Raw genomic sequence first — 72,089 nt, 5'->3', positions numbered from 1 at the left:
GCTCTAGTAGTTAGTGTGTCTAATTGCAGCTCTAGCAGTTAGTGTGTCTGAGTGCAGCTCTAGTAGTTAGTATGTCTGACTGCATCTCTAGATGTTAGTGTGTCTTAGTGCAGCACTAGTAGTCAGTGTACCTGACTGCAGCTCTAGTAGTTAGTGCATCTCATTGCAGCACTAGTAGTTAGTGTGTCTGATTGCAGCTATAAAAGTTAATTTGTCTGACTGCAGCTCTTGGAGCTAGTGTATCTGAGTGCAGCACTAGCATTTAGTGTATATGAGTGCAGCACTGGTAGTTAGTGTATCTGACTGCATCATTAGTAGTTAGTGTGCCTGAGGGCAGCTCTAGTAGTTAGTGTGTCTCACTGCAGCACTAGCAGTTAGTGTATCTGATTGCAGCTCTAGTAGTTAGTGTGTCTGACTGCAGCTCTAGTAGTTAGTGTATTTCTTTGCAGCACTAGTAATTAGTCTTAGTGCAGCAGTCTTAGTTAGTGTATCTGATTGCAGCTCTAGTAGTTAGTGTGTCTGAGTGCAGCACTCGTAGTTAGTGTCTTTGATTGCAAAACTAGTAGTTAGGGTGTCTGATTGCAGCACTATTAGTTAGTGTATCTCAATGCAGCACCAGTAGTTAGTGTGCTTGATTGCAACTCAAGTAGTTAGTGTGTCAGATTGCAGCACTAGTAGTTAGTGTATCTCACTCCAGGGCTAGTAGTTAGTATGCCTGACTGCAGCTTTAGTAGTTAGTAATTCTAACTGCAGCACTAGTAGTTAGTCTGTCTGATTGCAGCTCTAGTAGTTAGTTTGTCTGAGTGCAGCACTCATAGTGTCTTTGATTGCAGCACTAATAGTGTGTCTGATTGCAGCTCTAGTAGCAGTTAGTGTGTCTGACTGCAGCACTAGTAATTATTATATCTGAGTGCAGCACTGGTATTTAGTGTATCTCACTGCGGCACTATTAGTGTGTCTCAGTGTAGCAGTCATAGTTAGTGTGTCTGATTGCAGCTCTAGTAGTCAGTGTGTCTGACTGTAGCACTCGTAGTTAGTGTCTCTGATTGCAGCACTAGTACTTAGTGTGTCTGATTGCAGCTCTAGTAGTGTGCCTGACTGCAGCACTAGTAGTTAGTATATCTCATTGCAGCGCTAGTAGATGGTGTGTCTGATTGGAGCTCTAGTGGTTAGTGTGTCTGCATCACTAGTCCTTAGTGTGTCTAAGTTCAGAACTCTTAGTGTGTCTGATTGCAGCTCTAGTAGTTAGTGTGTCTGAGTGCAACACTTGTAGTTAGTGTTTTTGATTGCAGCACTAGTAATTAGTGTGTCTGATTGCAGCTGTAGTAGTTAGTGTATCTGATTGCAGCACTAGTAGTTAGTGTTAGTGTATCTGATTGCAGCACTAGTAGTGTATCACACTGCAGCACTAGTAGTTAGTGTGTCTGAGTGCAGAACTCATAGTGTCTTTGTTTGCAGCACTAGTAGTTAATGTATCTCAATGCAGCACTAGTAGTTAGCATGCCTGATTGTAGCTCTAGTAATTAGTGTGCCTGATTGCAGCACCAGTAGTTAGTGTGTCTGAGTGCAGCACTCATAGTTAGTGTGTCTGATTGCAGCTCGAGTAGTTACTGTGTCTGAGTATAGCACTCATAGTTAGTGTGTCTGATTGCCACAGTAGTAGTAAGTGTATCTGAGTGCAGCACTAGTAGTTAGTGTGTCTGAGTGTAGCACTAGTAGTTACTGTGTCTGATTGCAGCTATAGTAGTTAGGGAATCTCATTGCAGCACTAGTAGTTAGAATGTCAGAGTACAGCACTCTTAACGTGTCTAATTGCAGCTCTAGTAGTTAGTATGTCTGAGTGCAGCTCTTGTAGTTAGTGTGTCTGAGTGCAGTGATAGTAGTTAGTGTGTCTTTGATTGCAGCTGTAGCAGTTAGTGTGTCTGACTGCAGCTCTAGTAGTTAGTGTTTCTGACTGTAGCTCTATTAGTTAGTGTATCTCATTGCAGCACTAGTACTTAGTGTGTCTGATTACAGCTCTAAATGTTAGTGTATCTGACTGCAGCTCTAGTAGTTAGTGTATCTGAGTGCAGCACTAGCAATCACTGTATATGAATGCAGCACTAGTAGTTAGTGCATCTGACTGCAGCTCTAGTAGTTAGTGTATCTGACGGAAGCACTAGTAGTTAGTGTGTCTATGTGCAGCTCTAGTAGTTAGTGTGCCTCAGTGCAGCACTAGCAGTTAGTGTGTCTGATTGCAGCTCTAGTAGTTAGTTTGATTGACTGCAGCTCTAGTAGCTAGTGTATCTCATTGCAGCTCTAATAGTGTGTCTGAGTGCAGCACTAGTAGTTTGTGTGCCTGATTACTGCTCTAGTAGTTAAAGAATCTCATTGCAGCACTAGTAGTTACTGTGTCTGAGTGCAAAACTAGTAGTTAGTGCTTATGAGTGCAGCACTAGTAGTTAGTGCTTATGAGTGCAGCACTAGTAGTTAGTGTGTCTGATTGCAGTACTACTAGTTAGTGTTTCTGAGTGCAGCACTCATAGATAGTGTGTCTGATTGCAGCTCGAGTAGTTAGTGTGTCTGAGTGCAGCACCCGTACTTAGTGCATCTAAGTGCAGCACTTGTAGTTAGTGGATCTGAGTGCACGACTAGTAGTTAGTGTGTCTGATTGCAGAACTACCAGTTAGTGTGTCTGAGTGCAGCACTCATAGATAGTATGTCTGATTGCAGCTCGAGTAGTTAGTGTGTCTGAGTGCAGCACTCGTACTTAGTGCATCTAAGTGCAGCACTTGTAGTTAGTGGATCTGAGTGCATGACTAGTAGTTAGTGTGTCTGAGTGCAGGTCTAGTAGTGTGTCTGATTGCAGCACTAGTAGTTAGTGTATCTCACTGCAGCACTAGTAGTTAGTGTGTCTGAGTGTAGCACTCATAGTTAGTGTATTTGATTGCAGCATTAGTCGTTTAGTGTGCTTGATAACAGGTCTAGTAGTGTTTCTCATTGCAGCACTAGCAGTTAGTGTGTCTGAGTGCAGCACTAGTAGTTATTGTGTCTGAGTGCAGAACTCATAATTAGTATGTCTGATTGCAGCTCGAGTGGTTAGTGTGTCTGAGTGCAGCACTCTCAGTTAATGTGTCTGAGTGGAGCACTAGTAGGTAGTGTCTCTGAGTGCAGCACTAGTTAGTGTATATCAGTGCAGTACTAGTAGTTAGTGTGTCTTATTGCAGCTCTAGTAGTTTGTGTGTCTGAGTGCAGCACTAGTAATTAGTGTGCCTGATTTCAGCTTTAGTAGTTAGTGTGTCTGAGTGCAACACTAGTAGTTAGTGTCTTTGATTGCAGCACTAGTAGTTAGTGTATCTCATTGCAGCACTAGTAGTTAGTGTGCCTGATTGCAGCTCTAATAGTGTGTCTGATTGCAGCACTAGTAATTAGTGTGTCTGATTGCAGCTCGAGTAGTTAGTGTGTCTGATTGCAGCTCAAGTAGTTAGTGTATCTGAGTGCAGCACTAATAGTGTGTCTGAATACAGCACTAGTAGTTAGTGTATTTAAGTGCAGCTCTAGAAGTTAGTGTGTCTGAGTGCAGCACTACTAGTGTGTCTGAGTGCAGCACTAGTAGTTATTGTATCTGAGTGTAGCTCTAGTAGTTAGTGTGTCTAATTGCAGCTCTAGCAGTTAGTGTGTCTGAGTGCAGCTCTAGTAGTTAGTATGTCTGACTGCATCTCTAGATGTTAGTGTGTCTTAGTGCAGCACTAGTAGTCAGTGTACCTGACTGCAGCTCTAGTAGTTAGTGCATCTCATTGCAGCACTAGTAGTTAGTGTGTCTGATTGCAGCTATAAAAGATAATTTGTCTGACTGCAGCTCTTGGAGCTAGTGTATCTGAGTGCAGCACTAGCATTTAGTGTATATGAGTGCAGCACTGGTAGTTAGTGTATCTGACTGCAGCATTAGTAGTTAGTGTGCCTGAGGGCAGCTCTAGTAGTTAGTGTGTCTCACTGCAGCACTAGCAGTTAGTGTATCTGATTGCAGCTCTAGTAGTTAGTGTGTCTGACTGCAGCTCTAGTAGTTAGTGTATTTCTTTGCAGCACTAGTAATTAGTCTTAGTGCAGCAGTCTTAGTTAGTGTATCTGATTGCAGCTCTAGTAGTTAGTGTGTCTGAGTGCAGCACTCGTAGTTAGTGTCTTTGATTGCAAAACTAGTAGTTAGGGTGTCTGATTGCAGCACTATTAGTTAGTGTATCTCAATGCAGCACCAGTAGTTAGTGTGCTTGATTGCAACTCAAGTAGTTAGTGTGTCAGATTGCAGCACTAGTAGTTAGTGTATCTCACTCCAGGGCTAGTAGTTAGTATGCCTGACTGCAGCTTTAGTAGTTAGTGTTTCTAACTGCAGCACTAGTAGTTAGTCTGTCTGATTGCAGCTCTAGTAGTTAGTTTGTCTGAGTGCAGCACTCATAGTGTCTTTGATTGCAGCACTAATAGTGTGTCTGATTGCAGCTCTAGTAGCAGTTAGTGTGTCTGACTGCAGCACTAGTAATTATTATATCTGAGTGCAGCACTGGTATTTAGTGTATCTCACTGCGGCACTATTAGTGTGTCTCAGTGCAGCAGTCATAGTTAGTGTGTCTGATTGCAGCTCTAGTAGTCAGTGTGTCTGACTGTAGCACTCGTAGTTAGTGTCTCTGATTGCAGCACTAGTACTTAGTGTGTCTGATTGCAGCTCTAGTAGTGTGCCTGACTGCAGCACTAGTAGTTAGTATATCTCATTGCAGTGCTAGTAGATGGTGTGTCTGATTGGAGCTCTAGTGGTTAGTGTGTCTGCATCACTAGTCCTTAGTGTGTCTAAGTTCAGAACTCTTAGTGTGTCTGATTGCAGCTCTAGTAGTTAGTGTGTCTGAGTGCAACACTTGTAGTTAGTGTTTTTGATTGCAGCACTAGTAATTAGTGTGTCTGATTGCAGCTGTAGTAGTTAGTGTATCTGATTGCAGCACTAGTAGTTAGTGTTAGTGTATCTGATTGCAGCACTAGTAGTGTATCACACTGCAGCACTAGTAGTTAGTGTGTCTGAGTGCAGAACTCATAGTGTCTTTGTTTGCAGCACTAGTAGTTAATGTATCTCAATGCAGCACTAGTAGTTAGCATGCCTGATTGTAGCTCTAGTAATTAGTGTGCCTGATTGCAGCACCAGTAGTTAGTGTGTCTGAGTGCAGCACTCATAGTTAGTGTGTCTGATTGCAGCTCGAGTAGTTACTGTGTCTGAGTATAGCACTCATAGTTAGTGTGTCTGATTGCCACAGTAGTAGTAAGTGTATCTGAGTGCAGCACTAGTAGTTAGTGTGTCTGAGTGTAGCACTAGTAGTTACTGTGTCTGATTGCAGCTATAGTAGTTAGGGAATCTCATTGCAGCACTAGTAGTTAGAATGTCAGAGTACAGCACTCTTAACGTGTCTAATTGCAGCTCTAGTAGTTAGTATGTCTGAGTGCAGCTCTTGTAGTTAGTGTGTCTGAGTGCAGCGATAGTAGTTAGTGTGTCTTTGATTGCAGCTGTAGCAGTTAGTGTGTCTGACTGCAGCTCTAGTAGTTAGTGTTTCTGACTGTAGCTCTATTAGTTAGTGTATCTCATTGCAGCACTAGTACTTAGTGTGTCTGATTACAGCTCTAAATGTTAGTGTATCTGACTGCAGCTCTAGTAGTTAGTGTATCTGAGTGCAGCACTAGCAATCACTGTATATGAATGCAGCACTAGTAGTTAGTGCATCTGACTGCAGCTCTAGTAGTTAGTGTATCTGACGGAAGCACTAGTAGTTAGTGTGTCTATGTGCAGCTCTAGTAGTTAGTGTGCCTCAGTGCAGCACTAGCAGTTAGTGTGTCTGATTGCAGCTCTAGTAGTTAGTTTGATTGACTGCAGCTCTAGTAGCTAGTGTATCTCATTGCAGCTCTAATAGTGTGTCTGAGTGCAGCACTAGTAGTTTGTGTGCCTGATTACTGCTCTAGTAGTTAAAAAATCTCATTGCAGCACTAGTAGTTACTGTGTCTGAGTGCAAAACTAGTAGTTAGTGCTTATGAGTGCAGCACTAGTAGTTAGTGCTTATGAGTGCAGCACTAGTAGTTAGTGTGTCTGATTGCAGTACTACTAGTTAGTGTTTCTGAGTGCAGCACTCATAGATAGTGTGTCTGATTGCAGCTCGAGTAGTTAGTGTGTCTGAGTGCAGCACCCGTACTTAGTGCATCTAAGTGCAGCACTTGTAGTTAGTGGATCTGAGTGCACGACTAGTAGTTAGTGTGTCTGATTGCAGAACTACCAGTTAGTGTGTCTGAGTGCAGCACTCATAGATAGTATGTCTGATTGCAGCTCGAGTAGTTAGTGTGTCTGAGTGCAGCACTCGTACTTAGTGCATCTAAGTGCAGCACTTGTAGTTAGTGGATCTGAGTGCAGCACTAGTAGTTAGTGTGTCTGAGTGTAGCACTCATAGTTAGTGTATTTGATTGCAGCATTAGTCGTTTAGTGTGCTTGATAACAGGTCTAGTAGTGTTTCTCATTGCAGCACTAGCAGTTAGTGTGTCTGAGTGCAGCACTAGTAGTTATTGTGTCTGAGTGCAGAACTCATAATTAGTATGTCTGATTGCAGCTCGAGTGGTTAGTGTGTCTGAGTGCAGCACTCTCAGTTAATGTGTCTGAGTGGAGCACTAGTAGGTAGTGTCTCTGAGTGCAGCACTAGTTAGTGTATATCAGTGCAGTACTAGTAGTTAGTGTGTCTTATTGCAGCTCTAGTAGTTTGTGTGTCTGAGTGCAGCACTAGTAATTAGTGTGCCTGATTTCAGCTTTAGTAGTTAGTGTGTCTGAGTGCAACACTAGTAGTTAGTGTCTTTGATTGCAGCACTAGTAGTTAGTGTATCTCATTGCAGCACTAGTAGTTAGTGTGCCTGATTGCAGCTCTAATAGTGTGTCTGATTGCAGCACTAGTAATTAGTGTGTCTGATTGCAGCTCGAGTAGTTAGTGTGTCTGATTGCAGCTCAAGTAGTTAGTGTATCTGAGTGCAGCACTCGTAGTTAGTATGTCTGAGTGCATCACTAGTAGCTATTGTATTTGCATTAGAAGGCTACTGCCGAGGTGCTAGAGGTTGGATTAAATTTTTGTTGTGGAAGATCCTGGTCTTGCTGGTCATTTATAACTAGTAGTTAGTGTGTCTGACTGCAGCACTAGTAGTTAGTGGAGCTGAGTATAGCACTAATAGTTAGTGTGTCTGATTTCAGCTGTAGTAGTTAGTGTGTCTGAGTGCAGCACTAGTATTTAGTGTGTCTGATTGCAGCACTAGTAGTTAGTTTCTGACTGCAACACTAGTAGTTAGTGTGTCTGACTCCAGCACTTCTAGAAGTGTCTTTGATTGCAGCTCTAGTAGTTAGTGTGTCTGATTATAGGTCTAGTAGTGTGTCTAAGTGCATCACTAGTAGTTAGTGTATCTCACTGCAGAACTAGTAGTTAGTGTGTCTGAGTGCAGCACTCGTAGTTACTGTCTTTGATTGTGGTTAGTGTGTCTGATTGCAGCACTAGTGGTTAGTGTATCTCACTCCAGGACTAGTAGTTAGTGTGCCTGACTTCAGCTCTAGTAGTTAGTGTTTCTGACTGCAGCACTTGTAGTTAGTCTGTCTGATTGCAGCACTAGTAGATAGTGTGTCTGAGTGCAGCACTCATAGTTAGTGTGTCTGATTACACATCGAGTAGTTAGTGTCTATGAGTGCAGCACTCAAAGTTAGTGTGTCTGAGTGCAGCACTAATACTTAGTGTGTCTGAATGCAGCACTAGTAGTTAGTGTACCTAAGTGCAGCTCTAGAAGTTAGTGTGTCTGAGTGCAGCCTAGTAGTTAGTGTATCTGAGTGTAGCTCTAGTAGTTAGTGTGTCTGATTGCAGCTCTTGCAGTTAGTGTGTCTGAGTGCAGCTCTAGTAGTTTGTGTTTCTGACTGCATCTCTAGACGTTAGTGTGTCTCAGTGCATCATTAGTAGTCAGTGTACCTGACTGCAGCTCTAGTAGTTAGTGTATCTCATTGCAGTACTAGTAGTTGGTGTGTCTGATTGCAGCTATAAAAGTTAATGTGTCTGAATGCAGCTCTTGGAGTTAGTATATCTGAGTTCAGCACTAGCATTTAGTGTATATGAGTGCAGCACTGGTAGTTAGTGTATCTGACTGCAGTACTAGTAGTTAGTGTGCCTGAGGGCAGCTCTAGTAGTTAGTGTGTCTCACTGCAGCACTAGCAGTTAGTGTATCTGACTGCAGCTCTAGTAGTTAGTGTATTTATTTGCAGCACTAGTAGTTAGTCTGAGTGCAGCAGTCTTAGTGTGTCTCATTGCAGCTCCAATAGTTAGTGTGTCTAAGTGCAGCACTCATAGTTAGTGTTGTTTATTGCAAAACTAGTAGTTAGTGTGTCTGATTGCAGCACTAGTAGTTAGTGTATCTCAATGCAGCACCAGTAGTTAGCGTGCCTGATTGCAACTCTAGTAGTTAGTGTGTCTGATTGTGGCACTAGTAGTTAGTGTGTCTGAGTGCAGCATTCATAGTGTTTCTGATTGCATCACTAGTAGTTAGTGTATCCCACTCCAGGACTTGTAGTTAGTATGCCTGACTGCAGCTCTAGTAGTTAGTGTTTCTGATTGCAGCACTAGTAGTTAGTCTGTCTGATTGCCGCACTAGTAGTTAGTGTGTCTGAGTGCAGCACTCATAGTTAGTGTGTCTGATTACAGCTCGAGTAGTTGGTGTCTCTGAGTGCAGCACTCATAGTTAGTGTGTCTGAGTGCAGCACTAATAGTGTGTCTGAATGCAGCACTAGTACTTTGTGTATCTAAGTGCGCTCTAGAAGTTAGTGTGTCTGAGTGCAGCACTAGTAGTGTGTTTGAGTGCAGCACTAGTAGTTAGTGTATCTGAGTGTAGCACTAGTAGTTAGTGTGTCTAATTGCAGCTCTAGCAGTTAGTGTGTCTGAGTGCTCTAGTAGTTAGTGTGTCTGACTGCCTCTCTAGACGTTAGTGTGTCTCAATGCAGCACTAGTAGTCAGTGTACCTGACTGCAGCTCTAGTAGTTGGTGTATCTCATTGCAGCACTAGTAGTTAGTGTGTCTGATTGCAGCTATAAAAGTTAATGTGTCTGACTGCAGCTCTTGGAGTTAGTGTACCTGAGTGCAGCACTAGCATTTAGTGTATATGAGTGCAGCACTAGTAGTTAGTGTATCAGACTGTAGCACTAGTAGTTAGTGTGCCTGAGGGCAGCTCTAGTAGTTAGTGTGTCTCACTGCAGCACTAGCAGTTAGTGTAAATGATTGCAGCTCTAGTAGTTAGTGTGTTTGACTGCAGCTCTAGTAGTTAGTGTATTTCTTTGGAGCACTAGTAGTTAGTCTGAGTGCCGCAGTCTTAGTTAGTATGTCTGATTGCAGCTCTAGTAGTTAGTGTGTCTGAGTGCAGCACTCATAGTTAGTGTCTTTGATTGCAACACTAGTAGTTAGTGTGTCTGATTGCAGCACTAATATTTAGTGTATCTCAATGCAGCACCAGTAGTTAGTGTGCCTGATTGCAACTCTAGTAGTTAGTGTGTCTGATTGCAGCACTAATAGTGTGTCTGAGTGCAGCATTCATAGTGTGTCTGATTACAGCTCTAGTAGTAAGTGTGTCTGAGTGCAGCACTAGTAGTTAGTGTGTCTGATTTCAGCTCTAGTAGTTAGTGTGTCAGTGCAGCACTAGTAGTTAGTGTGTCTGACTGCAGCACTAGTAGACAGTGTGTCTGAGTGCAGCACTAGTAGTTAGTGTGTCTGATTGCAGCTCTAATAGTTAGTGTATCTGTGTGCAGCACTAGTAATTAGTGTATTTCATTGCAGCACTAGCAGTTAGTGTGTATGAGTGCAGAACTAATAATGTGTCTGATTGCAGCTCTAGTAGTTAGTGTATGTGAGTACAGCACTGATAGTTAGTGTATCTGAGTGCAGCACTAGTAGTCAGCGTGTCTGACTGCAGCACTAGTAGTTAGTGTATATGAGTGCAGCACTGGTAGTTAGTGTATTTGAGTGCAGCACTAGTAGTCAGTGTGTCTTACTGCAGCACAAGTAGTGTATATGAGTGCAGCACTGGTAGTTAGTGTGTCTGAGTGCAGCACTAGTAGTTAGTGTGTGTGATTGCAGCACTAGTAATTAGTGTTTCTGAGTGCAGCACTAGTAGTTAGTGTGTCTGAGTGCAGCACTAGTAGTTATTGTGTCTGATTGCAGGTCTGGTAGTTAGTGTATCTGAGTGCAGCGCTAGTCGTTAGTGTATCTGAGTGCAGCACTGTGGTCATTTACTGGCAGAGGTCAGGTATGTACTTTTGCTTACAATGTTTGTTTTCATGTATTGGCTAGCAGTAATTGTATAATAAGTTCTGGCCCCCACACGCTATTTGGCAGAGTGCGATATCTTTCCATGCACTGTCCTCCCCACAATAAATTGTCATTTTGACAAGAATGGGACACAAGTGCTAGCGCATGGTTCTTTTAGGATATTAAAAAAATGTACTAAACAAAGAAGTGCTATTAATTGTCAGAAACGTAATAAAATTACCAATCTGATATTAGTCATATCCTCACAGTACCTTGACCATTTCCAATTTGATCAACAGATTTATCAATGAAATCATGCTGATATACTGAATGAACTTTCAGCAAGTGTCAAAGCCATAAAAATATGTGCTGAACACCAATTCCATTAAACCTCAAATTATTTATTTATTTTTCTGCTACTGGGCAACCCTCTCTGCATCCCGCAGTGTGGTGAGACAGTCTCAACATCCCCATACACTCACACACACACACACACACACACACACACACACACACACACACACATATATATATATATATATATATATATATATATATATATATATATATATATATATATATATATATCATCTCTATATTTACATAACATATGGGTAAATTCTACTGACAAAGAAAGTGACTTTCTGTGAGTTTATTTGTGGCATTGTTACCTGCTGAATGTATTCTCAAACAACTGACATTCTACTTTATCACTTAATATCATATAAGTAGAACTTTCTTGCAAAGAACTTCTCTGGCCATCCTGGTTACTTTTCTAATCTCTTTGCCCTGCTATATGAGGTTGATTTCTATGTATACATTGTTGCAGGCATCAATAATATATTTGTACACCATCAACTGCAGTGATCATTATGGAATCTCAGTCAGTTCTTGCCACTTCTGTAGCCAACCTGACAGCACTAGGTATTTTGAAGTAGTAATTACTCCCCCACGCTTATTGAAACCCTTTTTTTGCAGCCTCACAATGATTCAATATGTAAAAGGTGTATGTAAATATTTATTGAACCTGAAGGATGTCCCCTTAATTGAAACTCATTTAGTAAGCACTGCACTACACACACACACACACACACACACACACACACACACACACACACACACACACACACACACACACGCACGCGCGCACAAACATGCACACCTACAGCACAGAACACTACACCAACTTGTACTGAAGTTATCAAATAAACATCTCTATGGACAAAGAAAACTCAGCCATTAATTCACACACACAGCAACACCCCCACCTTTACCCTCATACCAATAGCCAGTGCACATACATCTAATTGTTACAAAGAGGCAGATTCAAATCTCTATTGTCATACATACGGAAACCACAATCAATAGTTGGATATATACAGGGTAATGATTATCTGTCTTTCCAGAGCCAGGATTTGAGATGTAATGAGGTCTCTTAGATGTCTTTATTCTGACAAATAAGCTCTATGACATGCCAAAATGTAGGTGAATGAACTTAGGCACTCCACCCAAAAGGATATGAAGACGGATATGCTTGATCTTGCTCTACAAGTGTCTAAGGCAGGAAAGACACTGGTCTTCAATGGTAATTTGCCATTACCCATGAATGAGGCCAAGATTCAAAGACAAGATAATTGACTTTAGTAACTCTGTCAGCAGCTGGTGTCATTCTAGGCAGATTCAGCAGGTGTCACCTTGGGCCGAAATTATTAACAAGCCGTCACTGTACCTCCCTTATCATGGCTTTCACATTCATAGCTAGAGCCTTTGTCTGCCTTTGTAGTATGTCTTTTATAGGCAGAATTCATGTTGTGGACATTCTGGCCCAGTAAAGTCTAATTCAGAACACATTAAAGTGGTTGTACACAATGCTGAGAATCTCAAAAAAATAAAATGCCCCAACCTGAGAATCTACTGCAAGCTGAACAGATTTCTATATGTAAAGCACAGAGAAATGGTTTCAAAGCAATGAAAACAGTCCCTATATTCCTCAGTTTAGCATTGATCATGTCTTCAGAACTTCTGGCAATTGAGGAGTTACATATCCATATTTGTCAAGGATACTATCACCTCATGACTGATTCCTTGGGATCCTAAATTTGAACATGTAGATATTCAAATCACCTTAAACAAATGAATTACCATTTCATATCTAGCTATAGACCAAGTACCCTACTGACTAAAATAGCTAACTTAATCCTTTAGCCAAAGTATTTCTTACTCCCAACTCCTTTATGTTCGAGTATCCATTAATAAACTTTCACCAACAATAGTCTGCATGCCCAACATTTCCCTTGCTATTCTTTGACATCCAGATTGCTTCCAACCACAGTGAGCTTATTAAATGCTAACTCCTTGTACAGTTGCACAGCTCTTTGTGTATCATCTTTCTTCATAAATAAGACCGCAAATCATTGATCTTTTTCCTTTAAAGCTGGTTGTACTTCACCTTTAAATATTTCTGTTTAGAGATTTTTCAAAATAAAACCATGCTCAATTATATGATAACCTAAATAAATTTTGTTGCAATCTTTGTTCATTGGATCCCATCACTAAAACTGCCTCCTAAGACTCTGACTTCTTTTCTCATTTAAATAGGTGTACTGCCAAGACAGTCTCTATCTGGATTAAAACAATGGAAAATTTAAAAACAAATTCCGAAGATGGAATACCCATATAAATAAACTGCAAGCACAGAAAAATATTTCTTAATGTTTATAAGAGGTCCCATTCCATCACCCCACTCTTAGCTCACTTACACAAACTTGCAAAGAACGTATGAGTATCAGTGGCTGAATCTAAACTTTAGATAGACAATGAAACAACTACAGATCTCTCTTTAACTCCCTCAGGAAGTTAAGAACTAATAGCCAACAATGTTTGGATCTAGTCCACAATAATACTGCCTGCTATGACACAAAGGGAGCAGCTGATTCTCTAGCTGACAAATTTAGTGGACATTTTACTCCATTCAAGCGTTACAACCATTCCACACACACCCATTCTCAGTAACCCCATTTAATAAGTATGGAAGAAGTTATCACAGATCTCTCAAAAAAATCATCCATGGGAGCTCATAACAGACAAGGTTCCCTGATTATCAATATCAAAAACAGCCTATCTGAATTTCATATCTCCTATCTTTTAAGCTTCTCCATTATTTATGTTCCCAACTCTAGGGAAAAAAAACATTGTATATAGTACTATTACACAAGGGTTTCCCAGCCATGGATCCTGGTAACTATAAATCCAATAGTATCACTAGGCTCATTTGTACAGCTATGGAGCATATCATCTCAAATCTTATGAATATGGGCATTGAAAAATACATTTATGCTGGACTCTCATCAATTCGGCTTTAATCAAAGGCAGGTCCTGATTCCTTAGCCCCATTAATTTCTTCAAAAAGTCATCAAAGCATTGAATAGTGGTCATGTTGTATGTACAGCATATCTGGGTATGGCTAAGGCTTTTGGTACTAATAATTCCCCATGTAGATACTACTGACAAACTTGTAAATTCTGAATATAAATCCATACTGTTGAGTGGTTAATAGGTAACTGGTTTCTGACAAAGCCATGACAATTCTTAAATAACAAATGTTAGCAGTGGTGTTCCACAGATGTTAGCATTGGGCCCACTCCTGTTGGGCATCGATTTTTCAGACCTTTAACCCAACACTCCTTTGTGGATGACTGTAAATTGGTTATTCTTGTTCATTTTTACACTGACTCACAACTGCCCCAATATTGCTTAGATTATGTTAACATCTAATGTAAAGGCTTCGAATGAAAAAGGGAAAAAATGCAGTATAGTTAATTTTGGTAAACAAAATTTTTCTACATCATACCATATATGTGACTCATCCATACGATAAGACACTAGAGTAAGGGATTTAGGCAGTCTTGATAACTCTTTGCATTGTTATCATCATTTCTCCACAGTAGCTCATTCTGTTTGATTGCATTTATTTCCAAATCCATCTCATCTAGATCCAAGTACATGTTAATTCTCATTTGTACATCTCTTAGCTGGCACATTATCAAATATAATACCCTTTGGAGTGTATTTGTCAAAACGTATCAGTCATCTTGAGAGACATCAGAGATTCATATCTAAAAAGATTAACAGCGCTTTCTTTGTACTTGGTCTCCTATTGACTCATCCATAGTAATCTGTGTTTAACCTTTCAAGCTATAAAAGACCCAGTCCTTATTACCCCCTTATTCCCCAGCACTGGAACAAACTTCCACTAAACATCAAGCAGAGTGACATCCTTGCCACCTTCAAGGTAAACCTAGATAATTGCATGGCTAACCTCAAATTGTACCCCAGTCTGTCTCATGGTCTCTTGTTAACATTTGAATATGGTTTACTGGCTAGGCTTCTAATAGTCAGTAGACTGATTGCCTAATTCTCCCCTATGAATGTATGAATCTACAACAATCAGATAAGTGTGCTGCTTCCCGGCACTGTGTATGTGAAGTGTTACATTTTGTAAGTGGAAAAGCAGTGCACCAAATGACACAACTACATGCAATATCAAATAAAATTAAAAAAATATATATTATTCTAGATGAACAAATATGACATCACTCACAAGGCTGGACAAAAGCAGGGTGACAATGAGCTGTTTCTCTGGAGCCAAGATTGCTGATGCTACGGGCCTTTAGGACTATTAAAATAGATAAATATAAGTATGTAATGGTGTTGGTCCATGTTGGGATAAATATCCTGGTAGGGAGAACCCTGAGGGATATGAAGATAGCTCTCATGTCGCAAAATACAGGAAAGAGTATTGCGTGGAACCATTCCATCACCAAAACTGATGATGAGGTATAAAGAAAAAAAATATTAGCTTTAACAATTGGCTAAACAATTGGTGCCATTCTAAGGGAATACAATATATGCTAGCATAGGATGAAATGCTTAATAACAGTTCTTTCTTTGCCTGAGATGGTTTGCACCTTTAATTCTAAGGCTTCCACATACAGGAACAAGCTTTTCAAACCCCCATTATGCCTTTTTAGGCAATGTATAGCAGATAAACCTCTCAAACTAATTTCTAAGGCAAATCAACCAATGGACCATTTCAACGTGGCTTTACTTAATGCTAGAAGTCTAAACAACAAACTGTCAAATCTTGAGGAACTCCTGCATTTGGACCACATCCACATATGTGTTGTTACATAAACCTGTTTTAAGTGCCCAGAGTGCACTCCCTTAATACTTGGGTTATGTGTCCAGAGAGCACTCCCATAATACCTGCGTTATGTGCTAGCCACTCATTTAGACTTGTTGGAAACTGAAAGGGTGTATCCATATTTGTTGGAGACCAAAGTACCTTGAGACAACGATGTACAGACCTGTAAGCAGAGATTATAGAGATTCAAATCATATTAAATAAGATCAGATATCAATTCACAGCATGCTACAGAATCCTCTCAGTGTCTCCAGAAAATCAAATGACAGTTCTAAATATTCTGAATGAAGTTCACATTAATAGTAATGCTGTTATCCCAGGTGAACCAACTAATCCCTGAAGGAATCAAGCCATCAATCATCACAAGAGAGGATGTACTGAAGGCAAAACGAAGAACATCTCATCCATGGGGTCTGACAACACATCCAGTTGCCAGATTAATAGCACTAAGTAAGCATTATTTTATTTATTTATTTATTTATTTTACATTTGTTTACCGGGATAGTCCGACTGGATACATGTCCATTTTCAGCAGAAGCCCGCGGAGAAGAGCTGCAAATAGACAAACTTACACAGATTACACAAGAAGTTAGGTAACATTAGAAAATATAAAACAAAGTGATTATGTACAATGGTTTAGTAGTGTTCCCTAGTAGGGACTCAAAATTCTCATGGACAGACAACATTAAAAGCAAGAGATGTCAAATTAGATATAGAGCTTGGTAATGTAGTTGCATGTTATGATATTTACAGATTATGCTTTCAGTTTATAACTTAATCAGGGTTGGTACATGGGCAAAGCCAGTTCACTTTGAGATACAGTTTGAGGTTTTTTTTGAAGAGACTTTTGGAGGATTGTAGGGTTACATAGTTTGGCAACAAATTCCAGGTTTTGCCAACAAAGTTGGCAAACAGGGATTCACCAGCAGAGTTATTAGCTTTGTGAGTTTGGACCAGTAGTTTGTTGGCTGACCTTAAGGATCTCAGGTTGCTATATAGCTTAATAATATTTATAAGTGAGGGGGTATCCTCATTGTAGTACAGAATTTTGTGCGCTATTAAGAGCTGATTGAATTGAATTAAGCTGGGCAGTTCTAGCCACTCTAGTTGTTTCAGGTTCTGGCAGTGGTGAGTTCTATAGGTGGAGCCAGTGGCGAATCTGGCAATATGGTTGTAGCTATGGGACAGCTTACCTAGTTCGGATTTGTTGAGGTTTGATAGTACAGGCAAGGCATATAAAAGAGTAGAGAGTAGGTGTGACAAGGCGATTGCAGTCCTAGCCAGTGGGGTTAAAAATGTCTTGTTTCTATACAGTGATCCAAGCTTCTTATTGATGGTCTGTATGGTTTTGTTGACCTATAGGTCAAATTTTAGATTATTTTCTATGATAACCCCTAGACGTTTGTTGTGTTGATCTGGGGAGATAGTGGTACCATTGTTAGACATGGCAAAGAATGAAAGTATGGCAGATCAACTAGTGAGGGTGAAGAGTAGAAGTTTAGTTTTATTGGGGTTCAGCAGTAGTCGTTGGTTGGCGAGCCAGTTCTCAATAGTGTTAAATGTATTTTGGGTTGGGATTTGCAGTTCGGATGGGGAGGTGGCTGAGCAGATCAGGGTGGAATCATCTACATATTGAATACAGGAAGCTTTAGGGATAGCAGTGTGAAGGTTGTTGATAAAAATAGAGAAGAGTAGTGGACCTAGTATAGAGCCTTGAGGGACACTAAGTGTGACAGGTAGCTGGCTGGAGAGTTTGCCCTGCCATAGTACTGCCTGTAGTCTACCAGTCAGGTAGGACTGGAACCACTGGATTGCGTGCTTATTGAGGGAAATAGATTTTAGAGAAAGAATGAGAAGTTCATGGTTAACCATGTCAAAGGCTTTTGATAGGTCAAGAAAGAGGGCGGAGGATAGCCTATTATCATTCCTGTTTTGGTTTATGGCATTAGTAAAGGAAAGGAGGGTTGAGGTGGTACTGTGGTATGGCCGGAAACCATGCTGGGAGTTGGATAGTAAGTTATTCTGTGTAAGGTATTGCACTAGTTGCTTGTGTACACTTTTCTCCATTATTTTGGCTAGTGGGGAAAGAATGGCAATGGGTCTATAGTTGGATATGTCTGAGGAGCTACCACCTTTATGGAGTGGGATGACATGAGATATTTTCCAGAGGGAGGGGATAGCACTTTTGGATAAGGTTCTGTTGATAAGGGTAGATAGGGGATATGCAATGGCATCTGCAGCTATTTGTAGGTACTCTGCAGGGAGGAGGTCAGCAGTGAGGGTGGTAGGTTTTAGATTTTTTATAAGTGTTTTGATAAAACTAGAGGATTTCAGTTGGAAGCTAAATTGGAGGAGATTAGTGGGTAGATTAGGGGTGTGGTTTAAGTTTGTGGGAGTTAGTTGATTTGCTAGGGATTGGATTGTTTCAGTGAAAAAGTTATTATAAGTGCCAGGTATGGTCTCTGAGGAACTATGGGTGTGGTTAGCCGGGGTTGGGGTTGTAGAATGACCTGGATGAAGTAGTTGATTTAAGCCTGTCCAGAACTTTTGAGGGTTGTTTTGGTGTTTTTGTATGAGATAAGCTTTTTTTTATCTAGTAAAATAGATGATATCGGTCCCCAGTTAATCATTTCCAACAATTTTTGAGCATATCCTATGTCAGTGGTATAGGTCCCCAGTTAATCATTTCTAAGAATTTTTGAACATACCCTATGTTGATGGTATAGGTTCTACTTGCACCAGGATAAGTGTATTAAATTGACAGTTCCATTAGCAGATACTGTATTCAATCTGTTCAACCTGAACCTGGAACAATGATTAATTGGGGACCTAAACCATCGACAAAGGATATGCTCAAAAATTCTTAGAAATGATGAACTGGGGACCTATACCATCAACAGAGGATATGTTCAAAAATTCTTAGAAATGATGAACTGGGGACCTATACCATCGACATAGGATATGCTCAAAAATTCTTAGAAATGATTAACTGGGGACCTATATCATCGACATAGGATATCCTCACAAATTCTTAGAAATGGTTAAATGGGGACTGATACCATCGACATGGGATATGTTCAAAATTCTCAGATTTTTATAGACAAAAACTTGATTCTTAAAAAAACTTCTAGAGAGCAGAATATACTTGACCTTTTCTTAAGGTTAGTATCTGTTTATACTATCCCCAAGGTATCCCCTTCACCAATCAAATCAGACTACAAACTTGTAACCTTCTCTATCAGAATTTCCAAACCATCAGAAGCAAATATCACAGGATTCAAGGACTTCAACCATACAAATCTCCTACAGTTTTATGATAAAGTCTTTAAATCTGAATATAACAGTATTACCCCTAATGTTGATACTGCAAAGATGATTCATGAAAGTTCTACTTGCACCAGGATAAGTGTATTAAAGTGACAGTCCCAACTAGCTCTATCCAAATCAGGAGGTATAAAAGCAAACATGTGTGTAGGTCATCAAGCATTAATAAACAATGCAATAAGAGGAAGAAACTCATAAATTTATATAGCAAATGACCCCTAAGTTAAGATGAACATTAAACAGCTAGTTAAGAAACTAAAAAAGGACATCAGAAAAACAAAGGCATTTCATGAACTCAAACTAGCTACAGAAGCCAAAGTCAACTGCAAATCCTTTTTTAGTTATGTCAGAAAAATAAGAAATAACACTCAACATTTCTGCGATATTATTCATTATGGTACTAACTACCCTGATTCAGTGGATATTGCCAACATGCTGGGTAATAAATTCAGTGTGACCTTCATCCTAGAGACAGCTATTCCAAATCCATGCATCCCTGAAAGAATCAAGTTGCTAACCATCATGAAAGAGCATGTAATAAAGGTACTATCCAAAACAACGAATACCTCATCCTTGCCCCTTCTGTTGTCAGAATAATACCACTAAGCAATCATTAGCAGTTGCGCTCCTAAAGCTCTTCAACCTGAGTCTAACAAATGGTTTTGTTCCATGGAAGTGGCACACAGCTATTGTGATGCCACCCCACATGGGAGGCCCTACCACAGACCCCAGGAACAACCAACCCATCAGCCTAACAAGTGTTATAATGAAAGCCAGGAAATGTCTCTTAACTGACCTAATTAACTATAATATCAAAAATCTTATCAGGCCTGTCCCCCAGCAGTTTGGCTATGTCAAGAGTAGAGCTTGTATAATGACTCTTGTAAACTTATTTGATAATGTTACCCAGGCTGTAGATTGTAGACAAGGTGTCCACATGGTGGACTTGACCTCACCAAGGTATTTAATACCATACCACATGCTAGTATAATAAAGCAAGTTAAAGGAGCTTTAAATTGATCCATATGTAGTTAGGTGGATAACCAGATGGCTTTGAGACAGGACAGTAAGAGTAGGGGGAGTGCATGAGAGTGACCAGTAGAGTTACACAAAGATCTGTGCTGGGACCTCCTCTGCTCAACATCAACTTCTCAGATATCCACTTATCAAATGAAGATCTTTAGTTAACAAAGTTTGTAGATGATTGTAAGCTGGGAGAAAAACATGCATTACAGCACAAGCTTACACATGTCAGTAGCTAGTGTATTAAAAATGGGCTCAAGCTCAATGCCAAAATGCATAACATTTGTTAAGAACCCCTAAATTCTTCTTAAAAGATAGATAACACAATACATTAAAATGAAAAGGTCATAAGAGACCTGGGCACATGTGTAGACAGCTCCCATACTTTTGATCATCATGTTGCAATGGTGGTTAGGAATCCTTTTATGTTGCACAACTCATAGCAAAATATATGTTTTCCAGATAAAAAAAGACCTCACCTCTTTATACTTCCCTTTTATTAGACCTATCATGGAGTATAATGGTCCCTTTGAGATGTATCTTACAAAGCATATAAAGAAATTGGAAAGAACCCAGTAGTTTGCAACTAAAAAGATCAGGGGTTTAAAAGATCTGAACTGCAAACCAATGACTGCTGCTAAAGTCATGGTCTTAAACTGAATGCAAAAAAATGCATTATCGTCCCCATTGGCAAAGGTGATGTCACTACAGATTACCATATTAATAACAACACCCTAAGCTCTAAATCATTTGTGAGAGATTTGGGCACACAGGTTTACAGTAATCTTACTTTTGATCACCATGTCTCCACAGTAGTAAGGAAGGCCTTCTAGGTTGCTCACCTCATAAGAAAGGGCATAACTTCCAGAACAAAAGAGGTTATAACCCCCCTAGAATCTTCCCTCATCAGGCCAATAATACACTACAATGATCCCTTTGGTATGTACCTAAACAGGCACCTGCAGCAACTGGTGAGACTTCAAAGGTTCCTCACAAAGCCAATGCAAGGTCTTCAGCACATGTCTTACATGGACAGACTGAAATCACTGTCACTATACTACATATCATATAGACTACTCATAGACATCCTGTGCCTTGCATACACCGGAACCTCTGATCCTGCCTTAATGGAAATGCTGCACATTTGTAAGTCAAATAGTACATGATTCGCTTGCTGTAGGGACCTTAACCTAGCATGTGATATCAGCAGGACTTACTGGAGAGGCAGATATGTCTCCCAGAGGTTGCCGCTCTTCCAGAATAAACTTCTGGTTAAACACAGCCCCTTGTTAACCCTTTTTAAGTGTAACTTGAATGACTGGATTGGGAAACCACAAATTCACCCCAGGGGTTTCACCTGCATCCATCTTGGATAGGGGAAATCGGTGTGGATTTAGATCTGCTTATAACATAGACCATATCTCTGGACCCTTAAGGAAACAAGGGTTGAACTTGGCTAGGCTTGTAAGGGCCCTAGGGCTGTTAGCTTAGTAACCTCCTATGAACCTATAAGAAAGAATGGAGGTTTGTTAGAGGAGACCTGTGTCTTGCTTTTAGGGCTGTAAGGGATCCAGTAATCCAAGACCTCTTATATCTCAGTAAATCAGACAGTTCAGCTAATACTAAGGCCAGAAATGTAAATCTACTCAAACAAGAAAAGAAGACTAAACGGAGGAATCGATTTATTATGCAGCATGTGCCCATTCTCTTCAACAAACTCACAAACTCACTCTCCACGTTAAGCAGTGGGGTACACTGTTTGCCTTTAAAAGGAATGGAACAACAGGATGGGTGTTTATAAATTCACCCAGGTGTGATTGGCCTGGAACTCCTTAAAATGAGAGGCAAGACCTAAGGGTGGGCACTGGCGAGCAGAAATGGCCCCGAGGTTCACTTGCCTTGTAATTCCTAAGATACTGTGAAAGAGAAACAAATGACAAATAAAATAATTAAATAAAAGAGATAATTGCAAGCAAGCTATAAAGTAATCTTGCCAAAATGCATAACAAGTGGATTTTTGTGGCCCAGTTTAATAATAAAAATAACTGTAGAAATAATTTTTTGCCAGTGAAAGACATGCTCACAGTGGGTAAAATTAATGTGGTGATTTTATGTAATTAAAGGAACCCTCTGAGACACTGCATTCCCAACTAATATGAGCTTTTACAAGCAGCACATCCTATAAGAAGGATAAGAACACCTTTAGTGGACCTTTACATTCTGCCAGCAGGTGTTTGCTTAGTATGAGTGCAATTCCTACAAAGTCTCAGATACTTATGTCTAGCAACAAACTAGCATTTCAGACAACATCAGCTTGAATATGTCTTTGTAATCCTGTCCTGCATGATTATGGTTACAAACAGGAAACAAGCACAAACATAAACAAGGAAATGAACAGACTGTTATGGCCTCCGGTTGCAGACAAACAAAAGCAGAGTAAATTATGCAACAGTTTTAAACATCCACATACATTTTAACAGGCTGTGCTAAAATGAGTAATGTTCTTGTCTGAGATGAGCACTGAAAGGGAAAATTAGCACATGTAGCATAGCCCTTTCCCCTCCTATCATCATGGATGCTTCTGAGGTCAAGTAATGCTTGAATCTATGAAAGCATCCAAACTCTGGTTAGTATACTGAATTATCTAATTAGAGTACTTGAACAAGGGATGTCACAGCACCCTTACCTGCAAGTATTAACAGATTCTTGGAGTGTGCAATACCAGAGTCACAGATCTGGACTCTGTGGAACATCCTGAATCTAGACCTTTTCCCAAACAGCATAGCATCAGTCTTTGAAGTGACTGTCGGTGAGAGGATCTCTTAGATTCAGACAGGGGCCTTTGGGAGACAGCTGAGTAAAGTGTGGACAGCTACCACACATGATGTATTCAACTACATCAAGAGGCAAACAGATATTAAGCCAGTGAGCTGGCCCTTACTTGCTGCTACTACTGCTTGGTCAGAGAAACAGTCCAGCACTGAAACAGTGAATGAATGAAACTGTATTAGCAATATTTTGTAATGTGTGCCTTGTCTAGTACTTAAACATGAACAAGAATGAGAAACAGAGAATTTTAACTATCCATTAGACATCCACCTCCCTTCTTAAATATTAAAAAAGAAGTTGTCAGTTGAAACCAATAGCTGGAAGATGCTGATAATCAATAGAGCATATGGGAAGAATGCTTAATTAATTAATTTACAGACTTCATCATTTTTTATTGACAACAATGACAAGCATGGCCAGAAGCAAACACCATTAACCAATGTACACATTTTTATTCACACAACCAACATCGACACCTTACAACCACAAAACAAGTGTCGTGTAGCACAATATCTGAAAAAAAATCTTGCACATCAGCACACAAGGTGAAGCGTTGCTTAAAAGTTTGCTGTATTACGGGGTGTTAAATCATGCTTGTCTGCTAAAGGATTGTAAGTCTTCATGTTATAAGTGGATTATTGCAGGGTGTCCAGCTTAATCTCCAGTAAATATCTTTCTGGCTGCTTTATACGCCGCTCGCCAATGTATATTTATTTGGGTAATCTAACATTTTTATGATGTCCCTTCTTAAATACATTGGGCAATTCCTTCTCAGTTTTTGGTTGTTATAACTCTTGCCTTATAACCAGACTATTTAATCAATTATGTTAGTGGGTTGGGGGCTGCTTGGGCTCAGAACTATGGACAAAGGGTCAATAAAAGGTAATTAATTAATTAGTGCCAGGTTAAAAAAAAAATCAAAAGATGGAGAACAAAAAGAAAAGAGAGCAATGTGTGGCAGAGTTTAAAGCAGGTCCATCGGAAGAACAGCTTTGTAAACTGTTTCAAAGGCTGATAGCAGTGGCTGTGGACATAGACCTAGTGAGAGAAACACTAGGCAATCAACAAGGAGAAATGAATAAACCAAAGGTTAGAACTCAGGATTTGGAAGAAGAAGGAGAAGGCAGAGCAGCACTGAGATCAGAGATGCAGGAAGGCCAGCAGAAATAGGAAAAAACTACAAAGGCAAAGAAGAAAACTAGAGTACTTAGAAAACAGATCTAGAAGAATCAACAGAAGTATATAAGGAGTATTAAGAGCAAGTCCTAGATATAGACATGGAAAAGAATGTTGCTGGAATTGATGGGAACAAAATATACTTACCCAGATTAATAAAAAAAACAAACATAACAGAAGGAATCCAGAGAGTTAGAAGAATGGGAAATGGGAGGTGAAAGACAAGGACAGTTGAGACACATTAGCATGCCTGCACTGCTATAAACTAAAAGAAAAAATATGAGACAAGCCTGAATATTTAAACTGATACCTTTTAATGGTATGTTTGTAAAAATGATGGAAGATTATTCCAAATCAGTGTATAAACTAAGAAAAGGGACAGCGGAGTTCTTGCATGGATCAACTACCTTACTATTTTAACTGCAGTATGGAAGGGAAAAAGGCATGCATTCCACTTAGAGGGATAAGTACAAGCCTCTGTTGTACCAAATGTGCATAGTGGACACTGGAGCAACAGACACAAACAATAAATTCAGATAACCTATCAAAAATGGACTGACAGACATTCAGAAGGACAAAGAGGAGCAGAATTACAAGGGTAATGGAAACTATCTGATGTAGATGCACCCGTCAGAAAAAGAATTAAAGAGGAAGTGAAGAGTGATGTTGACAAGTTAAGTGGGGGAGACAAGATTGTGGGGTAGATGACTACAAAATTGTAGGAAAGAACCCAGAAAACAGAAAATATGAGGGAAGTACACAAAAAAGATACAATCATAGAGCAAGTAGCTGGTCAAAGCAGAAATCCTGCATTAGGTGACAGTCCAATAGTGACTGCAAGAGAAGTAGAGCTATAGGTACAAGAACAAGAAGCACATGCCATCAAAGAGGAGACACTACAACTGAAGCCTTGGGGGATTCAGATGTCCAGTACTGGACCCCAGTAGACCTAAGCAAAATGGACTGGTTAAAGAAGTAGAGCAAAAAAGGTAAAATGGAATAGTGTTTGGAAAGGTGAACCCAAATATGTGGGCAGGAATAGGGAAGCCATTAAAAACTGGACAGCCTGGATGTATAGGAAGAGATGGAAAAAGAAATGAGAGACAGTGCAAGAGAAATAAATGAGTGACTTATTACATTTCATCATATGCAGATATTGGGTCATGACTGCATGTCAAAAAAACAAAAAAAAAAAAAACAAGAAACTAAGGTCACATAAGTGACTGTGTCAGGTAAATGAGACTGAAAAGGACTAATGGGTTCTATGAACATGGATGACTCTTTGAAGGGAAGAAATATTTATTTGTAAAGCAATGTGCTCCAGCATTAATAGAAAGGCACGGGGTAAAGGGAAAAGGCACAAACGGGCAAATTGCGCTTACATAATCTGTTATTATACACAATATTTTATAAGGTTTGTATTTTCATATAAATTAAGCTTTGTCTTTGGGCAAAAGTGTTGTGATACCTGAATGAAAAATGAGGGGAAGTGTGGAATGATATAATTTTGGAAACACCAGTCTTATGTTTGACTACAGTGTATTACAGCAGAGTGAAATATAATGCATGAAACTGTCACAAATGTAAGATCAAATGCAAAGGAAACAAGTAGTGAATGCGGGAAAGGGGACAAATAAAAAAAGGAGCAAACAGTAGATAGGAGGTAATGATGGAGAAGTGAAAGCAAGAATGACAGGGCCAAAACAGAACTGGGAAAAAAAAAGGATGAGGAAGATGATCCAGGTCCAGAGACACTCAAATCTCAGGCTGATAAATCCAACACTTGAGGGCTGGCCGAGAGTAGGCAAAGGCCAAAGAACAGAAGGCCCAGCTCAGTAGGGGAAACCAGGAGAGGAGACACGTTCAAAGGCTATGATGAGGGATAGGAGTGAGTATAAAACCAAGGAGAACAGAAGGGAATGAACACAGCCTGAAAGGGGTAACCTGGAACACAGGTGGGGCTTTACACCTGAGCAAGAAAGAAAAAAGTACACACAGAATGAGTAGGATGCAAAGGGATGTAGTATTACTCCAGCAGACCAAATTAAAGGTAAATGAGAGAGAGACAGAGGGAAGATTTTGAGCCCACAGTATACCCCAAGGGAGAAACAGACAATAAAGCAGGGGATGGGAAGAGATGAGTGACCACCTTTTTCAGAAAGTGATTACATGTGATGATTGAAATGCTGCAGAAAAGTAGGCCAGTGAGAAGGATTGTTTGAGATGGAGGAATAAATGGAAGAAGATGAACAGGGAATCTGTGTGCCCTAGTCAAGGGTACAGAGGGCTTTTACAGACATTGTTTTGAAGAATAGAATCAGATAAAAAGAGAAGGAGAGAAAATCAGTGGACAGGACTTCAGTGTCACAGATCACAAGAAAGGAAAAAAGATGAAAACAGAATTAGAAAGGAACGTAAAAGAAGAAGAGTGGAATGATATATGGAGGGAAAGACACACCCTGAAAGAGGAAGCACACATTTACCAGAAGCTGCTTGATTCAAGCTACTAGGTTGGATAACATACTAGGGAAATATGAAACTCTAAAAATGGTGGAGGGTATAGGACACATATCAGATATGCATCAATATCAGTGACAATAAGGACAGAGAGGGAACAATGGGAGGTACCATCTGGCAAGCTACAAGTGGAAAGACTAGGAAATAAAGCAACAAGTACAAAAAATGGCAGATGAGGCAGTGGAGAAGAACAATATAGATAGGATGGAATTGAAGAAACACTGGTGAGATGGAATCAATCCAGCAGTTAGGGAGAAATCATGTGAGAGGATGGATAGATTTGGAAAAGGAGGGAAGATTAAGAGGAAATAACAAAACTGGAAGGAGAACTGAGTGGACTATAATGGGACATGGAAAATAGTACAGCCAGAAAAGCACTGACTGAGGAGACAGTAAAAATCTGAATTAAAAAGATAAGTAATATCCACAGTGGAGATAGAACAATGGTTCTAGAAAAATTGATGGTAGATAACAGGTGATGCATCTAGCAAGAAAGTATTGACAAGGAAAAGGAGAAAAAGAGAGATGTAGAGAGAGAAAGAGGGAGAGATCATTGAGGAAGTCATTAGGGAATACTATGAACAGATATACCAAGAACAGACGGGAAAGGAAGTCCATTGGGAGGTCACAGATGGAAGAGAGGGCTATCAAGTAGAAGGAATGCAGATGGGAGAAAATGAATGCAAAAAGTATGATGGAGAAGATCAAAGAGGTAGTAATGGCAATGAAAGGGAGAAAGGTAGAGGCCCAAATAGATACCTGTTACAGTTCTACAAGTGGGCAGAGAGGCAATATAGACAGTTTTGAAGGAGAAATACGAAAGGAAAGGTGAAACAGGGTGAATAAATGACACAAAGATAACAGCCAGGGTGGTAGTGATTCCAACAAAAAGAGGAGAAAGGAAGGAAGTAGGGGATTACAGACCAATCTCCTGAATAAACACAAACATCATAGTGATGCCAGGAATGAGAGCAATGTGGAAGAAAGATGCCCAGGCAGTTTCAACAGTTGTAGGAGCAATGGATCTATTGAAAATAATTTGGAGTCATGTTTAGATATGCTAACAGTACATGTAGATCCATGTGGATTGCAGAAGGAATCATTTCTGGGCACATTGCAAATGCTGTAAAGAGAACATTTGGCTAACATCAATGATAGAAACAATACTAATTCCATGAACTTTAATTATACCCTGACGTAGGAATGGAGTCCATTCACATTATAGTATTATAAACCTAAAAAGATTTGGAAAAATAAAACCATGGCAAAAGTGCTAATCAGGAGACTGGATAAGATTCTGCCAATAATACAGGAGGGGCAGAATGGCTTTGTGAAAGAATGGCAGAAATGAATTGGGTCGTAACAACATTTATGAACAGTGAAGAGCAAAAGGCGGAACACAGTCATGGATGATCATTTTTGACCTAGAAAAGGTCTTTGACATAGTCAGATGGAAATTCTTTAGGATGATACTAGGAAAAAAAAAAAAAAAAACAAACAAATAGATCAAAAATTTATAGCACTGATAAAAGGAATTTGTGATGATCCAGAAATATACGTAATGGTGAAAGTAAGAGTTTCCAAGACAGCAAAATAAGGGAGGGAGACAAAACAGAGATGCCCCTCTCTCCTAAAGACTCTTCATACTACTCAAAGAAGGGGTTGCAGTTGAGGTGAGGGAAAAAGTAGCACAACTGGAGGGAAAAACAGGAGTACGGTCAGAATTCTTAATTTATGCAAATAACTATATGCTTGTGTCAGAGAATGTTAAAATGGCCATAGAGTAAATAATGCCAGTTTTTGCATAGATTGAAAGGGCCTCAGGGATTAGATACAACTAGAAAAAGACAGTGTTGGCCAGAATAAGACAAAGAAAAGACAGGAGAGGAGTGGAACACATTCAGGCGAGAGAATACTCAAATATCAGGTACACATTAAGTGATACAATACAAAACAATAGAGGGGCAGAGAGAGGGTAAGAGAAAGAGAGAAGATATGGGGGGATACTGAAAGGTAGAGAACATAAAATGCAGACATAACTAGGTAGAATTAATGTGATTACAATTATGATTCTCCTAGTTATAATACATGATTAAGCAACCTGCCAGTGGACCCAACGGAGACCAGCCTACTAAAATTATAGAAAGATGAGGAAGATTGCATAGCAAAAGGGAAAGACAGAAGATTTCCAAAAAAAAAAAAAAAAAAAAGTAAATAAATAAATAAATTAAACAAAATAAAAATCTAAGACGGAGTGTGACTCCTACACATATCTCTGCAGGCCTTAACATATAACCTACTTAGGTAGACAGTAAGCGGGAGACAAAAAGGCAATAGAAGAGGGTATAAATATGATGATGTGAAATATAAAATAATGAATATGGAACCACTTAACAGAATGGGCAACATGAAATAGGGACAAGGGAAAAGAAAGAGGCATAAGGGAGGAAAGAGGTTGAGGCACTTTTATAGAAATTTAACAATTAGAAAAATGAAAGAAAATGGAATAAGAGGAGAATTGGAATTAATGAATGAAAAGGCAGGAGAACAAACAATATTTAAAACCTTATAGGATTTAATACTGGAATTTGGATTAACACAAAATGAATGGTGGACATATACCAAACTGAGAGAAAAATGGATGCAGAAAGAAGAAACTCAGAAAAAAATAGAAATAGGGGAAAGGAGATCTGTTTGCGGAACAAAAAGGTAAGGTAAAAGTGGAGCGATTTATGAAGACCCGAGGGGAAAAGTGGAAAAAGCCACAATAAAAGAGTTAAGGAAAGGATGGGTGCTGGAAGTCCTCAAAAATAATATCAGAGATGCAGAAAATGCATAGACTCAGATATCAGATACTAAGACCTATGCACAGATGGTATTTCACACCAAAAAGATTATGTAAAGGGGAAAACAGTCTCAAGATGCTTGTGATGCATGACTAAAGAGGTGGGTATGGAAACTCTGTTTTGGGTTTGTATCTTAAGACAAAAAATCTGGACAGTGGCTCTGGAAATCCAGATGAGGATATATGGAAATTAGGGACAAATCTAGGAATTTTGAATATGGGGCACAGAGAATGAAGGGGAGGCAGGAAAATGAAATGTGGGCTATAAGACGAATGGTAACAGAGATGAAGACTGTGATAGTCAGAAACTGGAAAACAAGCGACAAGTGCCAGAAAAGTGAGTTGGACATGAGATTTCTAGACACTGTAAGGAAAAGTATAAAGCAGAAGAAAATGAGAGGTGTAAAAGGCAAAAGAAAGTAAAGAACTGGAGGAGCTGATGAGCTACTGACAGTCAAAAGTGGTGGTGGGAAAGGGGGATGAAATTAACTAGAATAGTACTGAGAAGAAGCAAACCACTGTTGTAAAATACAACAGTGAACAGTGTATGAGGGTTGCACAATATGTAGTTGTGAATGGGTTTGAAAAATAAAGTTAAAAAAGGTGTTATTGGACTGGAAGCAACTCTGGCCATGGACTAAAATTCTAAATATACATTTATCCTTACCTCAATACTATTTTAAAAAGTGTTTGAATCGACTGACACACAGATAACCTTATCCAGAAAAAGCAGGTCAGTATGCTGCACTTTTGTAATACTGCATTGCTTTAATTCGTAATACAGATGATGCCATGTTACTAAGAAGTGGCCTCTACAGGTCTATAAGACAATGTCTGATGCATTTCTATTTGATTATCTCTGTATGAGGTGTATCACTGGAAGAGCTAATTGGAAAAACTAATAGTAAAAATGAATAACATTATTAGAAAAAAACTGTGACAGATGCATTACACAATGCCTTTCCTGACTACGGAATAAGCTTTCTCCTAATATCAGGAGATGTCAGTCATTAACTTTGTTTGAAAATAATCTCAATATGTGTATGAGAAGTAGAACATATCAACAATACATTAAGGGAATCAAGCTTTTTGAAGGAAGTAGATCATAATCTTGACAGTGGAATCTATGAACCTAAGAAATAGAATGCACACAGAACTAGGAAAACTTTTCAGTTTCTTTAGGCCATTGTCATTGTAGAATGTCTCTATTAACAATGCTGGCTTAATGACCATGGCCATACATATGAAAAGAAACAAGTAAAGGAAATATGATATGCATACTTTAATGCATGACAAGAATTCATAGAAGTAGAAAGGTTCATAAAATGTTTGTGAAACTTTCCTGTGAAGCATCACTGTGCAGTGTGAACTTTGACTGATGAATAATTTAATTCTGATATTCTACCTTATGTTAACTAGAAATTGAAATAATATGAAAGAAGTTGAGCTTGAAGCAAAATTAAAGCTGACAAAAGTAAAAAGTCAGTCTGATTAAGTCCAGGTAAAGTAAGTTGGATGAATACATTTATTTAGTACATTTCTATCGTATTTTGATACTTGTGCCTTGGTGGAGCTGTTACGTTTAATTTATTGTTATCAGACATTTTTGAAGTTCTGTAAGATGTTCAGTGTTCTGGCTTTTATTTTATTTGGACTTTTTATACTTGATACCAACTAAAATACTCCCTTGTTAATGCCATCACAACTGAGCTTACACTCATAAGAAATTACTTAGATAGGGAAAGGTTGGTATAATGGCTGATGCTGATGACACAGACTCTGTGCAAGTCATAACTAAACCTATTGATCTCTTTCAAAAAGCTTTTGCTTCTTTAGTGCAAGAGATTAGAGATATCAATGTATTCAACCTTTGGAGAAAGAAGAAGAATTTAAATAAAAATGCTTGATGTTGGGCATTTGTATAGGCAAATGTCTGGAGCTCAATATGGCCCTAACGGGCTTAGAGTATTGGAGTTTCCTAATGGTATCATGTAGATGCAGGTTAATATAAAGGCTTGATACAGGTATTCCACAATAATGGGCTAAAATTACAGAAACTATTGATTAACAAAATAAATAAATAAATAAATAAAAATAAAACACTGAAAGTGCAAACAGGTCACTTTCCACTTTCCAGAAATATATAGACAAGTATAATAAAATGTACTCTGATATGTACAACCATGAAAATAAAATTAAGTTAAAGGCGTTGGAAAGGGATAGGAGAAAGTATGAAAATGATTCATGATATTGTTTGTCTAACAAAGTTAATGCATAAACCAACAGTGGCCGATAAAACAGAACAAAGACTGGATGGTGTAAATATGACAAAAAAAAAAAAAAAATAGAACAATTAAGATTTTTTTAAAGATGCAGTGAAACAAGAACTACCCCAGAGATCCTCCTGCAAAAAGCAGAAATGTGCTACAAGCAGAGGGATAAGTATTTCCAAGGGAAACAGAAACACAAAAATGCAACAATGTTACAATGTATTTAGTTTAACATGTTCAAAGCCTCAGCAGAGACTATCAACGAGCTTGCTGCTGCTTGCATCACTGTCAAGCTTGGTGCTAGTCTAACGGTTACATGTATTCCATAGTCTTGCTCTTCTTACCAAATAGCTCCTTTTATTAATTGCACAATGGCAAGGTAATTGTTATTCCTTGTTTGAACCTGATGAGTACTAAAGGGCACGCCTCTGCATGAAGCAAAATGATCATTTTAAAACATTTGTACTTCTACACTAAATCTCCTCTTGGAAATCTAAAACTAATAGAATATAGCCCCAAAAGCTTTGATCTGTTTTCACAGTATATTTACCTTATCCCATAAACCTGTCTAGTAAATATCTCTGAAATATCTCTTTTTATTTGTGTCTTGGCCCGATCAAAGACTTTTATAAATGGGATAAGCACTTCTTTACTCCTGCTTATAATTCATCATAGCATCTCCTTCATTGCAGCATAACATCTTCTAATTAGTGTTGTAACATTGCCATCAAAATTGAGTAATTTATCAGATTTTATCCAAGCTTTCACTGTATCCACAGAGAACAGAATGTAACAATCTGTAGTGTAGGAATGCCTATGGTTTTGATTATTACAGTGCAGGACTTTGTTAAAGAAAACACGGTTGTTTATAACCCACTCAGAAAGACCCTCTAGGGAGCACTGCATTTTATATGATTTACAACATTTGTCACAGTACCATCAATGTTGGAATCATCAACATATTTGCTAACCCATATACCATTTGTACCATGAAAATGGACATAAACATGTTAAATAGGGAAGGACCAAAAACAGATCCATGAGTCACCTCTGTTAACAGTCATAGTAATTTAGAGAAACACTAGTGATATTTATTCTGTTGTACAACTATTTGCTTACCCACCTTATTATGTAATCATTGATGATCAATGTCTCCTTTGCTGATAATATAGCATTATGATGGGCTGAGTGGAATGCTTTTGCTAAGTTCAAGTAAATCATGTCCACCTACAATCCCTCATCCAGGGCATTTTATTTATTTATTTATTTATATAATTTGCTAATTGGACCAATTTCAGCCTCAGTCCAGAAAGTGAACACACATCAAGTGAAAACAAAAATAAGTTATACAATAAAAGAGCACACTAAAAACAAAGGAATAGCTAATATACAATAAGGAAGGTAGTCAACAGAATCCACTATGTATATTGTTTATATCAATTAGAGCAACAACATGTTTGGAGTTAGAAAAGAGATGCTGTAGTGAAAAGGATAGGCAGTATGTGCTGGATAATAGGGAGACTAATTTATGAGACCTGAAGCAGAGCATTTACAATCAGCTTATTGTGTGAAACATTCTTTATTGATTTTACTATTTATTTATTTTATTTATTTCACTTTTGTTGACCAAGTTATTCCCACTAGGCTAGTAGCTTCTTTTCTGGGGAGACCCGAGGTGCTATTTATACTACTAGGACTAATTTAAACAACATTAAATAACTTCCCTTAATCTTTTCAAGGTTGCCACAGGGTGACTTCTGCTGTCCTTGTGATCATTTACACACTTCCTGTCTTTGTTCCTGGCAGAGAGAAGGCTGGGAGAAACAGGAAGATAGTAGTGCAGCAAAATTATAAAGAAACTGATTTTTTTCTGTTATATTTTTCATATTTATACAAACATATTTTGATAGTGAACAAGTTTGATGTTTCTTAATGGGAGAATGAAACAGTTCTGAATATGGCTGTTTTTTAACAGTGAATTTTAATAGTGATGTTTAAAGTGAATTTTTAAATTGGTTAATTGTTTAATTAATTAATAGGATGGAGATATTATTTAAATATGGAAGAATGCAAAGGTATTTTAGGTCTGACTAAGGCCAAACCAGTATAAGGATGAAAGTGCTTAACTTTATTTTAATAAACATTTTTCATAAGTCTGTTCAGTGGTTTTATGTTCTTTTTTTTCAATATTCCTAACTTCAGGGTGACTAAGTGTTTGCTTGTATTTGTGTGGGTGTTGTTAGTTTAATTCATGAGGCTGCTCCAGTCAAGATGGTGGAGAATAAAGACCATGTGTGTGCAGTAGAAGGAGATAAGCAAGAAGGCATTGGTATGGATGCTGAATATCTAGTTGTTTTTTCGGAAGAGAGAGCAGAAAATGTTTGTATGTCTCTGGAGTATACAAATAGTCAGCAACTAGCTATCTCTAAACTGGATCCATTTAAATAACTTGAAGTGTCACTAAATTATTGAAGGGAGGACTTTTGGATTCAATTAATTTCTTTAATAAAGATGAACCAGGAAACAATTCAGAAGTATTGTGGTTAGAGTAGGTTGAGAAAGTATTTGTTCGTACCATGAAGGATATTGAAAGTAGCAAAGAAGAGAGTGAAGTTTTTCAGGAAAAAGAATTACCTAAAAAATAAAAATTTAACACAGAAGTGGCAACTGGAAGAAAATAAAAAACATGTACTGTGACTGTTGGTAAAAATAAAGACATACTGTCAGAATTAGGAGTAAAAAAGAAGATACTATTAATAGGTATTATATGTGGAACAATTTAGTATTACCGCTTGGTTTTACTGCAGAGAATATGTCTTTGATTCATATAGGTAAAAAACATTTCTGTTAAGTGGCATTGAAGAATGGTGATTTATTGGGCAAAGTTTTTTTTTGTGAAGAAAAATAAGAATCACTTTCCTTGGAATAATTTTCTGGTGAAGGAAATAGACTGAAAATGTTATGGTTAAATTTAGGACTGATGATGTTGAAATAAGAGAGCTAAAAGAATATTTTGTAAAAATGTTATTCTGTTTCAAATATTGTTGAAGAATGAGATGAATGAAGGTTGAAAAATTGGGGTGGGAAGTAAGTAGATGCTTTCTTAGAACTTGAGAGGAACTGCAAAATATACTGGTCAGCCTAAGTCATGCTATTTTTTTGTGAGGCATTTATGCATCTTATTAGCGTAAGGTATAATCAGTGCAGAGAGAAGAAGGCATATGATGAATAACTGCAAGAAAATATATAGAATTTGCAATAAAGAAGGATATTTTGGTTTGGTTGTGAGAAACTAATAAGGGGAGGAGTTTATTACAAAATCTGGCTGAAATACCAGTGGTAAAAAAGAAAATATTCACAGTGTGCAACAAAATAAAGAGCAGGATGAGGAAGAAATAAATTAAACTAATATAAAAGGGGGACAATATGGGTGATTAAGTAAATGAAATTCATATTGATGGCATGCTCAGATGGTGTAGTGGTATGTTGCTGTGATTGTAGAGCACAGCATCCCGGGTTCGAGATTTGGCAGGGCTGACTATTTTTTTTAACCTATAATAGAAAGTTCACCCTTGGGATCACTCCGGTTGCTGTACTTGATAGAGGCACTGGGAACTAATGGTGGAATGATGCCAGGGCACTTCTATGGGCTAGGCTTGTAAAGGCTCCAGGGCCGTTGGGCTAGTACACACCTATGAACCTATGAGAAAATAGAAAGTGTATTTGAGGATGTAGAGAGTGAAACATCTGAAGTGGAATAAAAAATCTTCATGACTTAAGAAAAACATTCTATAGGGGCAAGCGTATTAGTGAGAAAAAGAGAGTTAAAAAATGTTCGCCAAATTTAAGATTTGTTTCTATAAATGCAAATATTTTGGTTCATATGATTAGAAGAATTGCTATTTTATAATGATGTCAGAAGTGTGAAGCTGAGGTGATTTGTTTACAAGATACTAGATTTATTTCAGATAAAGACAGAATACAGATTGAAGAACAATGGAGTAGGAAGTTTAGTTGGAATTTAGGAAAATATGGGTGATCAGGGGTTGTATTTTTATTTAATGAGGAAATAAAAGTTTTGGATTTTTACATTGTACATTCTGGTAGAATAACAGTAGTACATGTGAAATTAAGTTTAGCTGTACTGTGTATAGACTAATAGGTGTTTATGCTTATACCAATGTAAAGGAGAGAGAAGGAATGTTTGAAGGTTTTAAACCTTATTTAATAGTGAATATGAAAATTATTCTGATGCGGGATTTATATTGTATTTTAAGGAGAAAAGCAAGGCAAATGAAGAGATAGATGTTAAAAATGAAAGATGTCATAAAATGTGGTAATTTAAGAACATGGTCCAATAATTTATAAATTTATAAAAAGGGGATTGCAGAAATGAATCAGATTTTTTTTTTTATTTTCTAAGAATGTTAGGTAGAAGATGAAGTTATGTTAAATGGAGTTTCAGATCATAGAGCTATTTGATTACAATGTTGGGATAATGTGCAGCCAATAAGTGAGGGTAAAGGGAATAAGAGATTGGTTTGTAAGTTTATGGATCATAATGTATTAAAAGGGGGAGTGAATCAATTGTGGAAAGATCATATTTCTATGAGAGATTATTATCCATCCTGGTCAAAGTGGTGGGTTGTATTCAAACAGAAGTATAAAAAGGTATTTTTTTTACATTTGGAGTTAATTAAAAGAAAGAAGGATAGAGAAGATTATTACAAATTACATTCCAAAAAACTGAGTAATTTGGGGAGAAATTATAAGTATGTATTAAAGTTAAGAAATATATGATTGAAGTCAATACATGGGAATTAAAAATATTATATGAACAAAGTTTTTAATTAATAAAGGAAGAGGTTTCCCCTTTTTGGCTAAGGTTAGGAAAGGGGATATAGGTATAATGAAAGAAGTGAAAGCTGAAGAGGGGAATATTAAGTACAGTCAGAAAGAGTTAATCGGTACTGATGAAAATTTTGTCAGAAAGCATAGGAAAAGATAGACTATTATGAGAGTATTAGATGGGATGTTAAAAGGTGTTCTGATAGGGCTATAGAAATTTTTAATAAAAAGATTAGTTTATTAGAATTAAATTTATCTTTGAGTCAGGGGAAGGTAAATTTGGTTTCTTGCATTGATGGTATTGGATATGACTTATATAAAGCACTTAAAGACTGGCCGAAAGAATTACTAGTAAATGTGTTCAATGAATGGATGGGTATAGGTTTGGTTAAATAGGATGTGTGTGAGGGTATTATTAAGTTTATATGGAAAAAGACTGTGGAAAAATATGAAATAAATAATTAGGCACCTAGTATGTTCAATAACATGGATTATAAGCTATTTACAAAAGTGTTACAATTAATAGGTTCATAGGTTGGTACTAGGCTATTGTCCCTAGGGCCTATACAAGCCTAGCCATAACAATTCCCTGGCTATTTCTTTCCATAGTGTTTACTTCCCTGGACCCCTGTCTAGCAGGGCAACTGACGTGATCCCCGGGGTGAATTTCTTATCTCCCATCCAATCATCAAGGTTCATTTTGAAGATGGCCAAAGAGGCACTCTGTTTGACATGTATGGGCAGTCTATTCCAGAGTCTGGGGAGTCTCTTGGTCAGGAACCTATCCCTCCAGCATGTTTTGTTCATTGTGACGACAAGGTTTAGATCCCTGGAGCTTGTGTCTCTGAGGGATTGGGATTTCTTTAACTGTAGCATGTCCAACAGCTCTGGGTTTGACATGGCCTTGTATGTTAAGCAGAGATCACCTCTGAGTAGACGATATGTGACAGAATATAGGTGGAGTTTTTTTAGACAGTCAGCATAGGGCATCCACTTTAGACCTGTGATTCTTTTAGTGAGGTATTTCTGCGGCCTTTCCAGTTGTTGCAGATGTCTTGAGAGGTACATACCAAACGGGGCATTGTATTCTATAATGGGTCTAATGAGGGATGAGTATGTGTTTATCATATGAAGATGATATAATTGTTATATCAAATAATAAAATGTGGATGGAGAAAATGTTAAAGTGTGGTCATCAGTGTCTTAAAGATGTGGGCTTATAATTAAGTAAATATAAAAGTAGATTGATGGGGGTATAGGCATTTTCAAAAAATGAGGTGAGTTTATTAGGGATTACATCTTATAAAAATGAAGTGGCAGACTCATAGTGGGAAAAAATGATAGCTAACCCAAAATGATTGGGCATTTATGGGAGGTTTTTGGGTTATCTTATAAAAATAAATTTTAATGATTAATTTAGTTATTATGAGAACAATAGGATACTTAGCTAGACTGTATATGATTTCATGTAAAAAAGAAAAGGAGTTAATACAAATTATTTTATTCTGCTTTTTGGGTGCTAGGTTAAACCCTGTAAAAAGAGGTATTTCATATGGGTCCCCTTCAGATAGTCAAACTTTTAAAAGCTTGACTTTCATGTGGCCGAGACTATATGATCGAGATTTTAAAAGCTCGAACGGTCTGAATGGAGATTTCCATACAGCACAGAATGGGAAGATTTCCCATTTCCGCAATGTTGTGAGATCTCGGAGTTGGTATATTTAAGTAGCGGGGGATGTGGGGGCACAGCCCCTTGCCCCCCTGCTAGACACATTTATTTATTTTTTTGTTTGTTGTATTTTTTTTTTTTGTTACATGATCGATGTTTCAAATGTTCGATCATATGGTCTCGGCCATATGAAAGCCGATCATTTGAGATTTCGCTCATGTAAAGAAGACCTGTTTTATATATAGATAAAGATAAATGGTGTTTGGGTTTGAGAAATCCTGTGATTTTTGCAGTGTGCATGAATTTATATTTTGTTTTGAAAAAGAAAGATTAAAATAAGAAATGAATTATAGCCCAAGTCTTTAAAATAAAATGTGGTGAGTTGTGGAGATGTAAAAGGAAAATGAAAAGAAATGAGGAGAATGGTGACATTGTTGAATTTGGAAAATAATAAGGCTATGGGATTTAGACATTAATAATGTTAATAATAACAGAATTTGTGGTAAAGGGATATATTAATTAAATATTATGTTGTGTAGTCTTGGGAAGGATTAAATAAGAATGCTGTTGATGTAGTAATGGCTAAAAGTAATAGATTTAAGAATTTAATAGATGTAATGATTTTTGAAGAGTTATAAACAAATTTACAATAAAGGGAAATATGTAAAATTATATATCAAAGATTGTGCTCATATTGCAAAGAACTGGAAATTTCTGAACATTTTTCAAGTTGTGACAGAATTAAAATCCTATTGAGAGAATTTTTTAAAATAGTTTCTTTGAAGGGTATAAAAAGGGCGAAGGATTTAAATATGAATGTAAGATTAGATGAATATTATGGGATAGAAAGAAGACAATATATTGAAAAAACAGATAGGATTTTGTTTTCAGTGATTTGGAATATATGGATAGCATGAATGAAAGAATTATGTTGTTTATAGAAGCACTTTAAATTGTTAGATTTTGGTTATGGCAAAATAAGTAGCAGGATTTAATAGATGATTTATATAAATAAGAATTTGAGATGGTATGTAAAGTATAAATAATGCAAATATGTATATATTTTGTAAATAGTGTAAAATAAAGGATTGCTGCCCTTTTGATAGGTGCCATGGAATCTTTTACCTCCACCTGAGCTATTCAAGTATTCAAGAAGATGGGGCCTCTGTTTAATGTCTCATCTGATGGAAGGCACATTCAGGATTGCAGTATCCCCCTTATACTGTACTGCAGTGTAGTTAATTAATACCTGGTGTGGGAATAACACCCACAGCCTTCTGTACCAAAGTTGAGAGTGCTACCTGTTGTGTCACTGACACCTATAATGTGTCCAAAAGGAGTAGTAGTTAGAGAAATCTTTAAGATTTTAGGGATAATCCCACCACAGCTTGGGTCCAAGGGTAGAAAGGAGGCACTGAAGTCTGATTTTAGGTGCTTGCAAGAGAGACCTTGAGTGGCTATGAGATTTAAGGTTATATGATGGAGACTGTTTATATCATCTAGAGGAAAGAGAAGCACAGGAGTTTTATTTCAGGAGCTGGAAGACTTGGGATCCGATGAGTACATTGACTCATTGCTGAACTGGCAGACAGTTGGCTTTGGCTAGTTTAAGACAGCAATGTTCATACTTTAGGGAAAGGGTAATGAAGCAGCAGATGGAGTTGGAGATTGTTTGGATGGTGGTAGTGTTTCTCTTGGAGGCAGATGATGCAAGAGACAGCCAGTACTCGTTGGGCTAGAAGAATCCCTTTGCCAATAGTATTTATTATTGGATGGGAGAAGGAAGAATATATTTTGTTGGCCCAGAAAAGTAGGAAGTTTATCGTTTCTGGGTGTTTTTGAGATGACAGTGGAAGTTAAATGAGGGATCAAGACTGAATCCAAGGTATCTGATGATTGAGAATAAAAAATGAATTGAGATTCTTTACATTTTAGTAGAGGTTCTAAAGAGTGTTGTTTTAGTTTTTGAGCAGTTAAATAATAGTTTTTTTTTTTTTGCTGCTGATCCAGTTAATGATGGAGAGGAGATCATTTTGCAAATCAGGTTGAGTTAAGTGGGTTGTGTATTTTGAGAGGAAGATAATGTCATCAGCATATAGTAAGACTGGAAACTGTGGAATGTTGAGTGTAAGCCTATTTATAAAAATGGCTAAAACAAGTGTGACAAGAGAGCCTTGAGGGACTCTTCAGTAAGGGTGTGGTGGCTTATCTATTGTTGTGGAAATTTACTGAGAGATGTTGGTTGGCTGGGTAATTTTGGAACTAGGAAATAGTGTCAGGGCTAATCCCAATATCAGAGAGGTGGTTAAATAGGACTAGAAGGTCAAATAAGTCAAAGTCCCTGGTAAGGTCAATAAATATGTTTCCAGTAAGGAGACCATTGTTCATAGCTAAAAAGGTGTGATCAGTGAATGTACTGGGCTGTGGATGGGCCAGAAACCATGCTGCTTGGAATAGGGAAGGTAGTATTGACTTAGGTATTTTGAGAGTGGACTATAGACCAGTTTTTCTAAGGTTTTCCCAAGGGTTGGGAGGATGGGGATTGGGTGATAATTGATGTGTAGCTTGGGGTTGGACTTTTTTTTTAGGACAGGTATGATTTTTGTTGTTTTACATATATTGGACATGCAGTTTTGAGTTAAGCAAAGGTTATAGATATGTAGGAGTAACAATGTACTATCTACATTAGAGTATGAACCAGGGGAATGGATGTCTGTCCCTGAAGACAAGTCAAGTTTTAGATTTTCAAAGAGAGGGATATCTTTGGTTATGATATTTTTAAAGTAGAAGAGGGGTAAATAATGGGGAGCTAAGGGTGACCTCAACCCAGAATTGTTTAAGGGAGTGAAAAGGCTTTGAGTGATATGTTCGCATATGATGGCTCTAGCAACATCTAATTGCTTGGTTGGACAGGTTTCTGTGGATAGTGTAATATTGTCTGATAGAAGGAGATGGGTCAGACTTTCAGCAGTGCCATGCTTTGTCTCAGAGAGATAGGAGGATTTTTAGTTCTTAAGTGAGCCAGATGTTTTTCTTGTGTTGGTGCAATCTTGTGACTATAGGGAAAATGAGTATTGTAGATTAAACAGAAGTTGGGTGAAGAGCTGGGCAACATTGTTAGGGTCAGATGAGGAGAGTATAGGGTCACAGTTGAGAAAGGACATATATGTGTTTAGTTTGGTAATGTTTAGTTATGATTTATGGCACAATGTAAAGAGTTTTGTAAAGAGTTTTGGTGGGAATTTTTGGCAATCAAGGTGGATGTTGAAGCTTATAAGACAGTGATCACTTTGTTTTGGAGGGTGGTTAGAGATATAAGAAATAATTGAGGGATTGTATCTGATTATTAAATCAATCATCAAGTGATGTGTTGAGGAAAGAATGGGTCTGGAAGATTCAGAGATGAGTTGTGTGAGATTAAATACATTCAGAAAAGTTAAGTATTCAGTTTTGTTAGGGGTCTAGAAGATTGAAGTTAGAGACACCAAGAAGATTAAGATTTTGGATGTTCTGAATAGAGAATGTTAAGACCTTGAGTAGGTTATTAAAGCTTTTAATGAAGCAGGAAACGGGAGATAGGCAACAGCTAGAAGAACCAGGGAGCTAAATGGTGATTGGATTTTTTTTGGTAACCAGTTTGGAAGAGAATCTGTAGATGCATTACTTTGAGCAAGGAGTTCTGTGTGTTGGTGTCTGACTTGAGAAGAAGGATGGTACCTCTTCCTTGTCTTAATCTTGACCTGGCAACAAGAAAGTAATCATAGTCTGGGAAGAAATAGTTTATGGAGGGATCTTGTGGCTTAAGCCAGGATTCTGTGATAACAATGATTTGGGGATTGTGAACAGAGCCATTTTTATTTTGAATGCTTTGTGAAGTAATAAAGAAGCAGGACAAGGTGAATGGACCTGGACTTGACTCAATGTTACTGGGTAAGAGTAAGAAGAGGAGTATGGGTGTATACTTTATGAGGAGTTTGGGAAGTTTAAGGAGGTCTTTAATGGTAGATGGATGCCAGCTATAGTATCAGAATTGTGTATATATAGATGGGATGAGGAGTCTATAGGATAGCAGTTGAGGGGGTAGAAAGGGTTTGTAGTAGTACTGGAGAGTAGAATGAAGAGAAAGTTGTAAGGCTCATAACGTCTTTAGGGTAAATTGTGCTTAAAGGCATTTGTCTGAGGTGAAGAGGTTTGATTGTGGTGAATGCTTGGAAGAGATGGACAGTAGTAGGAAGAAGCAGAACATTAGGAAAGGCATTTTATTTGATGTTTTTTACCAGTAACTCTAAATGGATATGAAAATTCAGTATGTGTTTTCTGTAATAGAAAAAGTGGAATATGTGTCTTTAAGTTGGCAGAGTTAAGTGAGAGAATTGTGGTGGGATGCAGACTGAATAAATTAATGAGTCTTGGGATACCTGGGGAACTGGAAGTAGGAGGGGAGCGAAGCAAGCAGAGAAACAAGCTGAGCATGATTCAATCAGTTTGATCAAGCTCAGAAGACCCAGGGATGACCAGTGTTACCAGTTCTCTTACAGCCAGGTAAACAGGATTAATATAACAAAAAGAGACACAATGTGTTAGACTATATTACTACTTAGCTTTCAGAAACAATAATTATAACAAAATTTCAGGCAGTGTGTGCTTAAAATGGAGAAGAGTAACAGCAAGGTCACTTAAGCAATGGTCATACAAAATATGTTTTAGACATTCAACATTTTAGGCAGGCTGCTGCCAAGTTTTAAAAAACTTTGTGCAAAAGAATAGCAGGTTATTTGTATAAAAGAACAACAGGTTAGTTTGATGTGACCTTCCCAATGAAAAATTGTAATGGTCAGTGTCTAAGCATAATGTAAATGCTTCCAAAACTTTACCTAGAACTACTTTCTCACAACATTTTCCAGTTAGGCTAGTTATACATATAGGCTTGTAGTTATTGTCAGTTGAAGCAACCCTACATCTTGCTACTGGTACTACTATTACATCTTTCTTGACTTTAAGTACATAACTGATGTCAACTCTCCATGGTGATACATATCCCAGGCTTGGTAACAGTTAGTGATTATCTATTTCAGGTGTTAGCAATTTATCCCATCAGGGCCAGCAGCTGCATCTGCCCTGAAGTCCTGCAACACTTTAATCATGCTCTGTGTGTATATTGCAAGGTTACTTCAATGACAAAGTCTACGGATCTTGGAAACTACAGACCCATATATCTGACTAGTCTCACATGCAATGCTATGGAAAGAATTTTCATGGATCTGATAAGCAGTGATATAAGAAACATTTAAACACTGGACTCTACCCAGTTCATTTTTTTTCAAAGGAAGGTCATGCCTAACTAACTTGTTGTACTTCTTTAAGAAGATCACTAAAGCTATGGATGAGAGCAAAACAGTGCACACTGCCTACCACGACCTGGCCACGGAGTTTGACATAATACCTCACATGGGCATTGTAGATAAACTTAAAAAATTAGGCATAAACCCATATGTCACCTGATAGATATCCAGCTGTCTCACTGACATGACATAAGATGTTAAAGTAGGGGAATCTACCTCCACAAAAATGCCAGCCACTAATGGAGTCCCAAAGGTGCCAGTGCTGGGCTCTCTTCTTTTTGCCATTTACTTCTCTGAAGTCAAGACAAACATCAAAGACTTCTGGTTGACCAAGTTTGCAGAAGACTGCAAACTAGGCATGGTCCATGATTTCCCAATAGATACAGGTATACTTCAAGAGTGCCTAATGCAGACAAACAACTGATACCACAACCATGGAATAAAAATGCAAAAACATATATGCATAATAGTACTATTTGGAAAGATATCCACCTCTGTAAATTACTGCATTGATATTACACTCCTAAATGTAGATCCGGTGGTCAGGGATTTGAGAACACATGTTGACAGTAACCTGATCTTTGACCTCTGTATGCCTCCTGTGGTGAAAATTCAGTCTTAAAACATTGCACAATTTATATGTAAGCGCATGGCATCCAGGTCCAAGGAGATCATTGTTCTACTGTACATGGCTCTCATCAGGTCAGTAATGGTGTACAATGCAACCTTTAGCATGTACCTGACCAGGCACTTGAAACAGCTTGAGATATCTGAGAGGTTCCTCACAAAGAGAGTACAGTGAGTAAACAACAAATCCTATGTGAAACATCTCAAAGCCTTATCAATGTACTCAGTCTCCTACAGCCTACAAGGCATCATCCAGTCCCACACTGATGGCTTTGTTGCACATCCTCAAAGCAACCAATATCAGAAATGCCCATTCTAAGGATTTAAACATTGCCAAATGTGACATAAATAGAATGAGCTCAAGGGACAAGTGAGTGTCTCAAAGATCACCCCTTCTCTTGAAACGGCTTTCCATCCATGTGAAGCAAAGTTCATCTCTAACTATATTCAAATGTAACTTGGACCATTGGATGGGAAATCACAGATTCACCACTGGTTTGGAACCTATATCTTTAATGAACAGAGGCAGCATATGAAAGCTTGATGTGGACAAGCCTATCATCTAACTCAGAATTCCTTATGGTACTGACACATCAGCAATATTTTGATAAATTTAGGGTAAACTTGGTTCATGTTAAATGGCTGTTGGGTCAATAGCCTAGTAACCACATATCAACCTATAATAGGTCTATTTGGTAGCAATCATTACTCAGTAAACCAGCACCATTTGAAAAAAAAAAACAAAGTGCTGCAAAACATTTCATCACGCTCACTTTTCCACTGTTTTTAAGTTGGTTGTTTCTGTATTATCTCTGTCAATAAACTTAAGATGTTTAAAGAAAACTTCTTACATTATGTTTTTAGCTAGGTTCAATGTGCAGTTTCCTCTCACTATAATTATTTCAGAGTTCAACAACGGTGTAGTGCAAGGATATTTAATTTTGCCTGTTGCTGTTGGAAATTCTGCATAACTGGCAGTACATGTTTTATCATTTTTGCTTCTTTTGTACACAGTAGGATGCTAGCACACAGAAACTATGCCCAGAGTCAGCAATGATGTCAGTAGTAGCAGGTGAGCTCTGTAAAACTGTAGAAGAAAGGTTTCAGGATTTTTTACAGCAAGAACAACACATTTGGTCACAGAATAGTTCAGTGAGGCAACAATGATATTGAATGTGGACATGTTTAGTTTAAATTGTGCACACAGTTCAAATAATGAATGTGGATTTACTTTTGTAGCTTGTTGACTGAGAGTATTAATTTTGTATAAGGAATGATACAGTACAGTTTATTTTGTGATACTGCATAATTTAAGGTAATTAATGTTTCTTTTAGAAATTTTACTATTACAAGAATTAATTTTTTTTATTACCTTGAAGGAGAGCTATTCTGCCAGCAACATTATTGTCTTTGAAGTTTTACAGAAGGCAGAATATTTTAAAAGTGTTAGTAGCCACAGGAGAGCTTAACTCAGGGAAAATTCCATGTCTGACAGTCCACATAAGTTATATAAACTTAGTAGGTTTAACTGTGTTCCATATTAGACAATACCTACATTTGAAAAGAAACCAGCTAAAAGGAAATATAGATTACCTCAAGAAGATAGGGACTTACTGAAGGGTTGGGAGGATGGCTTAATGGTTAAGGTGTTTGCCTTACAAACACAAGGTACAGGGTTTGAATCTCTCAGGGGATAACTGGCTAGGCTTAAAATTGCTCTCAAGGGCAGTTAGCCTAGTACTAGCCTATGAACCTATGAAAACAGAAGATTCATGAAAGCATACAAGGGTGATGCTCTGATAATAATGGATACCATCATAGATACAGTCAGAACAGGGGGGATATTATCAATGTAAATGCACTATTAGAAGTGAATTTAAACACAGTTACTAGAGCCTAAAGCAAAAGAGATGTAACCCTGTTGGAAGTATTGCCTAGAGGCTTCATAGAACAGCATGCATTTTATAACTGTCTTGTAATTCATACCTCTCAACTGTCCAGATTTTCACAGAATGCCCAGATTTTTGTCTCATATTTTTGGTCTGTTCTACATAAAATGTGTGGTTGCCTGGTATATCATTGAGGACTGAAGTCATTGTAAACTACTAAATAATGACAGACATTTGAGTTTTAGATTTCATATCCTTCAGAAAATACATAATAATGCAAAACCTGTTATTCTAGCAACCTTTTAAGTTTATAGGAGCAATAGTTAAAATCCATCATATTTATGGGCCTTTGCTCCCCCCCATTATTTCCAGCTTTGTCAAGATGTCTTGCACTTAGAGGTTGAGAGGTATGTCTTGTATCTAAACTTGTGATACCAGTGTTGGCATTCTTGAGGTCCACAAGAACAAAGTTGACCTCCCTTTCAGGCCTACAGCAACTACAACAAGGTCTAAGACAGAAACTAATGGCAGTTTTGTTGACACTGTTCTTAACACTGTAATGTCTACTGGTAATTTTTATATTAAAGTTATGATTTTGGAAAAAGTCAGAAGTTGTAGGTAAGCAAAGATGTATTTTTAGTAATAATGGACATTTATGCTCTTTAGGGTTAACATTGTAAATGCCAAAGGGTTTGACAAACAAACTAGTTAAAATGATTTGAGAGAACATTTTTTCCTTTATTAACCTACAAAAAATCAAGCATCTGGAGTGGCTTAGTTTGCCAATATTACAATGCGTAATGAGAGGGCATATTTCTATTTGGTACATGTTTTGAACAACTTTTGTCTGCTTAATTTCATTTTATATGTGGTATCTTTCTGTTGTAGGTAGGTGGTGCAGAGAGATTTGTTAATTTTTGAATTACACCAACAGCACAATGGAATACAGAATTTTTAATTTTACTGCCAAATGAAAAGTAATACCACAATACAGTATGTAGTAAGTGGTCAGCTTGAAAACCCTCTTAGAGAAGTAATACCACAATACAGTACGTAGTAAGCGGACAGTTTGAAACCCTCTTAGAAAAGTAATACCATGATACAGTATGTAGTAAGTGGTCAGTTTGAAACCCTCTTAGAAAAGTAATACCATGATACAGTATGTAGTAAGTGGTCAGTTTGAAACCCTCTTAGAAAAGTAATGCCATGATACAGTATGTAGTAAGTGGTCAGTTTGAAAACCTCTTAGAGAAGTAATACCACAATACAGTATGTAGTAAGTGATCAGTTTGAAACCCTCTTAGAAAAGAATAGTGCTGTAGGATACACATGGTATGTGATACAAAAAGAAAGGGCACATTTCAATGTAGCTTCTACAGATACGTTGCAAGTAGTCCATATTTTTGCAATGAGAAGACAGAAAAAAGCTTAAGGAGTCGAGCCACTTTACAAGCAGTACAAAAAATGTGGTCTATATAGCAATTTGTAGGTCTTATTCTTCTAAATATGCATTTTTATAATGCTCTGACACATTGAACATTAACCAAAGTCATTTTTTCTAATATATATATATATATATATATATATATATATATATATATATATATATATATATATATAAAAACACTGTAGTACTATTTTCAAACTGTTATACACATAACATAAATTTTCTGTCAGAGCTCTTAGCGTCTTAGCACAAGAAGTCAAGACAAAGGCAAAATCAGGGAGAGATTTTAAATATTGTTTTGACACACTTAGAACGTTGTTAGAATAACGAGTTTTGCATTAACATTTTTTTTTCTGAAGGATATGAAATCTGAAACGCAAGTGTTTGTTATTATTGCCTGACTGTAACCCTCAACATTTTCTAGAAAACTACAAAGTTTTCAAGGAACGAACCAAAAATATGAGGAAAAATCAGCGACATTCTGTGAAATCAACGTCAGTTAAGAACCAAGATAAGACATTTGAAACTCAAATGTCTGTCATTTAATTTCTGCATTCCTCAAAGGCTAGCCAGAAGAAAACACTGATTTTACAAGGAACTAATCAAAAATAAAGAAGCAAAGACAAAGGCATGTTGTTTAATGGTTTGGCATTCAGTAATGACAAGCAACAACAACAGTTCCAGTAATGGTTAATCCACACTGTCCAGTTAAGCCTGCACAATAGCAAAAGAAGAAGGAGCAGCTGCAAAGAATAGGAAAAAGCCATTTGTTAGCAGATCAAGGTAGGAATAAAAGGGCATGAGCATGAGTCCAGGACAATAGTCTGGTGGTGGTTGGTAGGTAACAGCAGCAACAACTTCAGCCAGTCCATCCCACAGAATAACCAAAAGATATTTGGAATCGAATGCAGAATCAAAAGCAGCTGCTCAGGAGAACAGGACCCCCAATAATGCAGGCGAGCTAATTCTGGCAAATGGCAACAAAAACTCCAAACCCAGCTCAAAAAGTCTGAGCAGCCGTGGAACAGAAACCATTGAGAAAAAGAATAAAGATGTGAACAGTGATAGTGCAAATGAGCTCACTTTATTGTTGGACTAGGAACCTGATTCTTAAGCTGTTATCTCACTGGCCTTTTAAAGGGACTTTGGGCTGTGTTATGGGTAAGTTTTCCTTACTGCACTGTGTTGTTGGTCTTTTCAATGGACCAATAGAATAATGCAGCTAAAAGTTAGCACAGTGACTGACCTCCAATGGCTCTATTTTTTACTTTGACAAGCTCCTCACTCATTGGATTTACATTTGGGCCAATGAAAGATCAAAAATAAGAGCTGCCAAAGCATAAATCAGAGCAGCATTACAAACAGTAAAAATGAAGCTAAAGTCAGAGTTGTCCTCCAAATGTGGACTAGTTGAGAGTTACGATCATAAGGCATGAAATATGAAAAACAATTACACCTATACAGGTGTAAAAAATATGTAACACCTTTGGACCCTTACATACTTGTGTGTGTGTGTGTGTGTGTGTGTGTGTGTGTGTGTGTGTGTGTGTGTGTGTGTGTGTACATATATATATATATATATATATATATATATATATATATATATATGGGTCTACTGTATATATTCGAAAACTCACTTCGAATATATACAGTAGACCTGCAGTTACGTGAAAGTGCACTTAAGCGAAAGTGCACTTTCATAAACATCGGTTCAACAAACCAATAAAAAACAGTAAAACATTGTTTTTGCAGGGGGCAAGCCCACCTGCACCTCCCATGTGGGGTGTTGTGCCCCCACACTCCCTACTTAAATATACCAACTCTGAGATCACACTACAGTGGGGAAACATGTAAATTCCCTTTCCCCACTGTAGTGTGCTTCGGCACCTGTGTTACTTAACAGTTCATTGAACCATTCTTCGCAGAAGAACACTTTCGTGTAACCAAGAATCCACTGTTCGTTTTTGAACAAGTGGATTTTCGGTCTTTATAAGCATACCCATATATATATATATATATATATATATATATATATATATATATATATATATATATAAATATATAAATTACTGTGATGGTGGTGCTGCGGTAGCATTGTCGCCTCACAGTAAGACGCTGTCCTGTTTGATTCTCAGCTAGAGCATCTTCTGTGTGGAGACATGCGTGAATGGGCATACCTTCGTTGAAGGTTGTGCGTCAGAGCTGGCAACTCGGCATGTAAAAATCTACTGCCAAACATTAGTGGACCGGAGTTCCGCTTTGGCAACCCCTAACCGGGAAAAGATGAAAGACACAACAACATATATATACATACACATCTACACAAATCATTCAGTGTGGGTTGTGACAAAAAATGTTTTCATTATTTGATGGCATGTGGCTATGACTCGAGAACACGTACAGTACCTGCTCTGGTCCAAGTATTGTGTTATACACAAGCAGTGCATATCCCCACACAGGTAATATATCACTAGCTAGCTATATTTATTTATTTATTTATATACACTGAGACAGATAGATATGACAATAATGCAAACGTGGTTGTGTATGGTACAGATTACTGCATGGCCAAGGTGTTGTGAGGCCAAAGACATAATACTGAATGTCTTACAATTATGACTGTGTGGTGATATCTGTAGCAAGTTCATCCCATCATACACTTGCAAAACAGGACATTTCCACTTCTCTGTTTCCATTTTTGAAGATACTTCCAACTTCTATTGTTAAAGATATGTGGATGCTAACTGTAGGCTCTTCTTCCATTATTGGACAATGTTCCTCATGAGTGATAAAACGGCTGTCAGTGACATCTGGAAGCTGTGAAGGACAAAAATGTGTGACTTCATGTGTAGACCAGATGGCTGCTCTAGTGTGATTCCACACATGAAACCTATGTGACCAATTGATTATGCTAAGAAAAATTGGTCCATTTTCCTAGCCCAGTTTATAAGTAAATATGTATATGTGTGTGTGTGTGTGTGTGTGTGTGTGTGTGTGTGTGTGTGTGTGTGTGTGTGTGTGTGTATCGACAGTTCATTTGATCGACAAGCATCCCCCCTAACTATATATATCAACTCCAAGGTCGCACAACATTGGGGTAGGGGGCAAATGCTTGTTGATCAAATGAACTGTCGACCAAATAAACAGTTGACCAAATGACCAAATGAACAGTCGACCAAGTCATATGGACCCGTTTGTGCATATGTGTGTGTTTCTGTGTGTGAGACTAAGTACATATCAAACATTATGAAACAATATGTTCATATACCTCTTAAAGCTTGCCCATAAAGATATTGCTGTGCAATGACAACAACACAGTGCAGGTATTATATATTTTGTCGATGTGATTAATAACATTTTTGTTAACAATGTAAAGCATAATCAACAAAATGGGACTCTACCACTAAACATCTTAACAAAGTGAATGTTTATGTATAGAAAATGTGCTCTGCAAAATATTTATTTTGCTATCAAACTCAGTTCACCTTCAGTAGCATTTCACTGGTCAGGATTGCTAGTTTCAGGCATGCAATGCATATACACATTATACTAGACTAAAATACTGTGATTTTACATTGTGCGGCAAATATTATGGACACACCTTGCACAGGTTTTCTATAACACAGAAAAAAACATACCATTAAAATAACAATGTGAAAAACAGGTTGGTCAGAATGCTTTGGCTCTTGGCATGAAATTGAGCAGAACAACTTCATGTAACTCAGTCAAACAAAATATGCTACATAAAAGCAAACTTTTGCAAACACACTTGTTACATCTTCAACATTGTTTCAAAAAGACAGTTTCACACATAACTAAAGAATAAATATATAGAAAACATTTACTTCTGAAGTCTATGTTGCAACTATGCTTTCAGAAGATGAGTGAAGTATAAAATATACATGTTGGATACATACCAGTTATTCCTTCTACATTCTTTTTTATTTGAATAAAGTCATTATAAGCTGATAATACATCTGTGACCAACAAGTATGCCAATACATATGAAATGCAGGCATATATTCCAGCACTCAGATTTCATAGTTTTGTCATGTAAATGACATATTCCATCAGAAGTCACTATTCTCACTGATGTGGCTTCTCCTCCATATACAACATTTAACAATGAGCATTACTACATGAAGATACAGTACCTGAAAATAAAACCTTTAATTGTAATCGTAAATTGCAGGTTTCAGTAAAGGAATGTATTAATAATTTAACAATGATTTGTTACAACATTATCAACTCTTTCTCTCGACATAGGAGTGAAAATAAACTGTTCCTGGCTAAATAAAAATGTCTTGAATTAAAGTCCATGTAGTAATTTGTGTGTACTAATTTCTTCTATTTTTCCATAACAGGGAAACAAACATATTCATGGGTCCCAACAACAGTATTCATTTTGCACAACACAGTCATTACAAAAAACATTTTTAATAAAGTGCAGAGTTTCAGCAAAATGAAACATTTTGACATTATAAACAATAAGCACCAAAGTATCAGCAAAGCTTCAAACGCCAAAATACACTGTATACTCACAACCAAAAGTCCAACAATAAATAATGCCACATATATGAAGTAATAAAATAGATTTAATCCATTAATAAACAAATATTCATGATTATGATCCTTTTTGATTTATCTAAGTTATCTGGTGGAATATGCAGGATCATAAATTCCCAAGAGAGCGTTGAGTGTTGGTAGCCCATTTTCTGTAATTGAAGTTTTAATGAATTCCAAAGTTTAAAAATGCATTTGCAACTCCAAAACATGTGAAAAAGGTCAGCCGTCTGGTCTATGCAATATGAACATTTAGGCGAGTTCTTTGAGTCAAATTTATGAAGAGTAATAATATTAAAATATGGGAGCAAATCTTTAATATTGTGTTGGCCTAGAGGTTCTTATCCACTGGTACTCAGGATATATATATTTATAAGACAGATTCAATCTTAGATTAGATATAGGTTGTAATAATAATATAGACTGATGGCTTTTTCATGTTGTATTTCCTTTTTAAGAATTTGTGTTAATATACAATGTTTATGTAACTTTTGGAAGCAATCATGTACATATTGCATATATATAGTAGTATGTAGTTATGTAATTGAAAAATAATAAAAGACGGATTATTGAAAAAAAAAAATAGATTTAATCCATAAAACAAGTTAAGCACTTTCAACCATGGTCCGTGGGCTTCATCAGAACTGACAAATTGATGTTTAACCCCATTTAAATACACTGATTTGGTGCCAATTTTACTTCAGCCTCTTAAAGCTAAAGTACATCATTTCATCTAAAAACTTCCCTAAAAGAAAATTCATTTGTTTAATCAGCGTCAAACAGATTAACATAAAATCTTTACAAAATATGCAAATGTTAAAACATATGTGCAGTAATGCACTGAAAAACAATAACCAATGCCTCACTTTCTTAAATCTAATATAGGTTTTAAAGAAGTGTATTCGTTTTACCCTGGTGGTGATGTGGCATCTGTTAATAACTGCCACCACAACTCCCTATATGCCAAGATGTTTTTAGTATTACCACCTCTTGGATTAACTGATACACTTTCTAAAATGGCAAATTTAAAATAGTGATCTTCCCCCCTACTATTTATATGTTTATACAAAGCATTTTTTGTATTTTGCATTCTAATGCTGTAAAGATGAGAATATATTCTTTTTTTAAACTTCCTCTCAGTCTTTCTTATATAGTAGGAGGGAAAAATCATGCATTTTGCCAAATATACTATCATACTGGTATTACAATTACCATGCTTAAATGTAAGTTTAGTTCTGTTAATATTTTCCAAAACTAATCCCTTGTTTTTAATAATAGCAAAACATTGGTTGCAGGCACCACATTTCGATGTGTGTGCCAAATCCCTATTCATCATTGGTTTCGTACCTACTTCTAATAATTTTTTCAAATTATTACCCATTTTATATATAAAAGTTGGATTAGGTCCTAATATATCAATCTTTTCTTGATCCGTCAATAAAATGTGCCAATTCCTAGTTAATATCTCCTTTACTTGATTACTATAAGGTCCAAATTCGATGATACACGCTCTATTGTATGTGTTTTTGCTTTTTCTCCTATTGCTTATGCTATTCCCAACTAACTCATTAGATAATTTTGCATTCAAACTTAATAAAGGAATATATTTCTTCCCTCATTCACTAATAACATATTTATTTACATCATCCATCATAATCGTATTATACCCTCTTTCCTTGAATAACTTATAGATGTAATTAATTTCTTCTAACATATCCCCATAACTTGAAGTCATTCTGAGGGCCCTGATGCATTGTCCTTTGTAAATACTTTAATTTTCTGGGATGATTACTATTATAATCCAAATAGGAATTTTAAAAAGTAGCCTTCCTGTGTATTTTAGACTTGAAGCTCTTTCCATCAGTAGTAATAAGTGTGTCTAAATAGGCCACTCCTTTGTTGTTACTTTCTGACATGAATTTCAAAAATTCACTACTCCCATTGAGATATACTAAAAACTTATTGAAAGATTCCTGACTTCCTTTCCATAAAATGTAGATGTCATTCAAAAACCGCGAATAATACTTTATATTTTCCATATACTCGCTATTAAATATAATACCATCTTCCCAATCTGACATGACAAGATTTGCATATATGGGGGCACAAGCTGCCCCCATAGCTACCCCTTTATTTTGTCTAAATATTTCCCCTTCATAAAATATGAAGTTATTTTCCAATACAATTGTCATCATTTCAATAATTAAACTTGTTCTATCCCATCCAAGATCGCTGTATTTCTGGATGCTGTTAGAGAAAGCTTCAATTCCCTGGGAAGAAAGTATGCATGTAAACAGGTCTATTACATCAATAGAAATAAATAACAACTCATTGTTGTCCACATTAACAGGAAAATTCTTTAAAAACTCCCAAGAATCTTTTACTAAGTGATTTATCTTACCATATATTGGTTTAAGCATTGAATCTATTGCCACTCTGATGGGAAATGTCTTTGATTTATTACCTGAAATTATTGGTCTAAACGGAGGTTCAGAAACATTTTTGTGGACTTTAGGTATACCCACTATAGTTGCCATATATGGGTATTTAACCTTCAAAAAGTTATATAACTCCTCATTTATTCTACAATCCAATAAAAATTCCTCTAAAAAACATATCTATTCTCCTGTACACAATATGGGCTTCATTCAAAGAGGTTACAGAATAAGTTACCTGTTCTATGAAATAAATCATGTATAGTAGAGCTGTATTCTAGTGAGTCATATATCACAATCCCTCCACCCTTATCGGGCTTCATTATTCTTATATTTTTGTTAGCTCTTAATTCATCTAACACCTTAAATTCCTGTACTGTTAAATTTGATTTAACTTTTTTCCTATTATTCTTTTTATTGAACTGGTAAATTTCCCTTGTAACCATCTTATCATACATCTGAACATTAGGGTTCATAGCAGGCATATAACTGCTCTGCAGGCATATAACTGCTCTTCTTTTTAAGTGTGCTCTTCAATGGAGCTGGATTATCATGTCTATCTTTAATTGTAAGAGCTAAATTTAACTTCCTAATGTATTGTTTAAATTCACTTACACAATCTACCATATGAAATCGAGTAATGGGTATGAATTTCATACCTCTTGAAAGTAGACTAAAATGTGCTATATTTAATTCAGAACACAGCAAAAAGCTTGAAACCAAGATCAAGTGAAAAGTATAATCCAAGGCAGCGAAGAGCAGCAAGAAACAGCGATGAAGCCAAAGGTAATCTCCACAAAAAGTTTATTCAAACACACAACATAAATTTCTCCAAGTCCTTCTCTCAAACACACAACATAAATTTCTCCAAATCCTTCTCTCAAGCGCTTTCGCTCAGTGCAATACTGAGTTTTATCAAGATAAAAATGCAGAGCAGAACAACCTTATTTGTAAGTCTCTTAATGAGATCATGTGCTTCGTTAATTAAAACCAGTCAAGTTACAATTAAAATTAATTGGTGACCAATTTAAAATTAAAGAGCAAGATGTTGTATGAAATACATAAAATCCTAAATAAAATACCTTTTATTAAATATGTTGTAGTTAAAAAATATGTTATTTAAAAGATATGTCATTTGAAAATCACAAAGCATTCGTGTATAAATAAATAAATATTGTTATATGTTAATGTCCCATGAAACCACATTTGTAGTGATTGATTCTTATAACACTGTTTAGTGTGCAATAAATATTACAATGGGGTACCACGAATAAATGATGTGAGTAATAAATAGTAATAGATAAAAATCAAATGTTAAAAATACAAGAATTAAAAATAAAAATAATAATCAAGTATTAAGTGTTCAAGTGTTGCTACATAGATTATATTCCCTATACTCAGAATAAATATAAATATAAAATACAAATAATTTGATACAAATAAGTAATGTTGATAATCTCTTACTAAATGCTGTATGCTATAACTTAGCTCTTCTTAGTTTTAAAACACTACTTAAATTTGTGTAGTCATTTAACCCTGGCCATTTAGCTGCATCCAGTCTTAGTTGCCATATAAGCTCCTTATATTCCAATTTAGTCTCCCAGTCACCCCCCTCTCTTGTCAGGTGTTATCTGGTCTAACACAATGAACTTGATTTCCATATCTGGGCAGGACAAAGAGTGTTTATAAAAAGCTTTGGTCTCTTTTTTCTTGGAAATATCGTAGAAATGCTCATAAAGTCTTCTCTTTAGAGTCCTTTCTGTTTTCCCAATATAGAAACTTTGACATTTTATACATGAGCCTAAATATACAACATATTTTGCATTGCAGTTAAAATACCCATTAGACCGGAATATATATTTCCTAGATGGGATATATATACTATGATCATTCAACATAGCAGTGCATTGTTTGCACATTCCACATTTATAAGTTCCTTTCTTGGATCTACTACCAGTGGTATTCGTCATTTCTTTTCTTTCAAATAGCTCTTTCATGTTAGTACCCCTGCATCTAACAAATGTGGGTTTAGTTGGAACCTTTGTTGAAAAATCATCATGCAATGTAAGAACTGGCCAATACAATAATATATCCCTTTATTAGGTTTGAATGCAAAATTATGTAATGAGTTAGTTGGGAATAGCATAAGCAATAGGAGAAAAAGCAAAAACACATACAATAGAGCGTGTATCATCGACTTTGGACCTTATAGTAATCAAGTGAAGGAGATATTAACTAGGAATTGGCACATTTTATTGACGGATCAAGAAAAGATTGATATATTAGGACCTAGTCCAACTTTTATATATAAAATGGGTAATAATTTGGAAAAATTATTAGAAGTAGGTACGAAACCAATGATGAATAGGGATTTGGCACACACATCGAAATGTGGTGCCTGCAACCAATGTTTTGCTATTAATGAAAACAAGGGATTAGTTTTGGAAAATATTAACAGAACTAAACTTACATTTAAGCATGGTAATTGTAATACCAGTATGATAGTATATTTGGCAAAATGCATGATTTGTCCCTCCTACTATATAGGAAAGACTGAGAGGAAGTTTAAAAAAAGAATATATTCTCATCTTTACAGCATTAGAACACAAGATACAAAAAATGCTTTGTATAAACATATAAATAGTAGGGGGGAAGATCACTATTTTAAATTTGCCATTTTAGAAAGTGTATCAGTTAATCCAAGAGGTGGTAATACTAAAAACATCTTGGCATATAGGGAGTTGTGGTGGCCATTATTAACAGATGCCACATCACTACCAGGGTTAAAAAAATACACTTCTGTAAAACCTATATTAGATTTAAGAAAGTGAGGCATTGGTTATTGTTTTTCAGTGCATTACTGCACATATGTTTTAACATTTGCATATTTTGTAAAGATTTTATGTTAATCTGTTTGACGCTGATTAAACGAATGAATTTTCTTTTAGGGAAGTTTTTAGATGAAATGATGTACTATAGCTTTAAGAAGCTGAAGTAAAATTGGCACCAAATCAGTGTATTTAAATGGGGTTAAACATCAATTTGTCAGTTCTGATGAAGCCCACGGACCGTGGGTGAAAGCGCTTAACTTGTTTTATGGATTAAATCTATTTTATTACTTCATATACGTGGCATTATTTATTGTTGGACTTTTGGTTGTGAGTATACAGCATATTTTGGCATTTGAAGCTTTGCTGATACTTTGGTGCTTTTTGTTGTTTTGAACGCTTGGTTCTGCAGTCGATTGATGGATGATACTCACAACAGTTTAGGAGCGGTCTCACCTTTACAGAATAATGATCTTTTAGAGCTATGAGTGGAAGTTACATTACTGAGAGGTGAGGTGTCTAGGCTTCTTAAATTGTTCAACAATAGTGCCGTTTCCAAAGGAGAGTTATCAGATGGTGTACCGGCCAATATTGTTGCTGGTCACAATAACTCCTTGGGAGAGGATTCGATCAACATGCGTATGGGATATGAAACTAATAATAAAAAAGAAATTACGCCTACAACAAGTAAGACATTGATTACTTCATCTCCGGAGATTACTAATGGACAGATTTTTAGGTCCAAACACAATGGTGACATTGATTTACCAGTATTTACAGATCAGTTGGAACATAATAAAACAGCCGTTACTGATTTTACTTTCGATTTTTCTTTTGGCAATCTTACGGAAGAAGCCAAAAGAATAGGTACGAGACCTAAGTCAGTTCAACCTGCACAGACTTACGTGCAAACTCAGGCATGTGGTCATATAGACAAAGGTACTGTGCCAACTTCTGTTAAGTTATTAAATAAGGAATCAGATATGTGTGGAAGCAAAAAAGAAAATGCTTTGAAAGAATTTTTTGACAAACAATGCGTTTTTAACAATTTGAATGAAGCGCATGTAAAAGACAAGGACAATTATAGTTTTACGAAAATTAAAGGGACTTTAAAGGACATGATACATATGTTAGGAAAAAAATTTAATGCAATAAATGCTGTAAAACTTGATAATGCATATTTACTACATTGTATGACTATGAAAGTGGTTCCAATGGGTTTACAGTTTCACAAGACACCCATGGGGATAGAATTAACTAAGGATTTGAACCGTGATTTTAATTTATTATTTGATTCATTTGGTATAGAATTTATGAAACTTTTGATAAAATATAATGATATGAAGTTATGTAAAATTATAAATGAAGTTGAAAAAATGAATGAAATAATTGTACATGATTTGACTTTTGAATATTGGGAAAGGTTATATTTTAAACAATTTGAACTTGCAGATTTTAGAGCTAGAAAAGCATTTGATAGAAAAAATAAAAAATTACAAAGGGATACTGAACAATATGAGAAAGGTGAAACCTACAATTGGGGGGGTCGGTATGAAAATGAAATGGATATTCAATCTGGCAATGATGAATTTTATCATACGCCACCCCCATACAAAGAAAATTTTCATCAACATTTTCATCAAAATGTTCATCAGATATACAAAAAGGGGAATTTTCAGCAGGAGTGCAGGACAGGAAATTACACCAAGTGGACAAAAGCAGAAAGATGGAAACAGAAGAAGTATCAACCATTCAAAAAGTGTCAGACGAAGCAGTAGAGCGCAATATTAATTCTAATACAGTCACAACCAGTGACAGTATGATAACACAGGAAGGTGTTATACATCAATTTAAGAACTTTAAAATTTTTAATTATAGTGAAATTGAATTAAATATAGCACATTTTAGTCTACTTTCAAGAGGTATGAAATTTATACCCATTACTCGATTTCATATGGTAGATTGTGTAAGTGAATTTAAACAATACATTAGGAAGTTAAATTTAGCTCTTACATTTAAAGATAGACATGATAATCCAGCTCCATTGAAGAGCACACTTAAAAAGAAGAGCAGTTACATGCCTGCTATGAACCCTAATGTTCAGATGTATGATAAGATGGTTACAAGGGAAATTTACCAGTTCAATAAAAAGAATAATAGGAAAAAAGTTAAATCAAATTTAACAGTACAGGAATTTAAGGTGTTAGATGAATTAAGAGCTAACAAAAATATAAGAATAATGAAGCCCGATAAGGGCAGAGGGATTGTGATATATGACTCACTAGAATACAGCTCTACTATACATGATTTATTTCATAGAACAGGTAACTATTCTGTAACCTCTTTGAATGAAGCTCATATTGCATACAGGAGAATAGATATGTTTTAGAGGAATTTTTATTGGATTGTAGAATAAATGAGGAGTTATATAACTTTTTGAAGGTTGAATACCCATATATGGCAACTATAGTGGGTATACCTAAAGTCCACAAAAATGTTTCTGAACCTCCGTTTAGACCAATAATTTCAGGTAATAAATCAAAGACATTTCCTATCGGAGTGGCAATAGATTCAATGCTTAAACCAATATATGGTAAGATAAATCACTTAGTAAAAGATTCTTGGGAGTTTTTAAAGAATTTTCCTGTTAATGTGGACAACAATGAGTTGTTATTTATTTCTATTGATGTAATAGACCTGTTTACATGCATACCATCTTCCCAGGGAATTGAAGCTTTCTCTAACAGCATCCAGAAATACAGCGATCTTGGATGGGATAGAACAAGTTTAATCATTGAAATGATGACAATTGTATTGGAAAATAACTTCATATTTTATGAAGGGGAAATATTTAGACAAAATAAAGGGGTAGCTATGGGGGCAGCTTGTGCCCCCATATATGCAAATCTTGTCATGTTAGATTGGGAAGATGGTATTATATTTAATAGCGAGTATATGGAAAATATAAAGTATTATTCACGGTTTTTGGATGACATCTACATTTTATGGAAAGGAAGTCAGGAATCTTTCAATAAGTTTTTAGTATATCTCAATGGGAGTAGTGAATTTTTGAAATTCATGTCAGAAAGTAACAACAAAGGAGTGGCCTATTTAGACACACTTATTACTACTGATGGAAAGAGCTTCAAGTCTAAAATACACAGGAAGGCTACTTTTTCAAATTCATATTTGGATTATAATAGTAATCATCCCAGAAAATTAAAGTACAATATTTACAAAGGACAATGCATCAGGGCCCTCAGAATGACTTCAAGTTATGGGGATATGTTAGAAGAAATTAATTACATCTATAAGTTATTCAAGGAAAGAGGGTATAATACGAACGTGATGGATGATGTAAATAAATATGTTATTAGTGAATGGGGGAAGAAATATATTCCTTTATTAGGTTTGAATGCAAAATTATCTAATGGGTTAGTTTGGAATAGCATAGGCAATAGGAGAAAAAGCAAAAACACATACGATAGAGCGTGTATCATCAAATTTGGACCTTATAGTGATCAAGTGAAGGAGATATTAACTGGGAATTGGCACATTTTATTGATGGATTAAGAAAAGATTGATATATTAGGACTTAGTCCAACTTTTATATATAAAATGGGTAATAATTTGAAAAAATTATTAGAAGTAGGTACGAAACCAATGATGAATAGAGATTTGGCACACACATCGAAATGTGGTGCCTGCAACCAATGTTTTGCTATTAATGAAAACAAGGGATTAGTTTTGGAAAATATTAACAGAACTAAACTTACATTTAAGCATGGTAATTGTAATACCAGTATGATAGTATATTTGGCAAAATGCATGATTTGTCCCTCCTACTATATAGGAAAGACTGAGAGGAAGTTTAAAAAAAGAATATATTCTCATCTTTACAGCATTAGAACGCAAGATACAAAAAATGCTTTGTATAAACATATAAATAGTAGGGGGGAAGATCACTATTTTAAATTTGCCATTTTAGAAAGTGTATCAGTTAATTCAAGAGGTGGTAATACTAAAAACATCTTGGCATATAGGGAGTTGTGGTGGCAGTTATTAACAGATGCCACATCACCACCAGGGTTAAACGAATACACTTCTGTAAAACCTATATTAGATTTAAGAAAGTGAGGCATTGGTTATTGTTTTTCAGTGCATTACTGCACATATGTTTTAACATTTGCATATTTTGTAAAGATTTTATGTTAATCTGTTTGACACTGATTAAACGAATGAATTTTCTTTTAGGGAAGTTTTTAGATGAAATGATGTACTATAGCTTTAAGAAGCTGAAGTAAAATTGGCGCCAAATCAGTGTATTTAAATGGGGTTAAACATCAATTTGTCAGTTCTGATGAAGCCCACGGACCGTGGGTGAAAGCGCTTAACTTGTTTTATGGATTAAATCTATTTTATTACTTCATATACGTGGCATTATTTATTGTTGGACTTTTGGTTGTGAGTATACAGTGTATTTTGGCATTTGAAGCTTTGCTGATACTTTGGTGCTTTTTGTTATTTTGAACACTTGGTTCTACATTATAAACAAAAAATGAACAAAATATTTGATTTTTGGCTTGATTGCCTTTAGTTCAATAAACGTTTAAATGGTAGTTCTGATTGTATATTGGTATGATATGCACATTAAAAGGTAGTAATATCTTCACACACTTGAAGCTTTAGTATTAACATAATGGCTCCTAAACTACTCTACTAACTCACTATTGTCAGTGGGTTGGTGATTTTATCTCACACACACACACACACACACACACACACACACACACACACACACACACACACACACACACACACACACACTCCTAAACTACTCTACTAACTCACTATTTTCAGTGGGTTGGTGATTTTATCACACACACACACACACACACACACACACACACACACACACACACACACATGCACACACAGTCTGTCTCTGCTTTCATGCATGCATTAATTCACACAAGCAGACCGCAACATAAGCACACACATGATCATCTCTCTCTCTCTCTTACTTTCTTACATGCATACACCCCCCACACACATACTTATTATTTTACACTCACTAAACAGCAAAAGCACTGCTTAGCCAGTGTAAAATAGTAACATGACCAATCTCTCACTCACACTCATACAGGCATACACTTTTACACACTGACACATACACACACTTTTATTTTATTTTACACTCGCTAAACAGCAAAAGCGCTACTTGGTGAGAATAAAATAGTAGCTCAACCATCTCTCTTATACACACACATGCATACAATTTCACACACAAGCACATACACACAGTTTTTTTTTTTTTTTTTTTTTTTTACTTTTGTTTTATTTTATACTTGCTAAACAGCAGAAGCACTGTTTAGCAAGTGTAAAATAATGGCGGCCATTCTGTTTTCTCAGTCCATGCTCTATGGCAGCTAGATATGCTGCCGTGAAGTGACAGATTCGTTCTCAGTGGGCATTACTTGTACATTAATATCCTGCTGGAAAATGCTTCATGCTCCAATCAGGGCACTGCATTGTCTAATGTTCATTGTAGCTTCCTCATGATGTATGGAATCCCATAACATTCCACAGCACATAACAGATATTGGTAAAATTATGCTGTATGCAGTCCATGCATGTTTGGGTACGGTGCAGTTCATCTTTCACCACATCATATTGGAATGAAACCTTGATTAATACATCTGTATAGTACTTATGTAATACACACAGACACACACACGCACACACACACTGCTATATATATATATATATATATATATATATATACATATATATATATATAGATATATATATATATATATATATATATATATATATATGTATGTATATGTGGGTATGTATGTATATGTGTGTGTCTGTGTGTGTGTATAGAAATGGAAATGGCACACACACACACACACACACACACACACACACACACACACACACACACACACACACACACACACACACCTATATATGTTTGTGGGTGTATACAGTTGCAGTTAATATTTTCAAATGCAAATTTATCAACAAGTTAACTGATGTGTTTTCTGATTAACATCAGTTGTTTTCAAATGCCAAAATTTCAGTGTTGGGAAGATTAACTTTCTTGTGCTGTGTGAGGAATGCTTGCATGAAAGTAAATAGATTTTTTAACATCTAAAGTTTTGGATATACTGAAAGTCTTGGCATTATGGCTAGGAGTGTGTGTGTGTGTGTGTGTGTGTGTGTGTGTGTGTGTGTGTGTGTGTGTGTGTGTGTGAGTGTTTGTAGGTTAAGATTAAACAAAGGGCTATGCAGAGGAATAGATGTAGTATTGTGTGCTTGCATTAATGAAAAGTGTGTGTCAGCTTTTTGGGGTTAGGGGCAGGATTAGAGTTTAGGGTTACCACATTCCCTCTCCCCCCTCACTCATGTGTGCTAATCCAGAACCTAATCCTGCCATTCACTCTTACTGCAACCCACAGATTGCCTTGATGAAAAAAACAGTTTCTGTAACAGCATGTCTGAAGGTACCATTAGGTTTTATTTTTTTCCCTTCAAGTGTGCTGATCCCAAAAGGAAAGCAAAGGCTTTCCTTTTCCAACTGTTGTACATTTTATATATTTTTTCAGTTAGTTATTTTCAACAAGAAGTCAGTGTTATATGCATTGAGGAATCTGCATGTTGACCTCAGTGCATATAATTATATAATACAAAGAGGCTTGTAGTTCATTGAAATGCTGTCTATCATTGTTGTGTTTATCTAAAATAATATCAGTGGTGCTTTCCTCTGATAGTCAAGGGGGCAAAGGATCTGCTCCTTTCACTTATATTACTATCTGTCAATATTGCTGTTAATTGATACATAATAATGCCTTTAAGAACTACTGAAGTCATTGGTTTTAACTGCATTAGAGTGATTGATTAATTTGTTGTCCTGAAGAAATGTATTTAAAAGGTGGCTTGTGTCTATTGCAAACAGATTCTGATGAAGTCTGGTACAATGGACAAAAGCTCTTAATTTCTTTGAGTAGTTGATGCTGCTTTTATGGTCATTCATTAAATCATAATTTGTTTTACTAACGCTTCAATGAGAGTGGTGTTTTAGGGTCTGATTTGATTTTATTATACTTGGTACATAATAATGCAAATAGCAGCCAATCAACATACGTAGTTCGATATGTTCGACCTCACTCACCTCCTGCTATGCACATTAATGTACCATTACACACTACAGTCAATGGTACGTTAATTCTACTATATTGCAGGGAGCAACACCCCCTCACATCCCCCATGTGGCCGTGCCCCCCCACCCCCTGCACATTAAATATACGAAAAACAAGATCGCACTGCAGTAAAGAAATGGGCTAATTCTCTGTTCCTCACTGAACCATGACCTCTCTGCACAATGTTGAAACCCAAATACTCAAACTACACTGCCCATTCACTCTAGTGTAGTTGATACATTTTGGTTTGACATTCTGCCAACTTGAAAACTGCCATTTGACCACATGATGGTCAACCGATGCAGTTTCAAGATTTTCAGTTTAAGCCATAAAACAAACCACGGAAAACTGCTATTTGTGACCAACAAATCTGCTGGCTGAGAATCCTAAAAAAATCAGGTAAAAATGAACCATGAACTGTAGACAAGCTCAGTTGAGATTTCAGGGTAATTAAGCGATTATAACTTGTTCAGAAATCAAAACTTTATTGCAAAAAAAAAAAATAGCTGAACACTGTTGCCCTTAAAAGAACTTTGTCTCACCACACACACACACACACACACACACACACACACACACACACACACACACACACACACACACACACACACACACACATATATATATATATATATATATATATACTATATAATTTTGAAAGTCAAAATCTGAACATCAGAATCAGACTTTCAGATGTTCGAGATTTTGAAATCTCAAAATGCAAAAAAAAAAATAAACAAAAAAGCTAGACATCACGTTGCTGCAGGGGGGCAAGCCCCATGCAACCCCCCCCCCAATTCCCTGCTACTTAAATATACCAATGCCAAAATCACACTGCAGTGGAGAGAACAGTAAAGTTACCTTTCAGCACTGTTGGGAGATTTTAATTCTTTAACTTCAAGATTTTAATATTTCAAACATCCGGACATCAGGATTCTGATGTTCGGGATTTTGAGATTTCGAAATTAAGAAGTGGGCCTATATATATATATGGTTCTACCTGACTTCGTCGACAGCGCAGAAGACCGACAGCGGAATTCGGAGCTCCAGAAGATCGAAAACGAAGAAGACCGACGCGAATCGCGGGTTGCAGAACATCGACAATGCAGAAGACCGACACGACGGATGACAACACCAACGCCGAGGATGCCGACATGGGGAAAGGCTGTGTGAGTATGCGGTAGTGACGGACGTTAGGGTGCGAGGCAGGTAAGTGTGGAGATTGACGGTCTGTGGGGATAGGGGTGGGTTAAGTGAGTTAGGGTTAGGGAGGCGATAGGGGTGGGTTAAGTGAGTTAGGGTTGGGAGGCGATAGGGGTGGGTTTGACACATGCACACACTTTTATTTTATTTTACACTCGCTAAACAGCAAAAGCGCTACTTGGTGAGAATAAAATAGTAGCTCAACCATCTCTCTCTCTTATACTCACACATGCATACAATTTCACACACAAACACATACACAGTTTTTTTTTTTTTTTTTTTTTTTTTACTTTTGTTTTATTTTATACTCGCTAAACAGCAGAAGCACTGTTTAGCAAGTGTAATATAATGGCGGCCATTCTGTTTTCTCAATCCATGCTCTATGGCAGCTAGATATGCTGCCGTGAAGTGACAGATTCGTTCTCAGTGGGCATTACTTGTACATTAATATCCTGCTGGAAAATGCTTCGTTCTCCAATCAGGGCACTGCATTGTCTAATGTTCATTGTAGCTTCCTCATGATGTATGGAATCCCATAACATTCCACAGCACATAACAGATATTGGTAAAATTATGCTGTATGCAGTCCATGCATGTTTTGGTACTGTGCAGTTCATCTTTCATCACATCATATTGGAATGAAACCTTGATTAATACATCTGTATAGTACTTATGTAATACAAACACACAGACACACACACGCACACACACACTCACGTATATATATATATATATATATATATATATATATATATATATATATATATAGATATATATATATATATATATATATATATATATATATATATATATGCGTGTGGGTATGTATGTATGTATATGTGTGTGTCTGTGTGTGTGTATAGAAATGGAAATGGCACACACACACACACACACACACACACACACACACACACACACACACACACACACACACACTATATATGTTTGTGGGTGTATACAGTGTTAATATTTTCAAATGCAAATTTATCAACAAGTTAACTGATGTGTTTTCTGATTAACATCAGTTGTTTTCAAATGCCAAAATTTCAGTGTTGGGAAGATTAACTTTCTTGTGCTGTGTGAGGAATGCTTGCATGAAAGTAAATAGATTTTTTAACATCTAAAGTTTTGGATATACTGAAAGTCTTGGCATTATGGCTAGGAGTGTGTGTGTGTGTGTGTGTGTGTGTGTGTGTGTGTGTGTGTGTGTGTGTGTGTGTGTGTGTGTGAGTGTTTGTAGGTTAAGATTAAACAAAGGGCTATGCAGAGGAATAGATGTAGTATTGTGCTTGCATTAATGAAAAGTGTGTGTCAGCTTTTTGGGGTTAGGGGCAGGATTAGAGTTTAGGGTTACCACATTCCCTCTCCCCCCTCACTCATGTGTGCTAATCCAGAACCTAATCCTGCCATTCACTCTTACTGCAACCCACAGATTGCCTTGATGAAAAAAACAGTTTCTGTAACAGCATGTCTGAAGGTACCATTAGGTTTTATTTTTTTCCCTTCAAGTGTGCTGATCCCAAAAGGAAAGCAAAGGCTTTCCTTTTCCAACTGTTGTACATTTTATATATTTTTTCAGTTAGTTATTTTCAACAAGAAGTCAGTGTTATATGCATTGAGGAATCTGCATGTTGACCTCAGTGCATATAATTATATGTACAAAGAGGCTTGTAGTTCATTGAAATGCTGTCTATCATTGTTGTGTTTATCTAAAATAATATCAGTGGTGCTTTCCTCTGATAGTCAAGGGGGCAAAGGATCTGCTCCTTTCACTTATATTACTATCTGTCAATATTGCTGTTAATTGATACATAATAATGCCTTTAAGAACTACTGAAGTCATTGGTTTTAACTGCATTAGAGTGATTGATTAATTTGTTGTCCTGAAGAAATGTATTTAAAAGGTGGCTTGTGTCTATTGCAAACAGATTCTGATGAAGTCTGGTACAATGGACAAAAGCTCTTAATTTCTTTGAGTAGTTGATGCTGCTTTTATGGTCATTCATTAAATCATAATTTGTTTTACTAACGCTTCAATGAGAGTGGTGTTTTAGGGTCTGATTTGATTTTATTATACTTGGTACATAATAATGCAAATAGCAGCCAATCAACATACGTAGTTCGATATGTTCGACCTCACTCACCTCCTGCTATGCACATTAATGTACCATTACACACTACAGTCAATGGTACGTTAATTCTACTATATTGCAGGGAGCAACACCCCCTCACATCCCCCATGTGGCCGTGCCCCCCCACCCCCTGCACATTAAATATACGAAAAACAAGATCGCACTGCAGTAAAGAAATGGGCTAATTCTCTGTTCCTCACTGAACCATGACCTCTCTGCACAATGTTGAAACCCAAATACTCAAACTACACTGCCCATTCACTCTAGTGTAGTTGATACATTTTGGTTTGACATTCTGCCAACTTGAAAACTGCCATTTGACCACATGATGGTCAACCGATGCAGTTTCAAGATTTTCAGTTTAAGCCATAAAACAAACCACCGGGAAAACTGCTATTTGTGACCAACAAATCTGCTGGCTGAGAATCCTAAAAAAATCAGGTAAAAATGAACCATGAACTGTAGACAAGCTCAGTTGAGATTTCAGGGTAATTAAGCGATTATAACTTGTTCAGAAATCAAAACTTTATTGCAAAAAAAAAAAATAGCTGAACACTGTTGCCCTTAAAAGAACTTTGTCTCACCACACACACACACACACACACACACACACACACACACACACACACACACACACACACACACACACACACACACACATATATATATATATATATATATATAGGGCTACTATATAATTTTGAAAAGTCAAAATCTCGAACATCAGAATCAGACTTTCAGATGTTCGAGATTTTGAAATCTCAAAATGCAAAAAAAAAAATAAACAAAAAAGTTAGACATCACGTTGCTGCAGGGGGGCAAGCCCCGTGCACCCCCCCCAAATCCCTGCTACTTAAATATACCAATGCCAAAATCACACTGCAGTGAAGAGAACAGTAAAGTTACCTTTCAGCACTGTTGGGAGATTTTAATTGTTTAACTTCAAGATTTTAATATTTCAAACATCCGGACATCAGGATTCTGATGTTCGGGATTTTGAGATTTCGAAATTAAGAAGTGGGCCTATATATATATATGGTTCTACCTGACTTCGTCGACAGCGCAGAAGACCGACAGCGAATTGAGCTCCAGAAGATCAGCGAAGAAGACCGGCCAATCGCGGGTTGCAGAACATCGACAATGCAGAAGACCGACACGACGGATGACAACACCAACGCCGAGGATGCCGACATGGGGAAAGGCTGTGTGAGTATGCGGTAGTGACGGACGTTAGGTGCGAGCAGGTAAGTGTGGAGATTGACGGTCTGTGGGGATAGGGGTGGGTTAAGTGAGTTAGGGTTAGGGAGGCGATAGGGGTGGGTTAAGTGAGTTAGGGTTAGGGAGCGATAGGGGTGGGTTAAGTGAGTTAGGGTTAGGGAGGCGATAGGGGTGGGTTAAGTGAGTTAGGGTTAGGGGCGATAGGGGCGGGTTAAGTGAGTTAGGGTTAGGGAGCGGGTAGGTAAGTGTGCGATAGTGACGGACCTTAGGGTTAGGTAAGGTTTAGTGTGGGCTTGTAAGGATTTTGGTGTGCTTGTGTTGTGTGTGTGGTTTGTGGAATGGGGATGTGTTTTGTTTTTAATAATTGTTATTGTGGTGTGTGCAGTGTATGGGGTTTCGTGTTTGTGTATCGTCGGTTATTTCGTGTTCGGTTATGTGTGGTTTCGTGTTTATGGACTGTCGAATATGTGGTGTCGGTGATGTGGTTGTCGGTGTTGTGTGGTTTCGGCTATGTCAGGTAGAACCATATATATATATATATATATATATATATATATATATATATATATATATATATATATATGTAGATATCGAGAGCTAGATATATCCCCCAACACACACACACACAAAACATGCTCCTCTGGGAGTATTCATTCTTACAATTAGCAGTAACATTAGGGATTAGGAAATATATTTTACCTGCGCAGTACTGAGTTTGTAAAGCTGGAAGAACTTATTCATTTATATAAGATCAAGTTAAAAAAAAAAAAAAAAACTATATATATATATATATATATATATATATATATGTTTACCTACATACCTGTATACGTACACACACACACACACACACACACACACACCTGTATACTTACACACACACACACACACACACACACACACACACACACACACACACACACACACACACACACACACACACACACACACACACACACACACACACATATATATATATATATAGGGCTACTATATAATTTCGAAAAGTCAAAATCTCGAACATCAGAATCCTGACTTTCAGATGTTCAAGATTTTGAAATCTCAAAATGCAAAAAAAAAAAAATAAAAAACTAAAACAAAAAAGTTAGACATCACGTTGCTGCAGGGGGGACAGCCCCGTGCACCCCCCCCCCAAATCCCTGCTACTTAAATATACCAATGCCAAAATCACACTGCAGTGAAAAGAACAGTAAAGTTACCTTTCAGCACTGTTGGGAAATTTTAATTGTTTAACTTCAAGATTTTAATATTTCAAACATCCGGATATCAGGATTCTGATGTTCGGGATTTTGAGATTTTGAAATTAAGAAGTGGACCTATATATATATATATATATATATATATATATATATATATATGTAGATATAGAGAGCTAGATATATCCCCCAACACACACACACACACACACACACACACACACACACACACACACACACACACACACACACACACACACGCCATGCTCCTCTGGGAGTATTCATTCTTACAATTAGCAGTAACATTAGGGAGGATTAGGAAATATATTTTACCTTCGCAGTACTGAGTTTGTAAAGCTGGAAGAACTTATTCATTTATATAAGATCAAGTTAAAAAAAAAAAAAAAAAATATATATATATATATATATATATATATATATATATATATATATATATATATATATATATATATCTTGTGACAGCTACCCACACAGTGACATGCATACAAAGCCTTAGCTACCTTTTCTGATGCCCTGTGCTAGTTCCTAATCTGGTGTTCCCATCAACCTTTAATTTGAAGAAAAAAAAATGTTCAGTTGTACTTGTTTGAAAATGAAGCACATTGTTGACTGTGTCTTAGGCTGCACCAAAACACTAAAACATTTTAACTCTGAGTGCAAATGCACTGTTGGCATTAATTTCTATTTGCTGGTAGCACATTGTCAGCAAATCAGCATATCAGGATCACATCCCCAATATCTTGCACCTGAACCAGCTGCCTCGTTCATCCCACCCTAGCGATGCCTCTGCATGCATGTGTCCTATAAAGGCTCAACACTCAAAATGATACATACATCTGTCAGTTTTCCTTTCTCTATGCATATTTGGACAAAATACATGTGAATGAATGTTTGGTAAAACCACAGCTGATTGAAAGTAACTGTTAGACAACAAATTCAGCTGAATGCTCATTTGGTTGAAACTGGTTAAGGAGAATGAAATATAGTGCTCTGTAGTACACACACACACACACACACACATATATATATATATATATATATATATATATATATATATATATATATATATATACCTCCAATCCAAAACTAATGCGCGATGTACTAGGTGCACGGATAAAAAATAGAAACAACACTAATCTCCAGCACCATGTATGCAGCCCAAATAGGCTAAAATAACTTTAAAAAAAAAACAACACTCAGGAAAGTGCCATTCCATTCTTTTAATGGCAGACATGTTCCGCTACACCCAACAAAACAAGGTTGCGCCTCATGGCGTCATCAGTGCATACTTCCAGAAAGAGGAAGCCCATCCTTTATACATTTGTTCTTAAAACTGCATTCCAGTAAAACAGTACACTTGTGCCACCCGATATAAATCATGCATTATACACTTTAGAAAACTTTTGTTTATAAATATGCACACATCACCCTTCCCTTTAGTTCACTCCATTATTCAACCAAAGGTTAATAAATACATTCAACTTTGGAAAAAATCCCCAATTTAAGGTACAAAGTCTCAATGGCAACAGGAATTATTGATACTTATTAATTTAACTAATGTTCATTCAAACCTGGTTTAAATATTGCTCCCCAAATTGGTAAATTAATAAGTATCAATAATTCCTGTTGCCATTGAGACTTTGTATTATTAGTTGAAATAATAAACCAAATCAGTAGACTGACATTCATTGTAAATGTAAAATGACAAGCTCTTTAGTAATGTGAGATCCACAAGAAAATATGCTGTCAATAAATGTGCATCCTTTTCACAACTGCAGCTCTTTCACTGCTATATTTTACAAGTATGCATATGTTACTGCTGTAGAATTCATTTGAAATTTTAAAACCAGGTCACTTAAAATTCTATGTGATTAACTATAATGTAACTCCACATACATTTCTTCACCTTCAAGCATGTTTATGACTAAATTCTTCAGAAAAGTCAAAGTTT

The sequence above is a fragment of the Protopterus annectens genome, chromosome 6.part0 (genome assembly GCF_019279795.1).
Source record: "Protopterus annectens isolate FY-2018-M chromosome 6.part0, PAN1.0, whole genome shotgun sequence".
Classification (NCBI taxonomy): Eukaryota; Metazoa; Chordata; order Ceratodontiformes; family Protopteridae; genus Protopterus; species Protopterus annectens.
This window is presented reverse-complemented; position numbering follows the sequence as displayed.